The 60,948-nt window shown below is 51.7% G+C and overlaps 1 protein-coding gene across 1 annotated transcript; it reads left to right on the forward strand.

Moving 5' to 3' along the window:
- Nucleotides 1–11,227: 11,227 nt before the first annotated feature.
- On the forward strand, nt 11,228–59,747 carry MME (membrane metalloendopeptidase). The gene is made up of 23 exons (XM_054166930.1): nt 11,228–11,442; nt 14,145–14,314; nt 16,544–16,579; nt 22,084–22,245; nt 23,794–23,874; nt 24,554–24,649; nt 24,743–24,861; nt 26,191–26,256; nt 29,296–29,430; nt 32,288–32,389; nt 35,694–35,830; nt 36,598–36,691; nt 38,454–38,582; nt 39,856–39,954; nt 41,537–41,617; nt 42,481–42,584; nt 43,805–43,863; nt 49,208–49,327; nt 50,476–50,609; nt 52,077–52,142; nt 56,472–56,567; nt 57,621–57,697; nt 59,559–59,747. The coding sequence occupies exons 2-23, from the start codon at nt 14,155–14,157 to the stop codon at nt 59,656–59,658; spliced, it is 2,253 nt and encodes a 750-aa protein (XP_054022905.1). The 5' UTR covers nt 11,228–11,442; nt 14,145–14,154; the 3' UTR covers nt 59,659–59,747.
- The last annotated feature ends 1,201 nt before the right edge of the window (nt 59,748–60,948 follow it).

Genomic DNA, 60,948 nt, shown 5'->3' on the forward strand with positions numbered 1-60,948 from the left:
CTAAACACAAGCATAAGAGCTCAGCACAAGGCACAGCCTGACCAGTAGAGACAGAGACAGGAGGCTCCCAGCTCAGAGGCACTGTGCTGTAAGACGAGAAGCCTGAACCACATCCTTCAGCTCCAAGGATGCATTTCACACTCCTGGGTACCAAATAAAACCCAAGCCCAGACACAAGCTGGCCATGCACTTAGGGAGGGCCTGCAAGGTTTGGTAACCATGACTGTGAGCCCTTTACTCCCTTCAGTCCAGAACAGACTGGACAGAAATGGAGTGTGGAAAGAAGGAAAAGAATCCTGTGAGTTCTGAGCACTTCTGAAGAGTTTTTTAGAGGAAGGCTTGCTGCAGTGAAGGTCAAGTTGTAATTATAGCAAGATTCTGAACCAGGAATAACTTCAAGGCCTGTGAAAACATGCAGAAATGACATCAACACATGCCTGCATTGCCTCAGGGCTGTTCACAGTTCTCAGGACTCAGAAATTAATGGATGAACTCAGCACTGCTTAGGCCACACCTTGAGCCCTGTGTCCAGTTCTGGGCTCCTCAGTTTAAGAAGGACATTGCCCATTAGCAACTCTGTAGATCCTCTTGCTGATGCTGCACAAGACCTCCTTCGCCATCAGCTACAGCACTGCAGGTTTTCCCTTTGCTGCTTCTTTTTGGGTGGGAAGGGAATACATTTAGCTGCTCAACACACCAGAACTCTTTTAACCTGCCACTCCCTGGGGTTATCTCACTGAGTGAATAATAAGACCCTCCTGGTGCTTCAGCCATGTTCTCTCCCCTCACTTCTGTCTGAGTCACTCTCTATCCCCCAGGCTTCTCCACAGCTGGGTGCCAGATGATTTTGGCTGGGAGTCCTCCCTGCACAGTTGGTACCACCTGCTGTAAATTCTTCAGCCCTTGTTATCTCTGCAGCAGCTCTTGGCCTTGCAAAAGCTAAAATTCAGTGAAGAAAGAGGAAAGGACAGTTTGTGCTTGATGTTTAAACTGCAGATTTGTTTTCCAGAGACTCTTCAGATGGATAGCTTTGATTACATGGTAAGAGCTCCCAGCATGACACCATGACCTATCAGCTCCTGCTGCTATCACCTGAAGGAGGTCAAACTGCTGGGGTAAACCCAAGGTGATGCTACTGACTGGCATGGAATTGCTTTGCCCCCAGGTGACAGCTGCTCTGAGCTTGAGTAAATAAAAGTTCAGTGTAGCTCTTGGTAGAGATTAAAGCCAAGCTGCCAGGCACAAGGCAGACTCTGGGAGCTTTCTGTTTCTCCCACTGCTCTCACCAGCCAGCATTTTCAGGAGCACATGGTTCTGTACTGAGGATGCCATCAGTCAAGCAGTGGGGGAGGGAACAGACAGGAGTTACAGAAGCAGCTGAATTTGTGCTCTTGTGTTGAACAAGACTTCTTTAAACCCACTGGAGCTGCAAGACCTGAACATCCCACGGGAAGGAAGAGCAGCAGTGCCTTTGGATTGCTGCAGTCAGGAGGTGCAGGTGTGGACCCACACCAGTCTGAGAGGTGCTGATCTGCATCACAGCTGAAAGGAAACCTGCCTTTGGCCCTAGAGCCTCATTTCACAAGTCAAACCCACTGCTAATCCAAACCCAGAGCTGAACAGAGCACACAGAAGCAAAGTCTTACACTCACTTTGCTGCCCAGGGAAGCCAACTGATTTTTAGAGCTGCCTGGTGAGGGGTAGTCACTGAACAAACACCCAAGGAGCTATGTTTGGGGTATTTTAGCCCTTGGAATTACAAATAGCAGGTTTGTGCTGCTGTAAGAAAACTGACCCATAGGTTTTCTGCCTGCCTTCCCCAAGATAGAAGCTTCCAACCCAAAGCAGTGGGAGGTGAGGAGGGGGAGGGCTGTATTTTTAGGTTAGGTGTATTTTGCCCTTCCTTTCTGGACAGCAACCACCAGGAGTTCAGAGATGTTCAGAGTTATCAGTAAGAATAAACCAGGACTTTGTAACAAACTCAGCTGGCATTGAACAGGCACTGTCTGATCTCCCCAGAAGATAAGAGCAAAATGTAGTGCCCCAGAAACTTGTAAATGACAAACAGGCAAGGGAAAGGAAATGCCCTTTCCCCCCCACCCCCCTTTTTTTACACATAATTGTGTATTCAGAGACCAGAAGGTAGCTGTAGACACCTACACCTTTGCAATTTCCCCTTGTTCTCTGCAAAAGAAGCAATTCTCTGCTCCCCATCTCTCAGTGTTATGTGTATGTGGAGACAGCCTAGTGCAGAATCTTTCCCTGCCTGAAACAGTGGTGTCTTTAAAACTTCTTAAGGAATTTAATAGGTCTGGAAACTCTTAGTAGGGTACTAAATCCCCCATAAATCCTGGCAAGCTCCCAGGCTGCCCATTCTCACAGGGATACATGGCCTTAGTACAGAGCCATTAAGCACTGTGAGATCAAAGGTCTGCTTTAACCCTGAAATTATTTGATCCACCTTATACTAATAGCTTCAGTGAAACAGAGAAGAAGAAAAAAGGACAAAGCCAAAAGGAAAATAAAGTGAAAATGGGATCAGAGAGAAGGCAAACCAAGAACATGAGAAAAGTAAATAGCAGTTGAAAAAGACTAAGCAGGAGGGAAAGAATGCTCCGAGATAAAGGGGAAGCCTTCCAGTTAAAGAGGACAAAAAGCACACTGCTTGCTCTGCCTGAGCTCTGTTAGCCAAGGGTAAGCAAAGACAACATTGAGATGCTGCTGCTGTGCCACCACTGTAGGTAGCAAAGCTGTGGGAGCAGCTCTGTCTCTGTTCAGCCTGGCCACAGCCTGCTGCAGCTGAGCAGCACGAGTCCACCCAGCACAGCCTGCTGAAGCCTTTGAGGCTAAATGCATGGCAGGTACTGGCTTTGGTTGCTCCTGCTGGATTGTCTGTGCAGCTAAAGCCCACACACCTGCACCTCTATCGGGGCAGAAACATCTCCTAGGTCTTGATCTCCTTGTTAAAGCCACAGTGAGGGTGGTGGAACACTGGAACAGGCTGCCCAGGGAGGTTGTGGATGGCTCCTCCCTGGAGGTGTTCAAGGCCAGGCTGGATGAGGCCCTGAGCAATCTGGGCTGATGGGAGGGGTCCCTGCCCATGGCAGGGGCTTGGAACTGGGTGATGTCTAAGGTTCCTTCCAACCCAAAGCCCTCTGTGTTTCTATGAAGCTTCCCCACAGGGACAAGTGAAGGCAGGACAAGTCCTTAACGAGGCCATCAATAGAGGTTTGTTCTCCCACGTTCAGAAGCTTTGTCCTTGCATATGTTAAGGTATGTGAATGTAAACCATTGTGAGAAGCTATTCCTTTTCTCTCCCAGAGCTACTCCTTGCTGTGACCCAAGAGGGCTGGTTTGCACAGGACAGCTCTCACCGTGTTCTGACAGCCCAGAGCCAGGGGAGGTTTCTCTCCCCACCTTCCACACAGTGCTCACATTCTGCAAGCCTTGTACTCTGCCATTCAGGACTAAGAAAAGACCAAAAAGAGACATTTAAGTCATGGAACTCGTTCAGATTATCTCATTGTCCGGGGACGTGGAGCCAGCTAATCTGTGACATTGAAACACAACCTATTTTCCTTGCAGGCTGGTGGGTTCTCTCAGCTGGATGGTGAACAGAAACTAATCTGGGGTGCAAGCAGTGAGAAAGAGCAGGAAAATGGGGCTGCTGCCTGGCCAGGCAAGGTGGAAATCACTGCTTGGTGAGTTGAGTTGTGGCTGATTGTCTGCCAGTGACCCAGACAGCACTCAGGAATATTTTTAATCCATCAACCTAAATTTAGGCATTTCTTTCCTCTCATTTTGAATGCCTTCCAGCCTTAATCATCTTCTTGATTGTAACTGTTCTCAACACTCACAGCAAGCATGGCCTTTAGTGCTGAGCTTGTTTCTGAGGCTTGCAGGGCCTCAGTGGCTGCTTGTTCTAACAGAAGATGACAATGGAAAGAACTGCACCCTTTGGCATGGTGTAACCTGCTGAGTGGCTGTGCCAGTCCTGACATTGTCCCAACCTGCTGAGGAAATACCTGCTTTAGCATCTGTTCTTCAAAGGGTTAGGCACTCTTGATAAAGGCTCCCCTCTCTATCAACAACCTCCCATGGTCAATGCACAATGGGGCATTGCAGCAGAATGCCAGGGATGTGCTGGAAGGTGTCCAGAGAAGGGCTACAAGGAGGAGCAGAGGGCTGGAGCTGCTCTGCTGTGAGGACAGACTGAGGGAGTTGGGGTTGTGCAGGCTGGAGAAGAGAAGGCTCTGAAGAGACCTAATTGTGGCCTTCCAGGATCTTCAGGGGGCTACAGGAAAGCTGGGGAGGGACTTTTGAGGGTGTCAGGGAGAGATAGGACTGGGGGGAATGGAGCAAAACTAGAAATGGGGAGATTCAGATTGGCTGTTAGGAAGTTCTTCCCTGTGAGGGTGGTGAGAGCCTGGCACAGGTTGCCCAGGGAGATGGTGGAAGCCTCATACATAGAGATGTTTAAGGCCAGGCTGGATGTGGCTGTGAGCAACCTGCTGTAGTGTGAGGTGTCCCTGCCCATGGCAGGGGGGTTGGGACTGGATGATCCTTGGGGTCCCTTCCAACCCTGGCAGTTCTATGAGTCTATGATTCTCCACATTCCTGCTGTTCAGCAGCCAAGTCCCACCAGAATCATTTCCATGCTGGCCAAGGGCAGCAGCAAAAGGCCAAAGTGCAGACACCTGGAGCATGAGCTGTGGTTGCCCTGATGGGTGAGGTGTAATAAGTCTGAACTTGCTGAATTCTGTTCCCAAGAAGGCTGCAGATGATACTTAAGAGTTCCTTCCAACCCAAAGCAGGCTGTGCTTGTAGGAATCTGTGAAGGCAGGCATATAAATGGGGGGGGGGGGGGGGGGGGAAATTGATCACTTTAATCCACTGAAATAATTCGGTTTTTTTCCTCTGGCTGCTTTTCTGTACTTTTAACTTTCACCCTAAGCTACCTAGAGAGAGACATGCCCCACGCCTTCCATTCAGCACTGGTGACATTCACCAGCAGCCTCCAGGGAAAGCAACCAGGTCTCTATTCTTCCAAAGGTGCTGTGGCTCTATGAACCCACCAAGAGCTGTGCTGAAAGATCTGCTCTCCAGCCACACCCAGGAACCATGACCCCAGAAGAGAAGTGGAGCTTGGAGAGGCAGCTCGCACGAGAACCCTTCTGAGGGCATGCTGGCACACTCGCTTCTGAAGCAGCATTTACACTGCTCGGCTTCTCAGCCACACTCTACTCAAGCACCCACATCAGAAGAGCTCACAGAAGACTTCCCACAGCATCCCTCCCAGTTCCCAAGGCCAAGTGCAAGGCTGATTGTTGCCCAGTGACTTCAGACCACTCTGGGAATCTGCTCTGTTCCTATGAATAAAATTGGTCCATCTTTCCCTCTTGGGTGAGGTTCCTGCACCCATTTAGCTCCAGATTTACACCTCGGGTCTGAAACAGCTTCAGCCAGTGCCAAGGGCTTGGGGAAGCTATTCTGTGACCCCAGATCTCACAACAGGGGCACCTCAGCAGGCATGCACCTTGGTGAGGCTGTATCAGTGCCTGGAGAGAGAACTTTGGATGGCCAGCAGTAGTTGAAGTAGTTCCATGCAAGTCATGCCACCTTCCTGGCACTGTGGCTGGAGCCTGCCTCACACTCCAGGGAGTGAGGCATATTTTTTCCTGGAGCAAGTTCCCTGTGCCATCTGGAAGCTGCTCCAGATCTTTGAACAATAGGAACTGGAAACTGCAGTGTCTGGTTATTGCTTTACCACACCACACCTCTTGCACCCTTGCTCTCAGGACAGGCAGTCAGAAACACAGAACGAATGAGGCTGGAGGAGCACTCAGATGGACGCGGTTTTACTCCTTGCACTAGTGGCTACACCAACTCTGCTGCCTCAGGGCACTCTGCAACCTGCCCAGTCTGAGCCTGGGAGGATCCCAAAGCAGCCCTCTGTCCTTTATTTCTGTAGAAGGAATTATTTCCACAAGTCTCAAACTCATGTCCCCTGTGCCAGCACCAGGAGAGGACCTTTCACAAGCCCACACCACAGCTTCCAGGCTAAAGCCCTCTGCAGAGCAGAGTAGAGCTGCTCACATAACAACTCCTGGATAGCCAAATCATCTGTAAACTATGGAGTGGATCCAAAAACCTGTGCTCCTTTGGTTTTTGTTAGCTTTAATTATCTTGCACAGGCACACCAGGCATTAGGATTCAGCCTCAAACAGTGCTGTGGTCCAATGTACTCCAAGGCTTCATCTCATGGTCTAGCAGGATCCAGCTGCTAGCATTTTGCCTGGAGGAATACAGAGCAAGCTCTTGATTCACAAGTTCCTAACTCAAAAGACTATCCACATTGATTCCAGCAGCACCAGAGGAGCGATGGTGCCCCTGTACTCGGCCCTGGTGAGGCCAGAGCCTGAGTGCTGTGTTCAGTTGTGGGCATCACAGGACAGGAAAGACATTGAGGTCCTGCAGCATGTCCAGAGAAGAGCAATGAGGCTGGGGAGGGGTTTGGAGGCCATGTCCTACAAGGAGAGGCTGAGGCAGCTGGGCTTGTTTAGTCTGGAGAAGAGAAGGTTGAGGGGAGATCTTATTGCCCTCTACAGCTTCCTGAAAGGAGGTTGGAGTGAGGCTGGGGTTGGTCTCTCCCAAGTAACCAGCAACAGGATGAGAGGAAATGTGTTTGAGTTGTGCCAGGGGAGGGTTGGATTGGACATCAGGAAAAACTTCTTCACTGAAAGAGTGGTGAGGGAGTGGAACAGGCTGTCCAGGGAAGTGGTAGAGTTACCATCCCTGGAGGCTTTCAAGAAGCTGTAGATGTGGTGCTTCAGGATCTAGTTTAGTGATCATGGTAGCTGGGTTATGATTGGGCTCAACGATCTGAAAGGTCTTTTCCAGCCTTAGTGATTCCATGATTCATGGTCCCCACACACCTCCCTGCCCACAGCTCGCTCCTTGGTCAGTAACTGCTGCTGACTCTCCAGCACTGTCTGTGAAAACACACCCCCAAACACACCCCACATCATCAGCATCTCTCCACCACCACACAAGCCCTTGCCTGGCACCTCACCCCACTTCCCGACCACAGGGCTCTCTGGCAACCTCCAGCTCTGCAGTACAGGCAAATAGGAAATTGCCACCCCCAGGGCCTAAGAATAACAAAGGTGGTGACAAGGCTAAGAAAACACAAGCCAAGCTCAGGCTTTGGAGGTGGCATCAGCAGCTGGCTTCTCCCAGTGAGAAAGGCAGACTTTAAACATGACTTGTGTCAGCAGCCAAAAGCACAAGTGGCCAGGCACGGCTGCAGGGCTCGCTGAGGGCAGCAATGCTGCTGGCTACAGTGGGGGACCCCCAGCACAGCCCTGCAGGACCTCACCCCCAGGTCTCCCACCAGTTTCCCAAAGTCTGGGGTGACAAATCCCACCTGGGCAGGAGCACTCCAAGGGGATTTCTGTGGGGAACAACAACCACCGCGGGCACTGCAAGGGGGAGGACTGCGCTGACCTCTTCCCAAGCCTGCCTCAGACACCGCCTCAGCCACTGCTCAGGTGGGTGCTGGCCAAAGGCCACCTCACACAAGGCCACAGGGAGCACAGCCTGGGGCAGGGATCGCGCAGTGGGAGCCTCACCCGCGGGGCAGCCTGGCTCTGGAGCCTGAAGTGCAGGCAGCTCCTTGGAAATGTGGTGTGCCCTCCTTACGTTTTGTCTGTCTGCAGTGGTTTCTGCTCCAGTTGTTGCTGGGGTAAAGGCCTCTCTGTGCTTGTCCTCTTTTTTCCCTTTGCAGCACTGTGGCTCTAAAGCTAACCAGAAAAGTGTGACTCGCGCTTTGCACAGTCATATTTGCACAGGAAACCTTGCAGCTAATTCATCCAAACTCTCTTTTGCTCCTGTGTTTGCATTACTATCAGCTTTTGATGCTGCCTGCACATGGCACATGCAGTTTTAGCTCACTTTTTTATCCTGCTTCCTCCTCTGTTTTCCCCAGTTGCACAGCTGTGATTGCCAGGAGGGCTGCAGAGGAGTTCAGGAGCCCCAAAAGCCTGTGAGCCTGCCTCGGGGGAAGCATTGTGTGTGGCTTTCAGGCAAGCTCAAAACCAGGTAAAAAATGAATACTAGTAATAATAATAAAGGTGATGCAGCTTTTGAGCCAAGCATTTTGTCAGGCTTGCAAACACCTGCAAATCAGTTCCACCACGAAGCCTGCCGACTGACAAAGACAAAGCTTTGTAATACAACACAATTAGGGCCTGAATGATTTAGGCACTGAAGCAAGTATTTTGAGGCCTGGGATGTTTACTTTCCTGAATGAGAAACAACCCAGGCTTGGATCTGTGATAAACCTGCTGAGAAAACAAACTCACAAACCCACTCTGCTAGGCTTCAGCAGCTCGATTCTCTCACAGTCCTACTGCGCCGAGCACCCATGGGGCCAAGGAGGAGAGGCAGGAGGCTGTCCTTGTCTTCCTCTGCCCACAACATTGGACTTGACAGGGAGATCAGTGGGATTGAGATGGGTGGTCAGAATCACACAGGCAGTGCTAATGTGGGCAGCTGTTTGCTTCCTGAACGTTGACTTTGTGAGCTCTCCCAAAAGGAAACAGAGCAAGGCTCATCAGAGTTGTTTCATGGTAATGTGGATGAGTCCTAATTTCCTACAAGTCATCCAGAGGTCATCTTGAGAATAAGGTCTTACTGATGTCAGTTTGGACCAACTGGAGGAAACAAGGCTGAACGGCTTGTTGGCTTCTCCTCCCTTGTTGAAGGATCCAAGCAGAGCTGTTGTGACGCAGTTTGTTTGCCTGAAGGCTGGCCAGTGCCTCTGGGGCTGTGTGTTCCCAGCTACCTGTGGGCACAGCTCTTGGGGAAGCATCCTCCCCAGGCTAAGGCCCAAAGAGGAATCTCAGCACCTGACTCACAGCTCCTGCAGCCCAGTCCCTCTTTCCAAGCACGAGGTTCCACGAGAGCGGAAACCCTCGCACTGCCTGTCGGACCCGTGGCCATCTTTGGACTGACAGACTGCCAGTCCAGTCTCTCTCTCTGGGGTGAATTAGGCAGCTGCATGTCATTGGCTCACCTACAATTTTTGGAGCAAGTCCTTTTCTTGCCATTTTAGCTCAGGTCACACCCCTCCCCATGCCTTCCCCTCGCACACACACACTTCTCACGCTGGTGTAGCTGAGGCTGTACAGCAGGCACCTGGCTACAAACCCACATGGGTCGGTGATGACTCCTCTAGGCTCAGCTTGCTGACTGAGTTTCCTGTCAGTTTGTGTCTAGGTGTCTTTGAGGCACCAGGTAGTGCCAGGACTGAGCTGCAGGAGGAGATGGCTTCTTCTGGCAGGGGGATTGGACTGGGTGATCTCTCAGGGTCCCTTCCAACCCCTAACATTCTGTGGTTCTCCTAGTAACCAGAACTCTGCAAGAGCTGATGCAGGGAAGGTTGGAAGTGAGAGATTTGTTATCAGTGTTGAACACTGACTCTGCAAAGGCTGTGCTCAGCATCTCCTGCCTGTAAGAAAATGCACTGGTTTTGTTCTCTAGACTTCTTGCAGTGCTTTTCTTGCCTGGTTTTGGTACTTTTATTGCCTCAGTGAATAAAACCTTCTCAGTTCTTGTTCCTTCAGACGTTTGCTTTGTGGAAGTGCTTCATTTGTAGAGCTTAGTCCATGCCTTATCAGCCTCCCCCCCCACACACACACTTCTTTGTCCCTGCTCTGTGGATCGTTTGCTGTGCCTTTCTGGAGAGAAATCAGTACTCAGTTTTCACCTTTCTGAGAGCAGAGGCAGGTTGCCCCTCTCGAGCAGCAGACATCTTAGGGTGAGGAGCAGGTAATAAAAGATTTCAGGAATGTTGGCTGCCATCCCTGCCTCGCAGGTCGCAGAGGTGCAGCAAAAGTGAGAGGAAGGACAGCAGCTCACTGCTGCGGCTGCTGTCTGCTGGGTTATTAGCTAAAATGAAACTTAATAAAAATGAAACTTCCTGAGAAGGAAACAAGTATCTTTTGATCTCTGGTGGGCTCGGAAGCCTTCTGACAGAGCTCGGAGCTGCCTCGCCGTGCAAAGAAGCCGCAGCTGTCTCCCCCCTGAGAAGAAATCCCCGGGTGCGTGAGGCTGTAAGCTCTCGCAGAGGGTATGTGACTGCATCCGTGTGACAAAGGCAGCGAGTCTGCAGGGAGACAGGCACCGAGCCTCGCAGACATGCAGCCGCTCGCCCTCTCCGTGCATCATCAGCTCTTTCCTTTTCTTGGACTGCCCGGAAAGAGATGAGGAGCCGCAGGAGGCGGGCAGGTGCAGGCTGCTCTCGCACTCCAGCCCGGTGCTCGCCGTCCCTTCGGCCCGGGGGCCCGACACCCTCCCCCGGGGCAGGCAGCGGTGGCCTCCCGAGCCCGCGGTGCCGCGCTGGGGATGGGGCAGCTCCATCGGACATAAGGCTGCTCCGCACCGCCTGTGCCGGCGCGGCAGCTCCGTCGTCCCCGCTCTCTCCCTAAGCCGCCCGGGGCAGCTTGGCGAGGTGCGGAGCGGGGCGGGGGGCGGGTGGCGGTGTTTGTTTGTTTGTTTCCTGCCCCATCCCATTTTTACGGTCGCACAGAGGAAGAAGCCTTCAGGTCACCCGGAGAATTGCTCGTCCGGCAGACAAGGGCTCCTTTGACTGCCAGCTGCTCGGCTCTGCGGCGAGCGGCCGGCGCGGCGAGCGGGGAGCGCCCCGGGCTTTGATGTTCCGGCGATGCCGGCTGCCCGCGGGCGGGCCGGGCGCTGAGCCCCGCCGGCGGCCGCCAGCCGCCCCGCCAGCCTAGCCTGCCCCCGGGACCCGCTGCCCCGCGCCGCCTCCGCCCGGCGCCGCTCGGGGATGTGTGTGGCTGCCCCGCGGCCGGACCCCTCCGAGCGCCAGCTGGTGAGTAAAGGGACGACGGGGCGGGCGCGGCGGCAGGACGGACGGGTCCCTGCGGGGGTTCCTGACCGTCCCCGAGTTAGGAGCTCGCTCGGCGGGCGCGCCCCGGGCACGGCGGGCAGGTGGGTGTCGGGGCGGCGAGCCGTCGGGGCGGGCTGCGGGACGGAAGGGGTCTCCCGGAGCCGCGCCCCGAGAACCGCTCGGCTGCTGCGGAGGGAGCCGAGCGCACTCCCGGCGGGGCTCGGCCCGGCAGCAGCCCGCGGTGGCCCCGACCCGGCGGCCCCTCCCCGCCCGCCCCGGCCCGCGGCGACACCCAGCGGGGCCGGTTTGAAACGGCGGCGGGCAGCGTGCGGTCGGTACGGCGGGAGCAGAGGTGCCAGCCCGTGGCGGGGACTGGCTGGCGTGATGCCTCGGGGCACTTCGCCGCCGTCCTTACCGCTTGGGTCTTGCTTTTACCGCGCCCGGGGCAGCGCATCTGCACAAGCTGCTGACAACTAAAAAGTGTTCTTGTGACGTGCTGCATCTCCTGTGGAGCCTGCACTGAGCACCAGGTAAGCCTCCAGCCCGTTTTTAACATGCAATCCCCAATCCCCCCAAAGCCAAACATTAGCTTTAGCTCCCTGTGCCACCTAGACCAGACCGACGTCAGGTCAGCGGTCTGTGTGCCCGACCTTCAGTCGGCAGAGGGGAGCAGAGAATACTGAGAAATGAGACCAAACCAGAGTGCTGAGGCTTGTCTCTGCTTCACTTACTCTCCTACTTTTGATGTGCTCGCAGTTAGCACATTAAGAAGCTTTTACCTGCTGTTTCTTAGTGCAGATGGGGGGGTGTGTGAGGTCTCTAAATTACTAGGAGCAAAAATGAGTCAGTGGGTTGCCTTTAACCACGAGGAAAGTTCTTGCAGGAACAGAAAGATTAGCTCACTTGGAAAAACTTAGCTGAGGGTGGGGGGAAGATATTTGCACATGAAAAGCGCAGTGCTTCTGACTGGTTTCAGTGCTCTAAAGGCACCATCAGGGTCAGGAGATGAGCATCCTTTCTTCACTTGGGCTTCAAGTAGTCAGAGACTCTGGGGACCGGTCACAAGGAACACTTTTTACTGACTCATATGACTGGAAGTGAGAAGGGTATGATGGTTGAATTGCTTTTTCCATGATCTGTGGTTTAATAGCTCACAGCTAATGCAAGGTGAGTTTCTCTCTACATAGCTCAGTTCTTTACATGCTTCTGTGAGATTTCAGCCCTGTGTCCCACAAAGCACTTTGCTAATTTGACTTCAGAGAAAAATAGCAGCTCCTGAGGAAGATGAAAGCAGTTGTAGTGGTCCCTGTGGGTTTGGGAAGACAGGCTGGGCAGACCTTGCAGGATTCCAGCCCCAGAAGAGCTGTGCTTCTGGCACTGCCAGGCACTTCATGCCTCTTGGTGTCCAGGGAGTTGTGACAAATGGGGAGATGAGACACACCGAAATAAAATGTTCTCTCCTTCATTTAGAGGAACAGTGTTAGTCTGAGAGTGTCCAAACATCCCCTGAGACAGGTGTTGTGTAACATGGAACACAACATCTCTGCTTACTTAGGACCATGCTGCTGAGTTATTTGACCTCTTTATTTCACTTTAGTGAGATGTTCCTGCAGTGGAGGAGCCAGCAGTGTAGTGAGGTGGGCATCAAAGAGAGGGAGAAGTTATTGCAAACTAAGGAACAGGAGCTGGGCAGAAACAGAAGGTCCAGAGGCAAAGCAAAGGCTGGGCATCTGAAAGATTGTGGCAGCTCAGGGAGACAAAGATGAATGCCAGTTTAAAATCATGAAGATCAAGTCTCAGCCTTGGATGGATGAGGGACTGGGAAGGGTTCCCTTGCTTCTGCTTCCAGACAGCTGGGGGGAAAAGGGTGTGAGGAACACAAGAGGACTTGAATGGCCTGACCTGCACCCCTGGTTGACCTCCTTGTGAGGGAATGTAGGTCCCAGTGGAGCTCTCATCTTCTTCCCTGCTGAATCCAAGGGGCTGTGCTCTGCGGATGTAAAGCTCCCCAGGCAGCGCCGGGCAAGAAGCTGTGGAGTTTCCACAGTGAAACGCTGGGAGAGACACTGCAGTGTGGGTAGGAGTTGGAATCTGTCAGCAGAGGAGTGTCTGGGAGCAGAGGAAGCAAAGAGCCACAGAAGAGCAGTGCTGCAAAAGGTGGCCAGGTTGCTTATGAAGAGCAAGAGCAATGGCATCACGCAGCCTCCCCCTGCACACACATCCCACGGGGGAGCCGCGGGCTGCTCACACCCCCACGGGTTCTGCGTGCCTGGGCTGCCCTTGCTGCTCCTTGGCAGTGTTCTAACCTCAAAAGAGAGGCTTGGGCACACGTCTTCAAGAGCTGCTGTGAAGACTCACTATCTCCAGCGTGAATTTGACAGGCTCCCAGCACAGCCTGAATGCTTTTTCTATTTTTAGAGACAGCTGTAAAGCTGTAGTCAAGAATTGCTTACATAATAGTGCAAGAAATGACAGCCAAGCACAATGGCATATTTTGACCTTTGGCACCAGATAAGTAATTGGAAGATGAAGTTAATTTTTATTTAAGCAGGGAGCCTTGCTTCTTGCTTGCTTCTGAACTCCTGTACCATCATACCCTCATTAAACTGCACGGGCGCTTGTTAGAACTAGGGTTTGGCTTGCTGGCCTCCCTCTTCTGCTTGGTGGCCTCTTCATCTGGGGGAAGACCACACTTCTGTTCTCCATAAATGACAAGTAGCATGTGGTAGGTGCTTGTGTTTCTTTGTGTGTCTGCTTGGGTGAGAGAAGGAGGAGAGGATCCTTCCTTTCGTGGCTGACATTCTAGTAGGGCTACAAAGAATCTGAAAGCCCACCCAGAGAATGTCTTTGTTACTGAGCAGCTGAGGAGCCACTTCCAAGTGGTTTTCACCTTTTTTTAGGGTGTCAGGGAAGGATAGGACTGGGGGGCATGGAGCAAAACTAGAAGTGGGGAGATTGAGATTGGATGTGAGGAAGAAGTTATTCCCCAGGAGGGTGGTGAGAGCCTGGCACAGGCTGCCCAGGGAGGTGGTGGAAGCCTTATCCCTGGAGGTGTTTGCAGCCAGGCTGGAGGTGGCTGTGAGCAACCTGCTGTGGTGTGAGGTGTCCCTGCCCATGGCAGGGGGGTTGGAGCTGGCTGAGCCTTGAGGTCCCTTCCAACCCTGACAATCTATGATTCTTAGACCTATGCCTGAGTGTAAGCCCTGCAGTGAACTCTCCCTTTGCCTTTCAGACGCTGGGTTATGGGCAAGTCAGAAAGCCAGATGGATATCACTGAGATGAATGCTCCCAAGCCAAAGAAGAAGCTGCGATGGAGTGGGCTGGAAATTGGACTGGCTGTGGTGGTGGTGCTGCTGGCTGTGGTTGCCATCACCATGATTGTTCTGTATGCCACCTACGATGGTGAGTGCCCTGCGGACCCTGCCCGTGCCAGGGGGGTTGGAAACAGATGATCTTGAAGTTCCCTCCCTGCTCAACCATCCTATGATCATGAAAGTATTCTGAGCAATGACAGGAAAATGCTCCAATAGGTAGAATCCAGTTCACAGGATCAGAGGATGTTAGGGGTTGGAAGGGACCTCCAGAGATCACAGTATCACTAAGGTTGGAAGAGACCTCAAAGATCATCCAGTCCAACCTGTCACCACAGACCTCATGACTAGACCATGGCACCAAGTGCCACATCCAATCCCCTCTTGAACACCTCCAGGGATGGGGACTCCACCACCTCCCTGGGCAGCACATCCCAATGACAAACTACTTGCTTGGTGAAGAACTTTCTCCTCACCTCCAGCCTAAACTTCCCCTGGCACAGCTTCAGACTGTGTCCTCTTGTTCTGGTGCTGGTTGCCTGGGAGAAGAGACCAACCCCCACCTGGCTACAACCACTTTTCAGGTAGTTGTAGAGAGCAAAGAGGTCACTCCTGAGCCTCCTCTTCTCCAGGCTAAACAATCCCAGCTCCCTCAGCCAGTCCAACCCCCCTGCCAGAGCAGGAGCATAGAATCCAGCACAGGTCACACAGGAACACATCCAGATGGGGCTTGAAAGTCTCCAGAGAAGGAGAGTCCACAGTTGTTAATACAGAGCAAAGAACTAAATACTGAGGCTGCACTGGACTGCAGTGCTGTCTGAGACGAGCCTGTGCTGCATGGCATCTAAAGCTGCACTGCATTAAACAGGAAGAAAATCAAATCCTCAGCTCAGCTCAGAAGTTTTTGCCTGATAATAAAAGCTCCTTCCTTGGCCTGTGTGTAAGATGAGATAATTAACAGCTGCTGCATCATAGCCAGATTGCATCTTTATGTCACTGGGCAGGGGGACACAACCATCTGAAGAGTAAAGCTGCACTCGCACTTGTTCTTGCTGGACACTGACCCAAAACTGGCTTTTTTTCTCCCCCTCCAGCAGGGACTCTCTGGTTTCATGTGTTCCTGCAGAGTTGTGGTAAACACAAAACATCTGCTTGTTGGGACTTAGCTGTTAGCTCTGTTTGTGATTAATGCTTCGGGAGGCAAAACCACTCCGCATGAGGAAAGGTGAACTGCACCCCTGCAGATATGGGAAGGTCCTGCTTTCCCCTCTCACAGCCTGCTGCAGGACTCTCAAGTGAGTGTAGTCACACTGAGAGGTGTTGGGATTCAGCAGCCACCCCAAAATACTTGAAAGCAGTTCCATTCAGGGGTAAACACCCTGGGAATCCTTGGAAGAGAGAATACAGAGAGGCTGAAGTCTCCCTGTGGGGTCAGACTGGAAGTGTTCCCAGGGCAATGCTTTGTTTCGTTTTGCAGCGCTTCATAAATAATTTTGTTCAAGCTTTAGGTTTCAGTCTGGTTCAGGCACGGGATGGGAGAAATGCCCTTCTGAAATGGCACCACAAAATGAATGTCTCAACTCTCAGAAGGAAACTGTTTCATCTCCCTGAACCTTGAGAGTGGAATGTCTCAGAATTTTCAGTGAATTCCTCCCAAACCCTTGGTGGTTCTTACTGAACTCAACCTGACTCCAGGCTGGATGAGGCTCTGGCCAGCCTGATCTAGTGTGGGGTGTCCCTGCCCATGGCAGGGGGGTTGGAACTAGATGATCCTTGTGGTCCCTTCCAACCCTGACTGATACTATGATACTATGATACTATGATACTATGATACTATGATACTATGATACTATGATACTATGACTCTGCAGCTGCCTTCCCACCCCATGCTGGTTTTCTTCATTTCTCCCCCTTGGTTATAAAAAGAGCATTTTGCCCTCCTCTAGGTGATTGATAAAACACTTCTTGAACACCTCCAGGGCCAGTGATAAGTTTGCCATGAGCTGCCCCCATCAGCCTGGGAGGGTGAGGGTGTCGTCTCCATGCTCCTGCAGCACCCTCCAGCCCTTCCCACACATTCCCTCTGCCAGCTACCAAGACTGCTCATGATGAGTGACCAGCACTGAATGCCCCTAAAGGGATGGAGATGATGGCACTTTCTAAAGCCTGATCCTACAAATGCTCACTGAGAGGGAAGTGCCCACTCCTCTCTGCCTTCTGTACACTTAAAAGTGACTGCCAATGAAAATCTTCTTTGCAGCAGGCTTTACCATATTGACATCCAGTAAAAGATTAACACTCTGACTGTATCCTCTTTCAGATGGGATTTGCAAGACATCAGACTGCATCAAATCAGGTAAGACTGAAAATGTTCACCTTACAAATGAGTTTCTCTATTACCACCACGTAATGCTGCAGACAAGCACCCTGAGGCATGGCAGCTGCTAGCCCAAATCATTTTCTCTGCCTGTTTCCTCTCCAGGTGTAAAATCCTGTGATGGGATAGTGTCAGGCCTTACAAAGTCATCAGGGGCTGGCAGGCTTAAGACTCAGAAACAAACACAACTCTACCTCCATCTTCAGAACATGCTTTAGATGCCTCTACCCCACCAGATGAGAATTCCAGCTGAGGCCATGTCTCTGCAGACATGATTATTAGGAAGAAATTCTTGACAGTGAGGGTGGGGAGACACTGGAACAGGTTGCCCAGGGAGGCTGTGGATGTGCCCTCCCTGGAGGTGTCCAAGACCAGGTTGGATGAGGCCTTGAGCAACCTGGGCTGATGGGAGGTGTCCCTGCCCATGGCAGGGGATTGACACTGGATGAGCTTGAAGGTCCCTTCCAACCCAACCCATTCTGTGAAGAAGATATGGGAGACTTCCAAAAGAATTTGATTTGTAGGCCCCATTTAGACTTGCAGACATGCCAGACACAGGTCATTAGATGAGATTCCTTACTGCCATGGACTGCTCATTTTAGGCAGCAGCCAGAGCAGCTAAGTTGGTTGCCCCTCACACCTTGGTCCTGCTGGAGCCATCCCCTGGTGAAGCCCCAGTGAAGTCCATGCTCACACTGACTGCACAGTGTCATCAGCACAAAGTATCTTACAGACTGCTTTCAAGTGGTCATCTAGCTTCTTCTAGTGTCTTCTAGCTACCCTTTCCAAGGTGGTTTGATGAGACTTCTTTCAGGTGGTCATCACTGTCTTCTAGGTACCCTTTCCAAGGTGGTTTGCTGCCACCATGAAAGAGGTTCCCATAGATGGTGTAATGCTCAAAAAGGAGGAGCAGTAGAAGGTTTGGAGAAATGAAAGATCAGGTGAGATCTAAAGAGATGCAGAAGGCACTGACTCCTGCCTGTGTTCTGACCTGCAGTGTTAGTGTTGATTGGGACAACCATCAGAAGGGGCTGAAGACCTTCAGGGTCTGTTAGAGTTGTAGCGCTAAGACCTCGCCCTGGGGGAGGCAGTTAGGATCAGTTTGGATGTGCTGGTCCTTACAGAGCTGTCAGCTCTGAGTCCTGCATCTGTCTTGAGATGTTCTCATTGAGAACAGAGAGTGCTGAGCAAAGCTGGGAAGGACCAGTTTGAACTTAAATTGCAGGTAACTGAGCCAGGCTGTGCGTGAATGCATCTCAGGCAGAACTTGCTGTAGATGTGTTAGGCCTTCTCCATACCTACAGGGCCATTAAATGATACACAGAGTATGGAAAAGGAGGCTGGAATCACCCAGAAGTCTTCTCTGATATGGTGGTCACTAGAGAGAGTGATTTGTGTGCTGCAGAGGCAGAACACTGTGACTCAGGAGTGGTTAACTGGCATCTGCAGCCTCCAGTGCTCCAGGAGCTTCCAAGAGTTTGTCAGAACTGCAGCATTTAGTAAGAAGACCAGCTTTTGAAATGCAATGCAAAAGGGCTGAAACCAGAGAAAGAAATGGTTAATATTGCTGTGTAGTTGGGCTGAATCCACAAGATCAGTGCTACTTGGGATCAGGATTTTCTAAGTGGTCCTTTTTAACCTGGCTGCTTCACCCAGAGCGTGGAGGAGAAGGTACAGGACAAGCCAGGCAGACAGAGGCAGAAAGCAGGAAGTGTTAACTCTGGAATACTGCTTGGAAATGCCCTGTTCTTTCAGGAAATGTCCTTAGAGAGGAACTGACCAGTGCTGGGCCAGATCTTTGCAGCCAGTTTCATTGTTCTGTGATAGCTACAAGCCACTAAAAGAGGACAAAGTGAAGATCCTGTCAGAATTTGCAGTGTCTGGAATAGAGCAGAAGAAGTGGAATGAAAATTCACTTGGTTCCAGACAGGGTAAGCAGTTTGGGAACCCCACAATGATCCCCTGTAGTGTGCAGGTCTGAGCACATTCTGAAGAAGCCAGCAGAGCTCAGGCAGCACAGGGATGGGAAGAGGGAATTCTGATCTCTCTGAGATCAGTTTCACCTAGGTAAGCATGTTGTGTTTCTCCTGTGTCCTCCCCAGGCCACTGGTTGTTGTGTCAGCTCATAGCACTTTATTAGTAAGCTATTAAAGCAACAACTGGCAATCAGGAGTACTACAATAAAATTAATCATTAAGTGGCTGAGATAAGGCTCTGCATTCCTCAGTGGCAGTCAGGAGCTAGAGCAAACAAGTGAGAAGAGGAACAAACCCAAACATTGGGTCACCAAAGCAATGCTGAGGACTATTGCAGGGTGTAGCATGCATTGATCTGTGTTTGTGTACATAGAAATTAACCTCTGGTAGAGCTAAACCAAAACAAGAGTCAACCAAGAGTCCTCCCTCTCACCCTTGATATCTCCAGAGCCAAAGCATCTCGGTGTGTGCAGCCTTGGATTTACCACAAAGCTTCTTTGGGGACAATATCAACTAATAAACAACTTAGAATCACAGAACTGTCAGGGTTGGAAGGGACCTCAAGGCTCAGCCAGCCCCAACCCCCTGCCATGGGCAGGGACACCTCACACCACAGCAGGTTGCTCACAGCCACCTCCAGCCTGGCTGCAAACACCTCCAGGCATGAGGCTTCCACCACCTCCTTTCTTAACTTCAGGAGGACTTTATTTTCTCCCTCTCCACTCTCTCTACTCTCCCTTCCATCCTGTTTGTGCCCATAGCCTCTTGTCCAAGTTTACAGTCAAAGGGGACACTCCTTGCTTGGTCAGCCTGGAGAGCAGGGCTGGATGCTCACCAGTCTCAGGCATGGGTAAAAACCAAGGCACACCTCATAAAATCATGAGGGAATTGCACAACCTCTGGCTGCTAGCAAGATCCTGTCTCCTTTCAACCTGATCCCAGCCTGCCATTGACTTCAGAAGGAAGAGGATCAGGTGGCAGATGTTGTAGAACAGAACAGAACAGTATAGAAGTGAATTGAATTGAATTGAATTGAATTGAATTGAATTGAATTGAATTGAATTGAATTGAATTGAATTGTCCAGGTTGGAAAAGACCTTTGAGATCATCCAGTCCAACCTATCACCCAACACCATCTAATCAACTAAACCATGGCACCAAATGCCTCATCCAGGCTCTTCCTAAACACCTCCAGGGATGTGGACTCCACCACCTCCCTGGGCAGCACACCCCAAGGGCCAATCTCTCTTGCTGGGAAGAACTTTCTCCTCACCTCCAGCCTAAACCTCCCCTGGCACAGCTTGAGACTGTGTCCTCTTGTTCTGGTGCTGGGTGCCTGGGAGAAGAGACCAACCCCCAGCTGGCTACAACCTCCCTTCAGGGAGTTGGAGAGAGCAAGAAGGTCTCCCCTGAGCCTCCTCTTCTGCAGGCTAAGCAACCCCAGCTCCCTCAGCCTCTCCTCCCAGGGCTGTGCAGCTTTGCTGCCCTTCTCTGGACTGTCACTGCAGTGGGGTTTATGCTACTGAAGCAACCTAAAGCTGCAAACCTCTGTGTGTGTGCTGCCATCTTCCAAGCACTGGAACACTGTAAAGCCATCAGATGTTGGCTCCAACTGTAACACTCTTAGGCCAACTGAAGATCCCAAGACAAAGGGAGGAGGCAAGTCAACCTGGCTGCTGCAGCCTGTCTGTCCACCTCTCATTTCCACCAGCACAAGAGCCATGGAAAAATATTGGCAGTACTGGAGAAATAACTCTAAACATTTGATTCAGCCCTGTGGGAGGAATGAACACATGAAATCACAAGCCTCACCCTTTGCTAAAAATAAAGCCTGGAAAATAGGAAGCACATTCAGCCTCCTGGGAAATGCAGAGGTGTCACTGGCCCTTGCTTGACTCCTAGCACCTGTCCTTCCTGGGAGGGCCCCTGTGCTAGCACCCTGGTGCTGAAAGCAGCCTCGGTGGAACAGGAGTATAAAAAGGAAAAGGCACAGAAGGAGCAGCAGCTGGCACCAGATCTCACTAGAGCATCCCATGTCCTGATCACTCAGTGACTGGCTAGTCTTTGACAAGCCACTTCAAGAGGGACAGCAAGAGGCAGTGTCAGTTCTGAAGTAAAAATCATTGTAGATTCAGAAAGCATCAACAGGAAAAACTTCCCTGAGAGGAGCTGAGATGGTCCAACCAAGTCATTAGCTCCCTGAACCAGACAGGATTCAGCTCAGCCTCCATCATACCTAATCACTTAAATTGCATTACAGGAGGTGAGATGAGATTCCCCTCTGACCTGGCCTGTGCTTTTAATTGGTGTTCTCATCCCATTTCAATACACAGAAGTGTAAGTCAGGAACTGAGCCATCCTACCTTTGATTTCAGACTGGGACAGGGAGCAGCAACATCAGCCAGACAGCCAACAGCAAACACGGGCAGCAGAAAACTGTAAGCTGCAGGCAGGGAAGAAACTGGATCTGGCTGTTCACTGCCAGCTACTTTGGTCTACATTGCTGAGAAGCTCCCCAGGAACCAGCAGTGCCCTCCTGCAGCCCAGCAGGCAGCTGTGTGCTGGGCTGCAGCCAGAGCAATGTGGCCAGCAGGGCAAGAGAGGGGATTCTGCCCCTTGACTCTGCTCTGCTGAGACCTCACCTCCAATCCTGCCTCCAGTTCTGCTGTCCCCAGCATAAGAAGGACACAGAACTGCTGGAGAGAGTCCAGGGGAGGCCACAAAGATGATCCAAGGGCTGAAGGACCTCTGCTGTGAGGACAGGCTGAGGGAGCTGGGGTTGGTCAGCTTGGAGTAGGGAAAACTCCAGAGGGACCTCAGAGCTGCCTGCCAGTACCCAAATGGATCCTACAGGAAGGCTGCAGAGAGACTTTTCCTGAGGGTGTCTAGAGACAGGACCAGAAGGAATGGTTTGAAACTCAGGGAGTGCAGGGTTAGACTGCAGCTGAGGAAGAAGTTCTTCAGTGTGAGGGTGGTGAGACTCTAGAATAGGTTGCCCAGGGAGGCTGTGGACGCCTCCTCCCTGGGGGTGTTCAAGGTTGGATGAGGCCTTAAGCAGCCAAAGCAGAGGGGTTGGAGTAGATGATCTCTAAGGTCCCTTCCAATCTGAGCCATTCTATGATACTATCATTCAAGCAAGCTTGAGCCTACTACTCTAAACTGAAGGCAATGTATGGTACCACTTCCCCCTCCAGAGCACAAAACTGCATTCATTTCTCTTCTCTGAAGGTTCTTTCAGAAGAACCAGGGGAGGTTTGGGCTGGATGTTAGGAAGAAATTCTTCCCAGCAAGAGAGATTGGCCCTTGGAATGTGCTGCCCAGGGAGGTGGTAGAGTCCCCATCCCTGGAGGTGTTTAGGGAGAGCCTGGATGAGGCCCTTGGTGCCATGGTTGAGTTGATCAGCTGGTGCTGGGTGATCGGTCGGACCGGATGATCTCTGAGGTCTTTTCCAAGCTGGTGAATTCTGCATTCTGTACTCTTCATGCCTTGCTTTGTGTGGCACTGCAGCAGCCAGAATCCTGGAGAACATGGACACCACTGCAGAGCCCTGCCAAGACTTCTACCAATATGCCTGTGGAGGGTGGCTGAAGAGGAACGTCATCCCCGAGACCAGCTCCCGTTATAGCAACTTTGACATTTTAAGAGATGATCTAGAAGTTGTTTTGAAAGGTCAGTGGGGTTTATGTCTGGGGACTATATAAAGTTTCTTCTGTGGCTCACATGTTGTTCTGCTAAGATGTGGTTGTCCAGCAAAGCTCAAAGTGCTCCCAAGCGTTTCGGTTTCTTGTTGTTGGGTTGAGGACAAATCTACCACCGAGTGTTTGCCTGGAGAGTGCTGTGGAGGTTGTGCTGTTGGGTCTGGAGCTGACCAGAGATGACCTTTCTGGTGTCTGGCCTCTTGTGTGCTCATCTGCATATTACAACAGCTGAAATCCATATCATCACTCCTCTGAGCTACCAGTAGCAGCCAAGGCAGATGAGGAAGGAGGAGAGCTGCCTGTGCCTGAGGGAGCTGAAATGCTGGGAGTTACCCCCTGGCATTCCTGTGTCCTGCATAGCTTCATTCCAGCAGCTGAATCCCAAGGAGCAGGCAAGCAAGTTTCTAACTAGGCACATCATCAGCTTACAAATGTTCCTTTCCCCTGGGTGTCAAAAGGTCCATATTCCCCTTTTCCAGACAAAAACAAGTCCAAGAAGCCAGTTTATGCTCGTGGAACATTCTCCAGCCCACTCTCTCCAGACTGAATATCCTTTTCATGACTCTGCATATCACCAGGCTTGCAGTTTATGGATGCCACAGGGCTCCTTAGGCTTCAGCTGCTGTGGAGCAAAGCAACTGTAAAGCAGTAATTGGAGCAATTGTAAAGTACTGGCAAGAGCAGGCAGCTCCAGAAGGGAGGGTGAGACAGAAGCCCACTGTGAACAAGGCAGGCAGGGACAGAAGCCTCACAGACAAGGGGCTCAGACTCACAGGACCCAAACCAGAGAGCAGAGCAGGTGGCTGGCTTCAGCCAACAGCCTCATGACCACCAGACAAGGCCACAGTCCTGCAGCAGGTCTCAGGCAAGTCACATTCAGCGAGGTACAAGACCAGGTGCAGCATCTACAAGGGTGTGGGCAAGGACCATGGGTAAGGGACTGCCATGGACTGCTGCTCCTGAGCCAACAGCCACTGGGTGCACAACTGGAGGCACCAGATGAGGCTTCTCATGGCCCTTTCCTGCAGTTTAGCTCTTCTCACAGAGCAGCCACAGCCACATGGCTGTGCTGTGCCAAAGCAGACCCTGAACACCAACAGCTGAGCTCCTGGCTGCAGTGAAGAGACTGCAGGTTAGAATGACAGGAGAAGAAGGTCATGGGCTGCTCAGTGCAGTTAGAGCCTGCTGCTACACTTAAGGCCCTGACAGCAGCTCTCTTCACACCACAGTTTGGTCCCTGAGATCTCAGAGCATTTGTATTTTGCCAAGGGTGACCCACAGAGCATCTGTGTGGCTCCTCACTGCTCAGCACAGGAACACAGACCAGCATCATTACAAAGCCAAATCATCTCCAGAGCTTTCTCCCCTCTGAAAGGCAAAGCTCCCCTGGAATCTGAGATGGACACAGAGTATGCACTGTCCACCCTCTGGTCCTCAGGATGGTGTCTGCTATGGCTCCTTCAGTACCTTCCCAGGTCAGATCAGATATTAAGGTAGCTTTGCTCTCTGTTTGTTTCAGATGTCCTTGACACACCGAGCAGCAATGACATAGCAGCAGTGCAGAAGGCAAAAACTCTGTACAGATCCTGTGTAAATGAAAGTAAGTGTGTGCTGGCTGGGCTGCAGATAGCATTCCACCACCTCACCACAGGCAGCCTGGGCATCAGTGCTCAGCAGTTCTTCATGAAAACTCAGATGCTTCTGTTCTAGAGATCCCAGCAGTAAGATCAGTGCTGGAGCTCCTCTTTTACTAGCTGGGGCATTTTAGGTGAGATTACATTACTCTCCAGTCACCAGTTTGCTGCAGACACTCAAATCCTCTCAGTTACAAATGTGAGTTAACTTCTTTTACAGAAATTGTCAGGGATGAGGTGAAAAAGCTGCCACAGCAGGCTGCTAGGAAGGTGGAGATACTCAGTTAGGAATTTGGGTTAGGTGCTGCCACTGGACTGAGGAGCAGCAAGCCAGCAGTGCTCCCTAGGTCTTGTGTTTAGATAGTTCCTATAATGCTATTAATACTTCTCAAAACTACTATTTCAAGCTACCTGCAGAGGGAAAATGCAACAGGTCTTCAGTGCCAGAGTCTCCAGGGTGTGCACATGAGCTGTGCAGCCATGGCTGAAGTGTTTTGACAGTGCAATGTTAAAGCACAGCCACAGACCAGAACGTGGTGATGGGGAAGACACATCTCCCAGCTTCATTACTCTGAACTCATGGCAGTAGTGGAAGGTTGGTGTGGTGTGAAGTGTCCTGCTAACTCATTTGGTTCTTTCCCAAAGCTGCCATTGACAGCAGAGGTGGAAAGCCTCTAATCAGTTTACTGCCAAACGTGTCTGAGTGGCCTGTAGCAGCAGCTAACTGGGATGCTACCTACGGTAAGATAATCTGCATTCCTTCACCACAGCCTCTCTAAATGATGGGCACTGCACACCAAAGACAGAGACTGAGGCTGGCTTTCATTTGCCCAGGTGCTGCTTGGACAGCTGAGACAGCCATTGCACAGCTCAACTCCAGATATGGGAAAAAGGTCCTCATTAATTTTTTTGTGGGCACAGATGATAAAAACTCCTCAGCACATATCATCCATGTAAGTCTCTCTGGGTGCCTTTGCCTTCTTGATTACAGAGGAGCAGCACAGGCATACATGTTAACTGGCAGAAACACCAGCAGTGGGACTTCTAGCAGAGTGAGTTGTAGATGAATCTTTTGCATCTGTGAGACATAGAATGGTCCAGGCTGGAAGGGACCTCCTAAGCTCATCCAGTCCGACCTTCCCACAGTCAGCAGGGACATCCCCAACTAGATCAGGTTGCTCAGAGCCCTGTTGAGCCCCACCTTGAATATCTCCAGGGAAGGGGCCTCAACCACCTCCCTGGGCAGCCTGTTCCAGTGTTCCACCACCCTCATAGTGAAGAACTTCTTCCTGATATCCAATCTGAATCTGCTCTTCTCTAGTTTGAAGCCATTGCTCCTTGCCCTGTCACTGCAGGCCCTTGCAAACAGTCTCTCCCCATCCTTCCTGTAGGCCCTCCTCAGGTACTGGAAAGCTGCTGATTTTTTTTTCAGAGTTACATTCCCAGAGTGCATTCTCTGTCCTTTCTCATCAAGCTCTGTGTCTGTGCACTCAGGCTGATGAGAGCAGCAGAGGCATTTCCAGACACAAGTGATGTGTACTCTGCACAGCAGACAGACAGCAGCTTATGCTGCATGTGAGCAGTAAGGCAAACATCATTTCCTTAGCATGGGCTGGAGGCAGAAAGCTCTGCCCCTGAGAAGCTGGGCTGGGCTGGGCTGCCAATGGCAGCAAGCCCACGAGGGTTGTGTTTTCACAAGGTATCAGATGCCAAAGCACCGACAGGACCTGCTGGCACAGGCCTGAAAGGGGCTGAGAGCATTTGCATAAGGAGCATGTTGAGAGAGCCCTGCCTGTCAGTGTGAGCTGATCCCTGAAAATGGGCAAGCCAGGGGAAGGCAGGCAGCAGCTCTATCTGAGCTCAGCCTTCAGCAGCTGCTCCTGAAACCCAACAGTTACAAGAGCAGAGGTCTCATCTTCCTTGGCAGTAGGTAGATAGATCCATCACCACTTGGCAGCTACGAATTTCCAGGAGGCACTACCTGCCTTGCTGGTCTCTGGACTGGTTTGTCTGCTGTACATCCACTTCTCACCCTGGTTATGTGTGGTCTGCACTGTTCAGCCCCAGAACAAAATGGACTGGAAAGACAGACAAAAAGTGTAGGGAGAGGGAAAAGAACTTAAAGGCAGGGTGCAAGAGGCTGGGAGAGAAACTCCCCTTTGGCCAGGAGAGAAGCTCCCCTTTGGCCAGGAGACAATTTGGCAGGAGTGCAGCATCCTAACAGAAAAAAAAGTGCTTTGCCATTCTGTCTTTAATCACTTAATTTGTATTGGCATCTCCAGATTGATCAGCCTGGGCTCGGCCTGCCTTCTCGGGACTACTACGAATGCACTGGCGCCTACAAAGAGGTAAGGTGGAGCTGAGCCGTCCCTGACCACAGCTGGGCAGTGGTAGCCTCTCTTCTCGAGGCAGACACGCCCTCAGGAGTAGGGGCAGGCAAAGAGGAAGGGAAGGGAAGAGGATACAGAGAAATGAGACCAAAGGCAGGCCGAAATAAGTCAGTCAGGAGTGGGAGGGAGCCTAAGAAGTGTCCTGAAGAGGAGATGTCACAACACGATGCCATAAGTGTCAGTGACCTTGTTTGAGCTTCCTGGCAGCACTGGGAGCCAGGGGGGTTTTGTTTAGGCTCCAGTTGCCAGCTCTCTCTGCACTGGATGAGAAGAGTGCACATTCCTCTGGCATCACTGCACCCCAGACATCCCAACCTGTTGCCCTTCCTGAGCCCCACTCCCTTCTCTTCCATTCCTGAGTGCAGATGTGAAGTTCCACACAGTTGCTGTATGAATGTGCAGGTCAGGAGAGGAACAGCTGCTTGACATTTTAGGACCTCTTGGAGGCAAGTAAACACAGGACAGTTTAGCTCCATTACACAGCTTCTGCCAGGCTTCACAGCTGAGTCAAGAGGTACCTCAGAAGTGGTAATAAGATAGACTGTGAGTGCTTGTGGATCACCCCTTATGGATCTCTCAGGATCCCATTTCTGATCTACTGGCAAGAGCTGCAGGGGCCAGTGGAGTCCAGCTGGGCTGGTCATGGCACTCATAGGCTTAGAGAGAAGAAAAGAGCCATTCAGAACCACAGACACACTCTTCTGAACAGATCACAGTCCCCCAAGTCAGCTGCTGCACGAAATGGCATCATCTCAACTCTGTGACATCAGCAACTGCTTCAGGTACCTCCAGTCCTGCTTGGTTTTGAATGAAGCTTTAGCTGGGGGTTTTAGAGGCATTCTTATTAACCTGGTGGCACTGATGCTGTGCTAATCTTGGATGTGCTTTAAGTCCTGGAGAGCTGAAGTGTGTTCACTGCAGTCCCGTAGCTGAAACTGCCACCACAGTAACCCTTGATCAGCCAGGGCTTTTCTGTCTGTGTCATTAAAAGCAGAAGCAAGGAGAAAGTGTACAAAGCATTTGGGCTCTGTAGGGATTTTGCTGATGTGCTGACAGCTGATACTCTAACAGTGACGACCTTTCATTACAGACCACATGCTAGTGAGGACAATCATTAATGTGTTATCTGTTCAGTTCCTCCATCATCATCACCATCATCACATGTGCCATGGCCTCTAGGAGCTGGCTCATGCATCACAGTCTGCTCCCTTCCTTGTATTACATTGACTGCAGCACCAAAGGGCCATTCCCCTTCTAATCTCTGACCCACCTGAAGGTATCAAAACACTTTGCTCTGCTGGGAAGTAGAGGAGGAAGTATTTTAAATCCTGGAGGTTTATCACTGAAGGGCAGACCCATGACATTGTGCCAGGCAAGCCATGTCCCTCCTTGCAGTGCCTCTGCTCCAGGAGCAGCCTTCTCGTGGCTCTGTTTCCTGCTGTGTCACTCTACTCTTTGAGCTACAACTGGGTAGCAAACAAGGCATCATCTGCACTTTAACCTCTGCCTTTATCAGGACTTTGCTTCACAAGGTTACAAGTGCAGTCTGTCAACAGGGTATTCTGAAAAGCTGTTTGTCCTGTAAGCTCCATGACTCCTCTGCTCATCCAGGACTCACTCTGACACCCTAGACCCTGCCAGGATTCACACACTGAGCTGGTTCTTTGCTACCTGACCACACAGTGATCTGCACTTCAGGCCAAGAATAAAGTCACAGAATCACATAGACTCACAGAATTGTCAGGGTTGGAAAGGACCTCAAGGCTCAGCCAGTTCCAACCCCCCTGCCATGGGCAGGGACACCTCACACCACAGCAGGTTGCTCACAGCCACCTCCAGCCTGGCTGCAAACACCTCCAGGCAGGAGGCTTCCACCACCTCCCTGGGCAACCTGTGCCAGGCTCTCACCACCCTCCTGGGGAACAACTTCTTCCTCACATCCAATCTGAATCTCCCTGCTTCTAGTTTTGCTCCATCCCCCCCAGTCCTATCCCTCCCTGACACCCTCAAAAGTCCCTCCCCAGCTTTCTTGGAGCCCCCTTCAGATCCTGGAAGGCCACAATGAGGTCTCTTTAGAGCTTTCTCTTCTCCAGCCTGCACAACCCTAACTCCCTCAGTCTGTCTAGAGAGCAGAGCAGCTCCAGCCCTCTGCTCCTCCTCGTGGCCCTGCTCTGGACACCTTCCAGCACCTCCATAAATAAAATGAATTCTGCAGACACTTGCCAGTGTGACTTTCAAGAGGATGTACTTCCATGCTTGATGAATTCTTTTGTGTGCAATGCAATAAATACTTCTTTGTCTGTGGGGTACCCAGAGCTGCTACCTGGAGAGGCAGCACCACAATTTCTGTGTGTTCCAAGAAGCGATGGAGGAGGCTCAGTGCTTCTGGGAGTGATTTCCCCCCCCAGTGCTAATTCAACACAGCCCATCAGCATTGCTCTTGGTTTTATGTTTCTGGGAACATTGCTCTTTGGGAAGGGTATTTTTAGCAGTTGCAATTAAAGTGAGATGGACAACAAAAACACCCCACCCAAAACACAAAACAGGGGTGATGGCTTAAATGTGGGACATAGAAATGTCTCATGTGAGGCAATGAAAACACAGGGGCAGGAGTTGAGACTGTTTAGCTTTGAGCTGCAGGACAGATTATTCCAGCCATTTTCCAAGAGGGAATTTTCAGAGTTAATTTCTGTTTGTGAGCTAAGAGCACTGCAGAATAAATGACTATGGGATGGTGTAAGGATAAATGACTATGGGATGGTGTAAGGATAAATTATTATGGGACAGTGTAAGGATAAATGACTATGGGACGGTGTAAGGATAAATGATTATGGGACAGTGTAAGGATAAATGACTATGGAATGGTGTAAGGATAAATGACTATGGAACAGTATAAGGACTGCAGCTCAGAAGGCTGAAATGGAAGCTTAAAGATAATCAAGGTAGGCTAAGCTTGGAAGAGTGTGGTCTGTGACACCTTTGTGTCTGTTCCTGCAGGCATGTTCTGCCTACGTGGAGTTCATGGTTTCTGTAGCTACGCTGATCCTGCAGGAGAGAAACATTTCTGTCGATGAGAACCAGGTCTCTGAGCAGATGAAGAGAGTTATGGAGCTGGAGAAGGAGATTGCCAACGTAAGAAAAACACGGTTCAAGTGTCCTTTCAATAACTGCCTCTTCCCTTAATACCTAAGGAAGCTAACTGTACACTGAGTCGTTAAGTTCTTCCCCAATGTTATTCTGTGGGATCAAAAGCTGACCAAAAATGCCTGGAGCACCTAAGGGGAGCGCACAATGGGAAGGACATGCCTTCGAAGGAGAGAGGGGAAATGTTTGACTTAGCTCTTTTCCAAAGAGCACAATCTTTTATCCCAGGCTGTTCACAGAAGCCCTTCACGAGAAGAAAGGGAGCAAGGAGAGACAGCCATGGTTGCTGTTTAATCTGTTTCAGAAAGGGAGTTTGGGGAGCTGCTTCCTGGCCTCTTCTCCCTCTGCCCCGTTTCCCCCGTGGGCTGTTTGGTTATCGGAGCAGCAGATTCCCAGCCCTTGGCCTGCCAGTGCCACACAAAGTAATGTTTGTCCTGCACAAGCTGCTCCACAATGCTGATTGTTCCCAGGGCATTTTCAGTCAAACGCTGTTCCCCATCACAATGTGCCCTGGAGAAAGGGCTGGGAGTCGAACTTGCACGCAGGGGAAACAAATGGAAATGCAAACACTCTCGAGCAGATGTGGTTGGACTTGATGATCTTAAAGGTCTTTTCCAGCCTTAATGATTGTGGCTGATGGTTGTTAAACATCCCAGAAGGACCTGGAGCTAAGGATGACTGTAAAGCAAGCTACATACAAACAAGCTCTAGCTTCAGCTGCTTTTCAGGCTGCACTGATAGGCTATGGTTTGGGCAGAGAAAGACCTTTCCTGCCCCCATTTGTATAAACTAAACCCATCTGAGTTTAATTCCTCCTCACATTTTCCTGTGAAACACACCTCTGGCTTAGCTCAGAGAAGGAACATTATTACCAAAAAAAAAAGGAGTTAATTGGAGAAAGCTCTGAAGGGGACTACAAAAGGAAGCCCCAGGTGAAATGTCTGTAGAGCAGTTGCTGCTGGCAGAGTACAGTTGGTGGGGGGTAAACTGTTGCCTCAGCACCAGCCTGGATGCTACTGGAGGAGAGCTGGCACTGTGCTCTTGGGAGTTTGTTAAACAGAAAAAGCCACAGAATGCACAATAGATTAGCAAAGAGGGAGCAGGAGAGGAAGCTTTTGTGAAGAAGGGCAGAGACCAGATCAGACTTGGCATGGCTGGGGTCTCAGAGCAGTTTAAATAGGCAATATCTGCTGTGCTCACTCCTGAGCCGCTCAGGTATGAGCACTGCAGGCAGCAGGGATGCAGCTTCCCCGCTGGGAATTACCCTCTTGAGGTCACTCTTTACCCATAAGCATTTGTGTCCCTGAGTTTTCTTCCTCTACCATCCAAAAGTGGAAGCAGGGGCTGGGAGCCAGTGCTGATGCTGTCACAAGGTACTTCTGCACCAGAGCAACGGCATGGGGCTGTTCAGTCTGGAGAAGAGAAGGCTCCCAGGTGACCTCATTGTGGCCTTCCAGTATCTGAAGGGGGCTACAAGAAGGCTGGGGAGGGACTGCTCAGGATCTCAGGCAGTGATAGGACTGGGGGGAATGGAATGAAGCTGGAGGTGGGGAGATTCAGGCTGGAGGTGAGGAGGAAGTTCTTCCCCATGAGAGTGGTGAAGCCCTGGAATGGGTTGTCCAGGGAGGTGGTTGAGGCCCCAGCCCTGGAGGTGTTTAAGCCCAGGCTGGATGAGGCTCTGGCCAGCCTGATCTAGTGTGGGGTGTCCCTGCCCATGGCAGGGGGGTTGGAACTAGATGATCCTTGTGGTCCCTTCCAACCCTGACTGATACTGTGATACTATGATATGAAAGAGGATCCAGGGATGCACTTCAGAAGCCTGCAGAAGCAGCCTAGCAAGGGACACACTAGTGCTGGAGGAAGCAGAAAGATACCCAAGAGAGCATTCAGAGAGCATGGGAACAGCTACCATTAGGTGCTGCTTTTGCCTTTTCTCAGGCTACACAGTCCACACCTTATTTCCAGAGACCTCCCTGCTAACATTTGCTGTCTGGAGGCTGCAGTGATTAACTGGCCTCATAAAGCACCAGCACAAACACAGCTCTCTGGCAGTCAGGCAGTTTTATTGTCTACAATAAATGGGCCTAGTCCAGTCATGCCATGAAGGTGTCAATGTATGCACAGCTTTAACACACTAGTGCAGAACCTCCTCGCCTAGACTAATGCAGAGCTTATTCAAGTTGTGAGTTATGGCTCCCTTTCTGTTCTGGAAAGAACAGACCAGCAGCACACTCAGCTGCTGGCTGCCCTACACCCCATAAATCCATGCCCTTTATTAGGCTGGATGTTAGGAAGAAATTCTTTACAGCCAGGGTGGTGAGGCCCTGGAACAGGCTGCCCAGGGAGGCTGTGGCTGCCTCCTCCCCGGTGGTGCTCAAGGCCAGCTTGGATGAGGCCTCAAACAACCTGGGCTGATGTGTCCCTGCCCATGGCATGGGATTGGACTTGGACTTTAAAGTCCCTTCCAAACCATTCTATGAATCTGAGATTCCCTTCTCCCAAGATTTTTGCACCTTGCATCACCCCATGAGTGCCATGGGATACTCTTGTGTTGAGTGTGTGTGTGTGTTGGGAGCAGGTTCTGCTCAGTGTTTTGAGTGCTGTGGGTCTCTGTTCCTGCCCAGCCCCAAAGGCAAAGCTCCAGTTTGCTGTCAGAACTGCAGCTCCTTTAATCTGCTTTTTGTGTGCTTTTTATCCACATTTACATGTAAGCCACTTCACCCTGAATGCAAACTTATCTTTTAAGCCAGCAGGACTCCATTTCTTGCTTTTTGCTTCCACTTCCTCAAACTGCTGGGGATTGCCTCAGTAGTCTTAGTAATTATCTCCTTGTTAACTTTGATAGGCAACAACCAGATCTGAAGACAGAAACGATCCACTTCTGCTCTACAACAAAATGACCTTGGCACAACTCCAGAGCAACTTCTCCTTGGAAATCAATGGAAAGGTGATGAGCAATAATCTGGTATTTGTTAACCTCCAGTTTGTGACTAAGGTTAAACAATGAAGCCTGGCAACTATTTCTTTCCAAGACACTATTTCTTGAGCTGGGCCATGTTAGAAACTGAGCAGGGTGTCTGACCTGCACGCTCCTACCCAAACATCTGCTGGCTTTAAACTGTGTGGAAAAGGCTCTGCTTCTGTACCCAGTTTCTCCTCACTCAAAGGCAGATCTCACCCTCTGCTTCAACACAGACAGATGCAAAAGGACAAAGGGAGCAAACCCAACCCCACGAGTTGGATTTACCCTCATGGATTCAGGGTGCTAAATCCTGCCAAGCCTGCAGTACATAGCCCTTGCTGCAAGTCAGAGTGCAGATAAATTCCCTTCTCATCTAATTACCACAGCAGCTCCAGAGGGATTCAGAAGAAATCATAGTATCAGTCAGGGTTGGAAGGGACCACAAGGATCATCTAGTTCCAGCCCCTCTGCCACGGGCAGGGACACCTCACACTAGATCAGCCTGGCCAGAGCCTCATCCAGCCTGGTCTTAAACACCTCCAGGGATGGGGCCTCAAATCAGCCAGAGGGGTGCACAGTCAGAACAAGAAGTCCTCTTTTTCCAGCACCCCCTCAGTAAGATGGGCTCCCAGAGCACGAGAAAGAAGCCCGAAGTCATGCCTGTGGATCAGGAAATCTCTCCCCATTCCTCCCCCTCTAGCTCCCTCAGGGTGTTTCAGCTCTGCCTTTCCCCTGAGCCATGTGCCATTTGTGCACTATAACCTTCAGCTCCTGGAGCCACAAAGTCCAGCTAGGGAGCAGGCAGAGCTGATAACCCCTGGGTGTGCCTGCTCAGTGGCATCATGTCCCACATCATCAGGGACTCCTCCTTCAGCCCCTGGCACAGCAGGCAAGCAGTTAACTGAGCTGTCACGTGGAGGGCACAGCAGCCTGGCTGGCAGGAGGGCATCACTGACACTTTTGAGGCCACTCAGGTACTATCAAAATACTGCCCCCAATTCCTGCCACAGCTTCATAACCACTGCTGCTCTTCTTCTTCAGCTTTAAAGTACAGGGCTGTTCACTCCTGCCCACCTTAATTTGCTTCACAATTTACCTTCTCCCACAGGTCTCAGCTGAACACCATCACAGTCCTAATGTCAGATACTTAACTGCTCTTGCCACAGAATGGTATTGCCCTGCTTATTTTTAGCTCTGGGGGAGTGCTGCAGATCAGCAATAATCATCTGCTCTAAATTTATCCCAAAATGCTCAAAAGACACTTGATGGGAGTTGGTAGCATTGTTGTAACTGTCTAAGGATAGCACAGCAATTATCCCTAAGATTAGCCTGAAGTTGGCTGCTTCTCTTCCAAACTTGAAGTGATTCTGTTCCTGAAAGCTTATCTGCTTCCCTCAGCTCCATGAGTTTGTCTGATGAGAGGCAGCAGCTCTTCTCATAAAGCTTCCTCTCAAAAGATACAGGCTGGGCAAGAAAACAACAATCACCAATGCTTCTCAAAGCAGCAGGCACAGCACAGAAAAGGGTTGGAATTCAGACAAAAAATGGACAGACTATCTGCTTTGCACAAATGTGACACCTGCCTGGTCACTTCTGAGCTGGTACCTGGGGGAAAAGCTTCTGGGGGGCAGCAAGGAAAGTGTGGTCAGCAGGGCTAGGGAGGTTCTCCTCCCCCTCGACTCTGCCCTGCTGAGACCACACCTGGAATATTGCATCCAGTTCTGGGCTCCCCAGTTCAAGAGAGACAGAGACCTGCTGCAGAGAGTCCAGTGGAGGCTATGAGGATGATGAAGGGAGTGGAACATTCCTCCTGTGAAGAAAGACTGAGAGCCCTGGGGCTGTTTAGCATGGAGAAGGCTGAGAGAGGATCTTGTCAGTGCCTATCAGTATCTGAAGGGTGGGTGTCAAGCTGGTTTTGGTGGTGCCCAGTGATAGGACAAGGAACAATGGGTACAGCCTGGAACCCAGGAGGCTCCACCTCAACATGAGCAAAGACTTACTTGGTGTGAGGGTGCTGGAGGCCTGGAGCAGGCTGCCCAGAGAGGTTGTGGAGTCTGGAGACTTTCAAGACCCATCTGAATGTGTTCCTGTGTGACCTCCCCTAGCTGACCCTGCTTTGGCAGGGGGGTTGGACTCTGAGGCCCTTTCCCACCCCTACCATTCTGCAGTTCCATGAATTCTGATGATGATTTTCAGCTTCTGCTCAGAATCATTTTCTCAGCCCAGGGCTGGCCCACAGAGGCCACAGACCAGGAAGCCTTGGGCTAAGAGGGAGATTTTGGAGCCCTGTATGTAGAGCTAGCTGTGAGGTCGCTGTCATTGACTGCAGAGGCGAATGGAGGCACTGGGGCAGTATGTAACACAGTGCCAGTGACTGTGCCCACAGGGCACCTTCTCTCAGCAAGCCAGAAAATGACTCTGTGCTCTCCAGCCAGACCTTCTGCTCCCTGAGGCAAACAGCACTGCCAAGCAAAGCTCACCCAAGGGAAGTTAGTTAGTTATCAGCAAATGAGTGAGAGTGCCCAGGCACTGCAGTGGTGCTGGGCTCAGCCCAGAGGGACACCACAGAATGAAACCCTCACAACAGCTCTGCACAGGTTCTGTGAGCCTCTCACAACAATGAGTGCAGCAAAAGGGGAGTGGGGGATTAGAGCCAGAGCAGTGGAAACCAGCCAACCCCTCCAGCCTTGGTCAGGCTTCTCAGGCTGACCTGCTGTCAGGTCTTTGCTTCCCTGGTACCAGAGGACAACTCACTACAGGGAGAGGATTTAGAGTGTCTGTTCTAAAGCCTATTGAAATAAATCCCTTTATGGACTTTGGTGTGCTTCAGAACAAGTCCCTGCCATATGCTTCAGGATGGGTGGCCAAGGACACCAGGAACCCTGCAGCCCCACAGGTTGCACACTGGGCTGCTGCTCAGGGGGTCCCTTAAAAGCTCTTAGCCCAGCACAGCAAACAGGCAGCTGAACATTTTGCTTAAAAGACCATTTCTGTTTAATCCCAGGCCAGAAGGAAGGGACCATAACCTCTTCAGTTGTGGTAGCCTGACATCAAAACAAAGTCTCAGCCCTTCCTGCTACCTGCCTCCCTAGTTTAGTGCACAGAGGAGATAACTGCTCCCAGACGTTGCAGCTGCTCCCACACATTGCTCTGGTTACAAGCACTGCAGCTCTCAGGCACACTAAAAGGCAGAGCACTTGTGTTACACAAACATATTTACGCTGGGAGAACCAGCTGGAGGCTCTTTCTTCCTGATTTAAGCCTCTGACAACACATCTTGGCTCCCCAGGTATTCAACTGGTCCAAATTCATCAATGACATCATGGCAACGGTGCAGATCAGCGTGGAGAGCACCGAGCACGTCATCGTTTATGACCCAGAGTACCTCACCAAGCTGAAGCCTGTTCTTACCAAATACACCTCCAGGTAGGCAGCATTGGCATTGGTCTTTGTATTGTGGAGAAGGACCTGGGAGTCCTGGAGGACAGCAAGCTCTGCATGGCACAGCAATGTGCCCTGGTGGCCAAGAGGGCCAATGGGGTCCTGGGGTGCATTAAGAGGACTGTCCCCAGCAGATCCAGGGAGGTTCTCCTCCTCCTCTACTCTGCCCTGCTGAGACCTCACCTGGAATACTGCATCCAGCTCTGGGCTCCCCAGTTCAAGAGGGAGAGGGATCTGCTGGAAAGAGTCCAAGGGAGGACTACAAGGGTGATGAAGGGACTGCAGCACTGCCTGATGAGGAGAGGCTGAGAGCCCTGGGGCTGTTTAGTCTGGAGAGGAGAAGACTGAGAGGGGATCTGATCAATGTCTATAAATATCTGAGGGCTGGGGGTCAGGAAGGAAGGGACAGGGACAGCCTCTGCTCACTTGTGCCCTGGCATAGGACAAGGAGTAATGGATGTAAACTCCAGCACAGGAGGTTCCACCTCAGCATGAGGAGGAACTTCTACACTGTGAGTGTCACAGAGCCCTGGAGCAGGCTGCCCAGAGAGGTTGTGCAGTCTCCTTCTCTGGAGCCTTTCCAGCCCTGTCTGGATGTGTTCCTGTGTGACCTGTGCTGGATTCCACAGTCCTGCTCTGGCAGGAGGTCAGACTCAACCAGTGGACCCTTCCAACCCCTGACATCCTGTGCTCTCCAATAAACTCCAGAAGCCTAAAGACCAGCTTACTGTGGTGGTTGTCTTGTTAAACAGGGACCTTCAAAACTACATGGTCTGGCGCTTCGTCATGGACCTGGTCAACAGCCTGAGCCGCTCCTACAAGGACACCAGGAACGCCTTCCGCAAGGTGCAGGAACTGACCTCCCTCTCCAGCTGCAAAGAGGACTTCTGGGAACCACAAAAGATCACTCTAAATTTTTTTCAGTGCTCTTGTAGCATGGAACAATGCCATGTGCTGTGAGCAGGCTGCCCAGAGAGGCTGTGGAGTCTCCTTCTCTGGAGACTTCCCAGCCCTGTCTGGATGTGTTCCTGTGTGACCTGTGCTGGATTCTCTGCTCCTGCTCTGGCAGGGGGGTTGGACTGGATGGTCTCCAGAGGTCTTTTCCAACCCCTGACATTCTGTTCACTGAAGTTTCTGCTGGAGTGTTCACATAATTTCTATGATGTGTGCTTGATGGCTGGAGAGGCTTTGCAAAGCTCTGCTCTGGTGCTTGGCCTCTGTGCTCTTCTGAATCTAAACCAGTCCCTGCTTTGGTAACAGCACAGTCCTCAGCTTGCAAGTGGGTACTCAACTGTTCTGGCTCAACTGTGGCATTTAAACTAGAGCAGGGGAGATTTAGGTTGGGTATCAGGAGGAAGTACTTCACAATGAGGGTAGTGAAATACTGGAACAGGTTGTCCACTGTTGGGGTTGGAGGCCCCATCCCTGGAGACATTCAAAGTTATACTTGATGGGGCCCTGAGCAACCTGATCTAGTTGGAGGTGTCTCTGCTCACTGCAGGGGGTTGGACAAGATGACCTTTGAGGGTCCCTTCTGACCCCATGCACTCTGTGATTCTATGATTTGGTACGGACTCTTCAGCACCCAAAGCAAAACATTGCCAGTCAAACACTGTGAGCCCAGTCCTGGCTTTCAGGCAGTTGGTCCTGCAGGTATTTTAGGCTCTTAAGGAAATGCAGAGAAATTTCACAGACAGGCTGGAGATGAAAGTCCTTTTGCATTGCCACAGCAGAATCTCCTACAGCAAGCTAGCTCAGCTCCATTAAAAAAGGTTAAAGCCACTTGGTGATACCTGTCAGTGACAGAAGAAATGCTTCTAACACACACATGCAGCTCTTTAAGGAGAGTACCCTGCTGCATGATCACAGTGGCCCTGTCAGAGCTGGGACTGCAACAGAGATCCCTGGACCAGTGAGAGCCTTGTGTCAGGGTGTTCCTCTTCAACCTCCCCTGCTCTTAGCTTGCAGAGTGGTTTTCTTCTCTCTACCTTTTATCTTTATAAGGATAAAGAATCTTGCTAATGATTCCCAGGTTTCCTCAGCCTGTGGCAGATGCTCTCACTACAGAGCCTTTGGAACTGCCATACCCTCAAATGTGAATCACATCCAGCAGTTCAAGGTGGATTAGGGTCCTGTGAAGCACGCCCCCGCCAGTCACCCACCGCCCCTAGAGGAGCAGAGAATCATTTGGGTTGGTAAAGCCCTCTAAGATCAATGAGTCCAACCTTCAGTGAGTCCAACCTTCAACCTCACAGATGGCCATGGCCCCAAGTGCCATGGCCACAGGTTTCTTGAACACCTCCAGGGATTGGTACTCCACCACCTCCCTGGGCAGCCTGTGCCAACCCCTGACCACCTCCAGGCTTGGGGACTCCACCACCTCCCTGGGCAGCCTGTGCCAACCCCTGACCACCTCCAGGCTTGGGGACTCCACCACCTCCCTGGGCAGCCTGTGCCAATCTCTGACCACCCTTCCTGGGAAGAAATTGTTCCTAATCTCCAACCTAACCCTCCCCTGGCACAATTCCTCTTGTTCTATCACCTGATACTAGGCAAGCCCTCAGTGGGCCCAGATGTCACTCTGTGCCCTCCTGCTTGTGCTTCACAGGCACTTTATGGCACGACCTCAGAAACCGCTGTCTGGCGGCGCTGCGCCAACTACGTCAACGGCAACATGGAGAACGCGGTGGGAAGGCTGTACGTGGAGGAGGCCTTTGCTGGAGACAGCAAACACGTGGTAAGGCCTTCAGCAAACTTGGCCTTGTGCCTCCTAGGCATCACTCCCTTGCCACAGCTTTCACACAGCTTTGGTGACACTTTTTATTCAACCCTTTCGGCATAGTTGGTGACTTCTGCCTTCGCAGCCTGCCACCACAGGCAGGGGGACAGTGAGTTACTGCTGGTGGCCTTCAGCCACACTGAAGCTAGTCACAGAGCCATAGAATTGTGTGGAAAATACCTCCAAGATCATAGAGTCCAACCTTCAACCCAACACCACCATGGCCATTAAACCATATCCCAAAGTGCCACATCCACAGGTTTCTTGATCCCCTCCCAGGATGGGGACTCCGTCACCTCCCTGGGCAGCCTGTGCCAGTCCCTGACCACTCCTTCAAGGCAGAAGTTTTCCCTGATATCCAACCTAGACCTCCCCTGGCACAACTTCAGGCCTTTTCTTCTCCTTCTATCACCTGAGACTAGAGAGAAAAGACCAACCCCCACCTGGCTCCAGCCTCCTCTCAGGGAGCTGCAGAGAGCAAGGAGGTCTCCCTCAGCCTCCTCTTCTTCAGGCTCAACACCCCCAGCTCCCTCAGCTGCTCCTCCCCAGCTCTGTTCTCCAGACCCTTCCACAGCTTTGTTCTCTGGACCTGCTCCAGCCCCTCAATGTCCTTGTTGGAGTGAGTGCCCCAAAACTGAACCCACTATTCAAGGTGTGCCCTCAGCAGTGCCCTGTCCAGGGGTGTGATCACTTCCTTCCTCCTGCTGGCCACACCATTGCTGATCCAGCCCAGGATGCTGGTGGCCTTCTTGGCCACCTGGGCACACACTGGTGCATGTTCAGGCAGCTATTGACCAGCACCTCCAGGTCCTTTTCTGCCAGGCAGCTTTCCAGCCACTCTGCCCCAAGCCTGGAGCACTCCTGGAGCTGTTAACCCTTAGCTGACTCCTTATCACTCCCGCTGTCTGCAGGCACCTTTGGACATATGCAAGGTGATTTGATCAGATGAACAACATCAATGGAGGGTCTCTATCAGATGGGGGTTTCTACCTGAATAATTAAAGTTCATGGCCTTGTGAGCTCATGCCCATACCCTCTCCTCCCACAGGACAGGTTAAATGCCCAACTCAAGCTGAGCTCCAGGTGCTGAGTGTGGCCCATACAGAGCACACACTCCAGCAGCCACTGCAGGGAAAAAAAACCCCAAGTCTGTAACAAAGATAACTGTGGGTGTGGGAACAGAACTGGCTGATTTGCTGTGGCTCTGTGACATTCTGCTGCTTTGCCCCAGGTGGAGGAAATGATTGCAGACATTCGAGATGTCTTTATCAAAACCTTGGATGAACTCTCCTGGATGGATGCAGAAACCAAAAAGAAAGCAGAACAAAAGGTAAGTTACAGCTGAAAGGTAGTGAGGTCCAGAACCCCTTAACTTGAAAGATTCTACAACAAGTCCCTGCTTCAGCTCTCTCCTAAATACAGAGCACTACTTGGAGCATCAGAAGAAACTGAGTGAGGTTTGGGTTTAAAACCCCTTTGTTCAGGACTTCCAATTGTCAAAGTTTGGGAACATTCAAATGGCTTCTGGCACTGCAGTACAGGTGCAGGAGGAGCTGGTTAAGTAAGTCTGCAGATGACACCAAGCTGGGGGCAGGAGTTGATCTGGAGGGTAGGAGAGCTCTGCAGAGGGACCTGAACAGGCTGGACAGAAGGGCAGAGGCCAACAGGATGGCATTCAACAAGTCCAAGTGCCAGGGGCTGCACTTTGGCCACAGCAACCCCAGGCAGTGCTACAGCCTGGGGACAGAGTGGCTGAGAGCAGCCAGGCAGAGAGGGACCTGGGGGTACTGGTGGACAGCAGCTGAACATGAGCCAGCAGTGTGCCCAGGGGGCCAAGAAGGCCAAGGGCATCCTGGCCTGCATCAGGAACAGTGTGGCCAGCAGGAGCAGGGAAGTCATTGTGCCCTGTGCTCAGCACTGCTTAGGCCACACCTGGAGTCCTGTGTCCAGTTCTGGGCTCCTCAGGCTAGGAAAGATGTTGAGCTGCTGGAAGGTGTCCAGAGAAGGGCAACAAAGCTGGGGAGGGGTCTGGAGCACAGCCCTGGGAGGAGAGGCTGAGGCAGCTGGGGTTGCTTAGCCTGCAGAAGAGGAGGCTCAGGGGAGACCTTCTTGCTCTCTCCAACTCCCTGAAGGGAGGTTGTAGCCAGATGAGGGTTGGTCTCTTCTCCCAGGCACCCAGCACCAGAACAAGAGGACACAGTCTCAAGCTGTGCCAGGGGAGGTTTAGGCTGGAGGTGAGGAGAAAGTTCCTCCCAGACAGAGAGATTGTCCCCTGGGATGTGCTGCCCAGGGAGGTGGTGGAGTCACCACCCCTGGAGGTGTTCAAGAAAGGCTTGGATGTGGCACTTGGTTTGGTTGTCAGGAGGTGTTGGGGATTAGGTGATAGGTTGGACTTGAGGACCTCTGAGGTCTTTCCCAACCTGGCTGATTCTATGATTCTATGAAATGTGGATCCAGCCCCAAACTGAGTGGAAGTGTTCACATTGCTGGAAATTTCTGGCTGTGTTTTCCTACAATGAACTGAAGTAAAACAAAAACCTCAATGAAAATCCAGTTATTCATTTCCTTACTATGAAGCTACTGTAAAATAGGTCAAACACTTCAGGGTTTCTGCTGCTTGTTTACACCAGCCTATCAGCTCCCAAGCACAGTGGAGTGTGTCTGTCTGTCTGTCTGGGGCACTTCACTTGCAAAGGAAGGAAGGGAAGAGAGTTTCCAGGCTTTTCCGTGGTGGTAGTTAACCATCAGAGCTTTGGAGTGCTCCAAATCAACACAAAATGCAAACAAGACCTGCAGATAATTAACATCCTGAGGTCTCTGCAGTCACTTCCACACTGCATTTCTTAGCTAATTAGGAGTGATTGCTAAACCTGGCTGGATTTGCCATGGATGCCAACTGCTGTTGTCCCTAGGCCATGGCCATCAGAGAGAGGATTGGGTACCCAGATGAGATCGTGACTGATGACGACAAGCTGAACAGTGAGTACCAGGAGGTAAGTGTCCCTGGCAGGCAGCATGGGCAGGGAGGGCTCACAGCCACTCCAGGACAGTATTTGATGGGGCTCCAAGGGTATGTATCAGTGCTAGAGGAATTACACTAGGATAACATGTGGAAAAGGGCTGGAGCAGCTCTGCTGTGAGGACAGGCTGAGGGAGCTGGGGGTGTTCAGCCTGGAGAAGATTCCAGGGGGACCTTAGAGCTGCCTTCCAGTACCTGCAGAATCCTACAGGAAGGCTGCAGAAGGATTTTTCATTAGGGTGTCTAGCAACAGGACAAGGGGCAATGGTTTAAAGCTGAGGGAGGGTAGGTTTAGACTGGATCTTAGAAAGGAGTTCTTCAGTATGAGGGTGGTGAGACTCGAATAGGCTGCCCAGAGAGGTTGTGGATGCCTCCTCCCTGGAGGTGTTGAAGGCCAGGTTGGATGAGGCCTTGAGCAGCCAAATCTAGTTGAGAGGAGTCCCTGCCCATGGCAGGGAGGTTGGAGTAGATGAGCTCTGAGGTCCCTTCCAACCTGAGCCATTCTTTAATGCTGTGGTACAGTGTGGAGTCCAGTAGCTACAGGTTCCAAGCAGGCAGCTCCCCAGAGGTGAGGGTCAAACCCAACAAAAGCTGAATGCCACTCAAAAAGATCAATATCAAAAGGCAATAAAGATCTCTGGAGAGAATTACACAGCCACTGAGATCTACCCAGCTGCAGCAGCAACCCTGTGGCACAGCAGAGCACTGCAACCTCAAACCCCACTCCTACAATGCATTGCTTAGCTCATTGTGCTTTGGAGTCGATCCTCCAGAGCCGTATCTTGTGCTGCAAGTCAGTAACACCTCCTCTAAGGACTTTCCCCTCTTTCTCTTTAGCTGAACTACAAAGAAGAAGAATACTTTGAAAACATTATTCAAAATTTGGTGTTTACCCAGAAGAAAAGGTTGAAGAAGCTTAGAGAAAAGGTGGACAAAGAGGAGTAAGTATCCAAAGCCACTGTGTGTGGTCTTTCATCCACTTTCCACAGCAGGAGGTTTCCCTGGGGGGTAGGCAGTGATGATTTAGTGACTTTGCGCTCCATGAAGAGGGCCTTGCTCATGTCTCAAAGGCTGGGCCTGCATTAGAATAGAATAGCATAGACCAGACCAGGTTGGAAGAGACCTTCAAGATCATCGTGTCCAACCCCTCAACCAGTCCAACACCACCTAAACAACTAAGCCAAGGCACCAAGCACCCCATCAAGTCTCCTCCTGAACACCTCCAGGGATGGGGACTCCACCACCTCCCTGGGCAGCCCATTCCAATGGGAAATCACTCTCTCTGTGTAGAACTTCTTCCTAACATCCAACCTAAACCTCCCCTGGCACAGCCTGAGACTGTGTCCTCTTGTTCTGGTACTGCCTGCCTGGGAGAAGAGACCAACCTCTGCCTGTCTACAACCTCCCTTCAGGTAGTTGTAGAGAGCAAGAAGGTCACCCCTGAGTCTCCTCCTCTCCAGGCTAAGCAACCCCAGCTCCCTCAGCCTCTCCTCACAGGGCTGTGTTCCAAGCCCCTCACCAACTTCGTTGCCCTTCTCTGGACTCGTTCCAGCAAGTCAACATCCTTCCTAAACTGAGGGGCCCAGAACTGGACACAGGACTCAAGGTGTGGCCTAAGCAGTGCAGTGTACAGGGGGAGAATGACCTCCCTGCTCCTGCTGGCCACACTGTTCCTGATGCAGGCCAGGATGCCATTGGCCTTCTTGGCTCCCTGGGCACACTGCAGGCTCATGTTCAGCCTACCATCAATCAGCACCCCCAGGTCCCTCTCTGCCTGGCTGCTCTCAGCCACCCTGATCCCAGCCTGTAGCACTGCATGGGGTTGTTGTGGCCAATGTGCAGCACCTGGCACTTGGATGTGTTCAATCTCCTGCCCTTGGCCTCTGCCCATCTGCCCAGCCTGCCCAGGTCCCTCTGCAGAGCCTCTCTACCCTCCAGCAGCTCAACTCCTGTCCCAGCTTGCAAGCTAGCGAGCAGAGCAAAGCAACTGGGAGATGGTGTAGAAGTTTAAGCACTCTGGAGCAGGTCAAGTCTGGTCCTTGAGTTCCCAGTGTGGGTTTAAGTGGACTTCTGGAGAGCAGCTTTATAATTAAGTTCATCTGAAAGATGCCATTAAGAACTGAGAACTGCTTGACATTTCTTCTTCTGTTATTATTATTAGGTGGATAAGTGGAGCTGCTGTGGTCAATGCCTTTTATTCAGCAAGCAGAAATCAGATAGGTAAGGTCTGCCAAGCTCTTATCTGGGCACAGCTTTAACTAAGACAAATGGTTTGCATGTGTGTGTGTGTGTGTGCCTTTGTACAATGAAAAGGTGAAACCACCTGGACATTCTGGGGGCTGCAGAAGGGCCTCAGTGCAGCAAGGTCAGAGGAGTCATTCAGAATGGTTTCATCTCCCTGGGTTTTGAGGTGCCTCTGTGCAGGATGGGAAGAGGGACAGTGTGGGGTGGCCACAGCTTTGTGGCCAAGGCAAATACATCAGGAAATAAAAAGGCCACCAAAGTGAAGGGGATGGAAGGGGTGAGCAGGGAGCACAGCACCCTGCACTTCCACCTGAGGGAAACACTGGCTGAAAAAAAGCCCCAGAGCTTCCTGCCATGGGCTACTTGTGGCTTCCATTCCCTACAGCCCTTTCACAAACCCCAGCTGCTTCTGAGTTTCTGTGTCCTCATCTCCAGTGCTTCCACACACACAGCTGTGAGAGGCAGTGCTCAGAAGAGAGACTCCAGCAACCAGCTTCACATAAGCTGTGCTTAGCAGGCTTGTCCTATGCTGCACAGGACCAGCAGCTCCTGGGCTCACTGCTCCTGCAGCATAGGGTTATGGTTGCAGAGCTGCTTCAGGCCCCAGGCAGACAGAAATCCTGCATGGCTGGGTCAGCACCCTCTCTGTCTGAAAAGAACCATGACAAGTGGAACACAGAGTCACAGAATGGTAGGGGTTGGAAAGGACCTCAGGAGATCATTGAGTCCAAGCCCCCTGCTCAAGTCTTTGGGGCCCATTGAAGCCAGCACTGCCCAAACAACAAAGTTTACTCAGAAAACATCTCCCCAGCTCTTATCTATAGCACTTCAAGATCTAATTATGAACCACAGCTCCATACCAGAAGGACTTTAAAGCAGTCCCACTTCAAAGGCAACTCTTAACTGGTCACTCCCTTGAATAGAGAACCCTGGCATTCATCCTTTTACATGTGGCTTAAGCAAAGAACAAAAGTTGCAGTGCTTTTGAGGCATCCTCAGCTGTGGCTCTGAAGAGATAAGGGCTGCCAGAGGACTTCACTGTCTGCTGCCATTTGATTCTGCTGGGAAATGGAAATGGCCACCTGGTAGCTCAAACCAAGGGGGAAACCAAACCTAAGAAGATCTCTGGAGGTCCCTTCCAACCCCTAACATCCTATGATCCTAAAAAGAGAGATAAGTTCACTACAATCAAATCTTTTTCACAGGGCTTTTGAGTATAAACATTTCTACTCTCAGCCTACCCAAAACCATCCATGGTGAAAAGCAAAAGAGAAGAGGAAGCATTCAAATGCATTTAAAGACAAAGGATTCATTACAGCTACAGGTTAGAACCTTGTGGCAGCACCCAGGTTTCCCATCCTGTGAGCTGCACCAGCTCTGCACAGCTCTGATGCATCACAAAGCATTTCACACAAAGCATTACTTCTGCCTCACACTATGTGCTTTGACATTTAACAATGTGAGATTGAACACATCCAAGTGCCAGGGGCTGCACTTGGGCCACAACAGCCCCATGCAGTGCTGCAGGCTGGGGGCAGAGTGGCTGAGAGCAGCCAGGCAGAGAGGGACCTGGGGGTACTGGTTGATGGTAGGCTGAACAGGAGCCAGCAGTGTGCCCAGGGGGCCAAGAAGGCCAAGGGCATCCTGGCCTGCATCAGGAACAGTGTGGCCAGCAGGAGCAGGGAGGTCATTCTCCCCCTGTACACTGCACTGCTTAGGCCACACCTTGAGTCCTGTGTCCAGTTCTGGGCTCCTCAATTTAAGAAGGACATTGAGAGACTTGAAGGTGTCCAGAGAAGGGCAACAAAGCTGGGGAGGGGTCTGGAGCACAGCCCTGTGAGGAGAGGCTGAGGGAGCTGGGGTTGCTTAGCCTGGAGAAGAGGAGGCTCAGGGGAGACCTTCTTGCTCTCTCCAACTCCCTGAAGGGAGGTTGTAGCCAGGTGGGGGTTGGTCTCTTCTCCCAGGCACCCAGCACCAGAACAAGAGGACACAGTCTCAAGCTGTGCCAGGGGAGGTTTAGGCTGGAGGTGAGGAGAAAGTTCTTCCCAGCAAGAGAGATTGGCCATGGGAATGTGCTGCCCAGGGAGGTGGTGGAGTCCCCATCCCTGGAGGTGTTCACAAAAGGCTTGGATGTGGCACTTGGAGCCATGGTTTAGTTAGTCATCAGGTGTTGGGTGATAGGTTGGACTGGATGACCTGAGGTCTTTTCCAGCCTGGTGAATTCTGTGTTCTCTACACATCTCTCATAAGCCAGGCTTCAGATACTGTTGTTCTCCACACTTCATAACCTGCAGTGTCCTTGCCAAGGTGTTAGTGAGGTTCTGTGATCCACCTCTAGCTCCTGCAAACAAGGCTCTAAAATACAGCAGACCCTTGTCCTGCCTAGAAGTGAGACAATTACTTATGAAGGCTTCCAAGGAGAATGTTTGCTGAAGGCATTATTTGCACTGCTAGGGATGACATTCCCTCTTCTCAGTCTTCTGGAGTGGCTTCTGGGGTAGTCCCTCCTCTCTTATCCAAGGTGCAAGCTGTCAGGTACTCCTTCCTCTGGGCTCTCCTAACACTAGTGTCACAACAGCAGCACAGCTCTGCAGGGCTCCTCCCCCCAGCAGGACTGCAGTAGCCCCAGAGTAGCTTTACTTGGGGACCAAGTGGTTATTGCATGGCCAGAAGCACTCCCTGCTGTCCAGTCTGCTCGGCCAGAGGGATGCAGTTCTCTGCCACTTGTAACAGAGTCAGGTTTGGTGTTTTCTGTGCAAACCCCAGAGCTCATTCAGCTCCTCTGATCACCCAGGCTTTGATTCTGCCAGGGCAGGATTCAAGGGGCAGCAGCAGCAGCTTGGTAAGGGAAGAAATCAAACTGAGCCAAGCACTCCAAAAGGATTTGTTTCCTTTTTCATTCTTTCTGTCCCCACTGAAGAAAATGCAAGCCCTGCAGTCCAAGATGTTCAGCTCTTACTGCAAATGGGATCCTGACTTCTCCTGCCTGTGTCTCTGCAGCAGCTTACACCTTCTGCATCTCTGCTTGGGGCACAGTGGGACTGCAGCACTGCCGGCCTCAACATCATGCAAGCAAGGACTGAGGAGAAAACTGCTTGGGATGGTGCAGTCATGCCCAGGACAAGGGATCAAACACACTAGAAATGCTGCTGCCTGCCAAGGAATTCAGCAGCTGCACCACTCTCCTGGTTTTGAGTGTCATGCCCTAGTCAGAACCTTGGTGATATTTGCCAAGGTTGAAGTTAACCCAAACTGCTCTGGCTGTGCAGTGGGTTCCAGAGGTAAAGAAGATGAAATCAGCATCATGAAACCCAAGATGGGCTCCACAGAGACAAACCCACATCCAGCTGACCAGCACTGCTGGTTGAAGGGTGGCAAGGCAGGGCAGCCAGTGGGGCAGGTGGTAAAGCCAAGGAGCACTTAGCTCATTACTGAACATTTAGCACAAGGATCTGCTCAGGCAGCTTTGTTCAGGGCAGCTTTGTTCACTGAGCTGTGGAAAAGGAATCATGATTTGGAAGACTGAAGCTGGTGACTGGCAGTTTATGTGAGCCATAAATTCTTACCTCATCCTTCAGCTATGGCATGCCACAGGATAATTAAAGCAGCCTGATCTTTAGAGGGATGCCTGAGTTCACTCAGGGTTTTGCTTTTTAAGTAAAAACCCTGTAAAGAGGAGTTCTGTGCATGATGGGCAGGAAATTCAGAGCTCTGCTCTTACAAGATGGCCTGATCTTCACTGTTCCATCAGTGAAGGAAGGAACAAGGTCCTAAGGAAGCCACTCAACCCCAAAAAATGAGCTGAGCTGCCTCTAGTCAGGTCCAGAGCTCCCCAAAGCTCCTGTGACCCAGGCAGCAGTTTGTGCAGCACAGCAGAAGTGGAGGTTTGGTAACCATTTTCCCATGGTGCTTCCTCCTCTGGAAAGAAACTGCTAGAACTGGACTGGATTTGTGCTGCAAGGCAACCGAGGAGGCTCTGCTTGCTTTTGTTGTGTGAAGACTGCCATCCAGCTTCTCTTTTCTGTGCCAGTTGAGCAGTTCCATCTCACTCGCTGCTGCTGCAGCAGGCTGGAGCAGAGGGAAAGCCTCCAGGAAGGAGGAAGGGGAGCTGGGTACCTGGGAGGATGGTTTGTGATTCCTCATTTGTACAAAGAGCAAAACTGCTGAGTGATTGGCTAAGAAAGCCAACCACATCCTGGGCTGCACCAAGAGAAGTGTGGCCAGCAGGGCCAGGGAGGGGATTCTGCCCCTCTGCTCCACTCTGCTGAGACCACAGCTGGAGCTCTGGGGCCAGTTCTGGAGCCTCTGTGCCAGGAAGGATCTGGAGGGGCTGGAAGGTGTCCAGAGAAGGGCCACAAAGATGAGCAGAGGGCTGGAGCCGCTCTGCTGTGAGGACAGACTGAGGGAGTTAGGGTTGTGCAGGCTGGAGAGGAGAAGGCTCCCAGGAGACCTCATTGTGGCCTTCCAGGATCTGATGGGGGCTCCAGGAAAGCTGGGGAGGGACTTTTGAGGGTGTCAGGGAGGGATAGGACTGGGGGGGATGGAGCAAGACTAGGAGTGGGGAGATTCAGATTGGCTGTGAGGAAGAAGTTGTTCCCCATGAGGGTGGTGAGAGCCTGGCACAGGCTGCCCAGGGAGGTGGTGGAAGCCTCATCCCTGGAGGTGTTTGCAGCCAGGCTGGAGGTGGCTGTGAGCAACCTGCTGTGGTGTGAGGTGTCCCTGCCCATGGCAGGGGGTTGGGACTGGCTGAGCCTTGAGGTCCCTTCCAGCCCTGACAGCTCTGTGATTCTCTGATTGTTTAGAAGCAAAGGAGCACCAAGTGGGTGTAAAGAACCAGCCTGCTCCAGCTCTTTGGCCTGTTTTTACTGATTCTAGAGTGGGGGTTCCTGGTGTGTCCAGTGAAAGAATACATTCTTCTCTCTTGAGACAGCTTTGTGGTGGGGGCAATGATCAAACACTGTATTCTCCTAGGGGAACACCTTCCACTTCTCATGATGCCATGAGGTTTGCTTGATAACAATGCAGCCAACTGCTGGGAAGGCTGAAAACTAAACTGCTTGGTTTGCTAAGTAAAATAAGGTTCAATAGTAAGAAAGGCAAAGTAAAAGCTGGTTGTGACTTTGGGAGTGTCTGAGGAGGAAGGAAGTGCTGCTGCTGTGCTGCTCCTGCTGTCCTACAACCATCACCATGTGCCAGCTCCCTTGCTGCTGCTGGTGACTGGGGGAGCAGCACAACTCTGGCTGAAACCTATGGGAAAATGCCTGTTCATGCTGCAGGATAAGGAGGCAGGGCCCTGACTGTGTTGTGGTTGTCTTTGCAGTCTTCCCTGCTGGCATTTTGCAGCCTCCTTTCTTCAGTGCATCCCAGCCCAAGTCTCTGAACTATGGTGGCATAGGCATGGTCATCGGGCACGAAATCACACACGGCTTTGATGACAATGGTAAGGCACCCAGCTCCTGCTTATAAGAGTGCCAGAATGTTCTGCATGCTTTAGTGCCTAATCACTCCAGACAGCAGTTGAAATGAAGTCTCCATGTGTAAGACCACATCTGGATTTCTGAGGCTTTGCAGTGTTGCTCCCCTGATGATTCCCTACAGCAGAATCCGAGGAACCCCTCAGACCCTCCTGTCGCTGGGAGGCTGCAGGAGCAGCCCTGGATGTTGGCCTGTGGCACACAAGGGCTGTTGACAGGGCTGCTGCTCACCTGCTTTTCCCAAGGGCTACAGCAAAACCCATCATAAACCACCCAGAACTGTGCCAGGGTGTGCCACTGGGCTGGCTGTCTCAAGGGTCTGGCTATCAGCCCTGCTGCCCAGCCACATCGCTCACTTCTACCCACACTGTGATCAGTCACAGGTCAGAGCCCCTCCAGGCTTCTCAAGGGAGGCTTCAAAAATGAAAGAGAAAGAACAGAAAAGCTATAAAATCAGTAAGCTTCATCTGTTTGACCACCTCATTACACTGAGGGTTGTTTCTGCAGGACTGCCTACTGCCCTTTCTACTGCATCAAACCCCTCTGCTCCTCTACACAGAATTGTCTTGATGGGATTCTGCCCCTCTGCTCTGCTCTGGTGAGACCTCACCAGGAGCACTGTGTCCAGATCTGGGGCACCCAACACAAGAGGGTCATGGACCTGCTGGAGGGAGTCCAAAGGAGGCCACCAAGAGGGCTGGAGAACCTTGTCTGTGTGGACAGGCTGAAGGAATCGGGTCTGTTGAGCCTGGAGAAGAGAAGGCTCCAGGGACACCTTAGAGCTGCATTTCAATATCTGAAGGGGTCCTTCAGGAAGGCTGGAGAGGGATTGTTCAGAAGGGCCTGTGGGGATGGGATGAGGTGCAGTGGTTTGAAACTGGAACAGGGGAGATTTAGGTTGGACATCAGGAGGAAGTTCTGCACAGTGAGGGTGGGGAGACACTGGCACAGGCTGCCCAGGGAGGTGGCTGAGGCCCCATCCCTGCAGACATTCAGGATCAGACTCCATGTGGCCCTGGGCAGCCTGGAGGTGTCCCTGCTGCCTGCAGGGGGGTTGGAGAAGATGCCCTTTGAGGCTCCCTTCCAAGCCAATGCAATCTGTGAATTATTGCAGGCAGAAATTTCAATGAGAATGGAGACCTTGTAGACTGGTGGACAGAAGAATCAGCACAGAACTTTAAGGAGCTATCCCAGTGCATGGTGTACCAGTATGGAAACTTCTCCTGGGACCTAGCAGGTGGACAGCATGTATGTCATACTCCTTTGTAACTGTCAGTGTTGAGTTTCACCAGGAAGCACAAAACTCTTCTGTTCTAAACATGCAGACCCTCACTTTAGAATCTACACATTGGCCACACCAACCCCAGGCAGTGCTACAGGCTGGGGACAGAGTGGCTGAGAGCAGCCAGGCAGAGAGGGACCTGGGGGTACTGGTTGACAAGAGCTGAACATGAGCCAACAGTGTGCCCAGGTGGCCAAGAAGGCCAAGGGCATCCTGGCCTGCATCAGGAACAGTGTGGCCAGCAGGAGCAGGGAAGTCATTGTGCCCTGTGCTCAGCACTGCTCAGGCCACACCTTGGGTCCTGTGTCCAGTTCTGGGCCCCTCAGGCTAGGAAAGATGTTGAGCTGCTGGAAGGTGTCCAGAGAAGGGCAACAAAGCTGGGGAGGGGTCTGGAGCACAGCCCTGTGAGGAGAGGCTGAGGGAGCTGGGGTTGCTTAGCCTGCAGAAGAGGAAGCTCAGGGGAGACCTTCTTGCTCTCTCCAACTCCCTGAGGGAGATTGTATCCAGGTGAGGGTTGGTCTCTTCTTCCAGGCAGCCAGCACCAGAACAAGAGGACACAGTCTCAAGCTGTGCCAGGGGAAGTTTAGGCTGGAGGCGAGGAAGAAGTTCTTCCCAGCAAGAGAGATTGGCCATTGGGATGTGCTGCCCAGGGAGGTGGTGGAGTCCCCATCCCTGGAGGTGTTTAAGAAGAGCCTGGCTGAGGCCCTTGGTGCCATGGTTGAGTTGATCAGATGGTGCTGGGTGAGAGGTTGGACTGGATGATCTCAAAGGTCTTTTCCAACCTGGTCAATTCTGTGTTCTGTAAAGTGTTGGAGCTGTGAATATCATGGCCCAGTGTCTAGGGCTGAAGGTTGGAAATGTAATGGCATTACCAGAAGTGACAGGGTCCCCATCAGCAAGGCTTCATCATCTCATGTGGTGCTGTCCTGACTTTGGAACAGCAGCCACATGGACACCTCCTGTGCATCTTGCCACCTAACCTGCAGGGAAATCCTTCCTAGCAGGTTTGCTGCTGATAATTTCAGCTGCTGGGAGTTTGGTGTTGAACTTGCTTTGTAGACTGAAGTGGGACAGGTTCTGCCTGCTTCCTCTAACTGGGACTGTAGGAAGAAGCTGAGACATGGTGAAAATAGGAAGTTTGAGCCCTGACAAAGCATCAGAAAATCTGGGTAGAAGAGCTGTGAGAGCCTAGGAAGCTGCCTGTAAGGGAAAGAAGAGGATGAAGGAAGAGAAGAGAAGAGTATCCACAGGGAATTTGAGACAAGGGAGGCAAAGACCTCTCAGAGATGTGAGCACAACAACCCTCTACCAAAACTTCAGATCTGAAGGGAGTGTTTGCCTCTGAAGAGTGGGAACTACCCAGGGTTAGCCATCCCTGGGCCTGGACCAGCTCTGCTTCCCAGGAAACTGTACTCTTCCTTTCTGTTTTCCAGCTGAGTGGCATCAACACCCTGGGAGAAAACATTGCTGATAACGGGGGGGTGAGACAAGCCTACAAGGTAAGAGGGATCCACTTCTCTGCTTTAGCTGAAGCCATCACAGGTCAGGAATGCATTCCAGAGCCCTGGGAGCAGCAGCAGTTTTGTGTCAGGCACAGGACCAGACCTCCTGCCCCCCCCCCAGGCCTGGTTTGAAGCTCCTGCCCAGCTGCTGCCCTTCTTTCATGCTCTGAGCTGTTCCCTGGAGCACACTCCCTGTTCCAGGCCCCTCCTTTTCAGCTGACTTCACTTAGTTATTATTTTTTCATTTCTTCCTATTGTGAATGTGTAGAAGGAGAACAGTTAATGAATCACACTTGGGCCATCAGCTCCAACTGAACTGGTGATGCTGAGCAGCTGTCTGCCTCTGCCTCCACCAGCTTGCTTTCTGCCAGGAAGGAGGGAGAGGAGGATTTTACCTACGAGCAGCCTGTGCCTCCATGGAACACTATTCACTGCTCAAAATCCTTTCCAAGTGTCCCCAGCTGGCACTTGGGTCTCCTGTGCAGGGATCCAAAGATGTGGCAGCTGGATGCCTTGCACTAAGCCTTCCATGGCAGCTTGGCTGCTTTCTGGCTTTCCTCTTCACCTAACTCCTTCAATTGGCCAACTTGGAGAGTGAAAGCAGAAGCAGCAGAGGTCTTGCTTTCCTCAGTGCAGGCTGGGAGATGAGAAGCAAATCAGCTTCTCCAGGAACCTCTCTTGTTATTTGCAAACCTGACAGACCCTGGCCTTAATAACACAATCCTCCCTCTCCTTCCCTGAACACCTTGTCCCAAAGCAGAACATTCAGCTGGAGTGTTCTCACAGGCACCAGGACAGGTTTGGGGCTGCCCTGCTGGAAAGCAGCTCCACGGAGAAAGACCTTGGAGTGCTGGTGGGTAGCAAGTCTGCATGGGACAGCAAAGTGCCCTGGTGGCCAAGAGAGACAATGGGATCCTGGGGTACAGCAAGAGAAGTGTGGCCAGCAGGGCTGGGGAGGTTCTGCTCCCCCTCTACTCTGCCCTGCTGAGACCACAGCTGCAATCCTCTGTCCAGCTCTGGGCCCCCAGTGCAAGAGAGACAGAGACCTGCTGGAGAGAGTCCAAGGGAGAGCCAGGAGGATGCTTAGGGGACTTGAGCATCTCCCCTGGGAAGAGAGACTGAGAGCCCTGGGGCTGTTTAGTCTGGAGAAGAGAAGACTGAGAGGGATCTGATCAATGTCTATCAATAGCTGAGGGGTGGGGGGCAAGCTCTTTTGGGTGGTGCACAGGAATAAGCCAAGGAACAAGATGTTCAAGCTTGAACACAGGTTTCAGCTCAACATGAGGATAAACTTCTTCCCAGTGAGGGTGCCAGAGCCCTGGAGCAGGCTGCCCAGAGAGGTTGTGGAGTCTCCTTCTCAGGACACATTCAAACCCCACCTGGATGCATTCCTGTGCAGACTGCCCTGGGTGATCCTGCTCTGGCAGGGGATTGGACTGGATGTTCTCTGGAGGTCCCTTCCAACCTGTAGTACTGTGATCCCTCACCAGAAGGCCTGCCAGGACTCATGGGCCAGCTCACATTTCTCAGAGCTACCATCAGAGCTGCTGCAGAGAAAGCCATCAGCAACACTTGCCTCACCAGAAATACACAAACAGAGATTGCTGGGAGCTTAAAGGAGGCTTTGGAAACTTAGGAGGCACCACTGTGGTGTATTAGATCAGACGAGCCCAGCCCTCCCTCAATTACTGGAACATTTGTGCCTTTAAAAGCAAACCAGCAAAGGGGAAGCTGTGTCTGAAAGGAAGGAGAGGAGCCAGGGGAAAAGCAGCAGGTCAGAGGCATTACCAAAGAAGAATTAGGTATTTACAGTCTTGACATCATGTGAAGAGTGAAAAAAGGTCCAAAGGGAATCTTGAGAGGCCACCTAGTCTACCCCCTGTCTGCTGGCAGGTAGAAGCAACCATGGTGTAAGAGGAGCTCCACTGCCTGCTGGCCACCAGGCCTTTACTCACAGCAGTGGAAGCAGAGAGCGAGCTGCTCCCTTCTCCTGCAGCCCTTCACGTGTTTGAAGGCTGCTACATACTTGAAGGCCCAGACTTCTCTTGCTTAGACTAAACAAACCCAGTTCTTCCAATCTTTCCTCATAGGTCATGTTTGCTAGACCTCTGCTCATTCTTGCAGCTTTCTCCTGGACTCTCTCCAGTCGGTCCACATCCTCCCTGACGCGCGGTGCCCAAAGCCGCACAGAGCGCTCCGGCTGAGACCCGGCCAGTGCCAAGGGGAGTAGAAGGAATACTTCACGTGTCTTGTGCCAGCCCCTCCTGTCAGTACAGCACAGGAGGACCCCCACCCCTTCTGCAGTGTGTGGCACTGCTGGCTCTTGTTCATCCACTGGGGCCTTGCAGCCTGTCCAGGGGAGCTGCAGCCGCTCCGCTCGCGCTCATGCAGCCTCTTGGCTTTGCTCGGGCAGCAGCCTGGCACTGCCTCCGGTCAGAACATCTCTGCCATTTGCCAGCACCCCTCCATCAGCAAGGACATGCTGCCACCAGAGTGTTTGACACCTGGTCCTCAAAAGCAGCTGCTCTTACTGTGGGAAGGGTTTAAGGCATTTTGTAACTCCCTTTTCCAAACCACAGTGGGAACCTCTGCTTCTCATAATGCCACCCTAGGGAGCTGAGACAGTGCAGTGCCTGCTCCCTGCACAAGCAGCTCTGTGCCTGCAGAGCTGGATGCTAGAACTCTGCACTCTGTCCAGGCAAGCCTGCATCAGGAACAGTGTGGCCAGCAGGAGCAGGGAAGTCATTCTGCCCTGTGCTCAGCACTGCTCAGGCCACACCTTGAGTCCTGTGTCCAGTTCTGGGCTCCTCAATGTAAGAAGGACATGGAGAGACTTGAAGGTGTCCAGAGAAGGGCAACAAAGCTGGGGAGGGGTCTGGAGCACAGCCCTGGGAGGAGAGGCTGAGGGAGCTGGGGTTGCTTAGCCTGGAGAAGAGGAGGCTCAGGGGAGACCTTCTTGCTCTCTCCAACTCCCTGAAGGGAGGTTGTAGCCAGGTGGGGGTTGGTCTCTTCTCCCAGGCACCCAGCACCAGAACAAGAGGACACAGCCTCAAGCTGTGCCAGGGGAGGTTTAGGTTGAGTGTTAGGAAGAAATTCTTCCCAGAAAGAGAGATTGGCCATTGGGATGTGCTGCCCAGGGGGGTGGTGGAGTCACCATCCCTGGAGGTGTTCACAAAAGGCTTGGATGTGGCACTTGAAGCCATGGTTTAGTCGCCATCAGGTGTTAGGGATTAGATAATAGGTTGGCCTGGATGATGCCTGAGGTCTTTTCCAGCCTGATTCTAGCACCAAATGTGGTATATTAAAGTCCAAGCCTAAGCGTTGGCAAAAAAACACCCAAGAAACCCCCAGGAGTTTGATGTGATAAAGATCAGAGAAGCAGCTGGAAAGAGGAGAGCAGAGATGTGTGTTCTGGAGGATCAGAGAGGAGAAAGGCTTTTTGCCCCATGTCTCTCAAGTCTAATGGGGAAGAGAAGAAGATGAAAAGATGAACCAAGGCGGGAGGGAGGATTCCTCAGGTGAGACCCTGACTGACTTGGAGCTGGTTTGTGCCTTTCCCAGCTGGGGCTGGCTGGGTTGCCCAGCCCAGCCACTTAGCCAGGGATTGATTCATGCCCAGGGAACCTCCAGCTCAGGTGAGACACCTCAGGAATGTCTGCTTTAGGACTGTGCCTTAGCAAGCAGCATGCTGTGATCCACAGGGATCCTTCAGTGTGCAAGGCAGAGCCTTGACTTGCTTGTGCTCCGGTAAACTGCCCTCTTTAAGTCTGTTTCTCTTGCTGTTTATTCCAACATAACTCAAGCAGCTTCACCAAACCTGGTGCCAACCATTCTGGAAGGCCAGGTAGTGAGGAAACCCTTGAGCCACTCAGGCCACTGGTGTCAGAGAGTCCTGAGAAAGGGCCCTGCAAGGTGGCCAAGGTATCCACATCCTTCCTCCTCCTCATTTCATTCTGACTGTCTGGGCTGGGAGTTTCACAGACTGCATGAGGTTGGAAGGGACTCTCAAAGTTCAGCTTGCCCAACCCACCCTGCAGCCAGCAGGGACATCTCCAATTAGATCAGGCCACATCAAGCCTGATCTTGAATGTCTCCAGGGACGAGGCCTCCATCACCTCCCTGGGCAGCCTGTTCCAGTGTCTCCCCACCCTCACTCTGAAGAGCTTCCTCCTGATGCCCAACCTATGTCTCCCCTGCTCCAGTTTCAAACCTCTGCCCCTCATCCTATCACTACAAGCCCATGGAAACAGTCCCTCTCCAGCCTCCCCTCAGCTATTGCAGTGCACTATGTGAAGCTGTAACCTTTCTACTCGACTCATTCCACAGGCCTATGAAAACTTTGTGAGCAAGCATGGAAAAGAAAAGCTTCTCCCTGGCCTTGAGATGAACCACCAGCAGCTGTTTTTCCTGAACTTTGCACAGGTATTCTATGCCCCTGGGCTGAAGGCTTTGGAAGTCACTCAAAGGCTGAGTTTAACAGCCAGGCAGGAGGGGCAGGCTGACTGCCACACTGGGGCTGGGCACTAGCAGAGCTGCTGAGCTGAGCACTGGAAACAGCCTGGAAACAGTCCCTAATGTTGACCTTGCCTAAAGCAATGAGTTCAGCCACCAGCAGCTGTTAGAGATAGTGTGCTGTGCCCAAGTGCCTTTGTCTGAGGACTGTACCTCTTTATCATAGAATCAACCAGGTTGGAAAAGAGCTCAGAGATCATCAAGTCCAACCTATCACCTAATCCCTAACACCTCCTGACAACCAAACCATGGCTCCCAGTGCCACATCCAAGCCTTTCTTGAACACCTCCAGGGATGGGGACTCCACCACCTCCCTGGGCAGCACATCCCAATGGCCAATTCCTCCTTCTGGGAAGAACTTTCTCCTCCCCTCCAGCCTAAACCTCCCCTGGCACAGCTTGAGACTGTGTCCTCTTGTTCTGGTGCTGGGTGCCTGGGAGAAGAGACCAATCCCCACCTGGCTCCAGCCTCCCTTCAGGGAGCTGCAGACAGCAATTAGGTCTCCCATTACCATCACTGGAGGTGTCTAGGAGGAGAGTGGATGGGGTGCCTGGTGCCATGGTTGAGTTGATCAGATGGTGTTGGGGGATAGGTTGGACTGGATGATCTCCAAGGTCTCTTCCAACCTGGTTAATTCTATTCTACTCCCCTGAGCCTCCTCTTCTGCAGGCTAAGCAACCCCAGCTCCCTCAGCCTCTCCTCACAGGGCTGTGCTCCAGACCCCTCCCCAGCCTCATTGCCCTTCTCTGGACACCTTCAAGTGTCTCAGTGTCCTCCTTCAACTGAGGGCCCAGAACTGGGCACAGGATTGGTTTATTGGGTTTTTTAAACAAAATCTACCATATTTTCCTCTCTGGCTTCTAATGGATTCTGGCAGCACTCAGTGTTTGACAGTGCAGTGCCAGCAGGTCTCTCCCTGGACAGCCTTAGAGCTCAGAGCTGCTTTTGTTTGTGGCACTGCAGGTCTGGTGTGGAACCTACAGACCAGAGTACGCCGTGAACTCCATCAAAACCGACGTGCACAGCCCAGGCAAATTCAGGTCAGTGCCTGCAGCAACCCTCAGTGCAGCTCCTGAGGACAGCAGCTGGGGCATGTAGGGGACTCAAAGGGTTAGGTTGTGCTTGCAGGGTGGATTTAGACACAGCAACCTGCAGCTGGTGAGGAGAGAGAGAAGGACACTGCCCCTTGACCTCCCAGCCCTACCATGACTCTGTGCCCTTCCCAGGAAGCTTCCCAGGTAGGGCAGGGCTGTGGGGTTTGTCCTCCCCCTTGAGATGGTACAACTCAGGTGAGGAGCTGTGAACAGCCATCACAGGGCACAGCCCTCATCACCTGGCTGTTACCAATGTGCACAATGCTTACAGCAGAGTCCCACTGGCTGTGCCTGCATCCCAGTGCCCCAGTGAAGCCCTTTGGCTCCCACAATAGCTCCTGACAGGGTCTCTCATAAAGACCAAAGGCTGGGGATGGCCTTCAGTTCTCCACTCAAGTCACAGGCAAAATCTCCAGTTCATGCAAGGCCTTCACTCTCCAAGCATGGAGAAGAATTCATTTTCTTGTCCTTACTTCTGAGCAGTGATCCTGACACGAGGAAGAAATGACCTCCTGCCAACAGCCTTTGCCATCCAGAGCGACAGATCTGTTCCAGCAGCCTGGCTGCCACAGGGACAGCATCTCTCCTAGTTACACATGGTCACTCCTTGCTCTCTTTTGGAAGGGAGAAGTGAGTTTTGGGTGGGAGATGCCTGCCCCTCAGTCTGTCACACAGCTCTGTGCTGTGGTGCAACAGCACACTGGGTTTTCCTGCCTTGTCTACTCAGCCCTCCCAGGAAGAGGTGGGCTGGAGAGGTGGCTGTCGTGGGTGCAAGTCTTTGGGCCAGGCTAGGATCTTTTCTTTCTCACTTAAGTCAGAGCAACCTATTCACCAGTGGTGTAATGATGGTTTTGCTGCAGTAGATGTGTTTGGTGAGATGCCATGAGAGCAGGTAGTGATCACAGAATGGTAGGAGTTGGAAGGGACCTGTGTAGATCATTAAGTCCAAAGCCCCTGCCAGAGCAGGATCACCTAAAGCAGATCACACAGGAGCAAGTCCATGTGGCCCTTGACAGTCTCCAGAGACAGAGCCTCCACCACCTCTCTGGCAGCCTGCTCCAGTGCTCTGCCAGCCCCAAGGTAAAGAAGTTCCTTCTCCTGTTTAGGTGGAACTTCCTACATTCAAGTTCCTGCCCATCACCGACCCTGTAGTGATGCAGACATCACCACATCCCTGCTAGCTCTCAAGGCTGCATGCAGCCAGGAGCTGATTTCTCTCCTCATAGCATCCAGCACATTGATTCTTTCAGCAGAGAACCTTTTTGTTTATCCCCCACACTCAAATGCTCAGTGAAAGCAGTGACTGTTCCTTCAGCCTCGCTGGCATTCCACCGTGGGTGGTTCCTGCTCTAGCTGCAGATCTCTCCCAGGGGGCTGTGTGTGCACCAGGTCCTGTGAGCAGCTGGATTTGGCCACAGTGCCCAGGAGGCTCTGCAGAGGTTTCAGAGCTCTGCTCCTCTTTGTCTCTCCAATTGGCGTGAATCACAGCCCTCTGAAGTTCACTGCTTCAGCCACTCTCTCCAGCCCTATTTGTGCATATCTTGGCTGTATGACATCAGGGATGGTGCTGGGCTTACATCAGTCTGAAAGGCTGTGAACTTCATGTGGGCTCACACAAGTATGAATGACAAACTCAAGCTGCCCAGAGGGGCTGCAGCCACTACTTGAGATGAAGTGGAAGAGTCAGAGCACAGAATCATGGCTGTTACCCACAGCATTTTGAGGTGCCCCCAGATGTGGGCTGTCTGTGCTTGCTTTGAGCAAAGGCAAGTGTCAATGACAAGAGGATGTTGGTTTTATCTTAAAGGGTCATAGGATCACTGCAGAACTCCCCAGAGTTTTCTGAAGCCTTCTCATGCACCCAGCCAAGCTACATGGATCCTGCTAAGAAGTGCCGAGTGTGGTGATGAGCTGCAGACCTCCCACCTCCAGCAGCTTCCCAGGGAAAGAGAACTTTGGAACTAAATTTGAGCAGAAGAGGGGGGAAGAAAGCTGAGGGCAATAGGGCAGAGCAGTCAGTGTAATTCTCAATAAACAAGAAAACCCAACCCAAAGCAGACATCCAGCCAGGACTAGCACCACTGCAGCAAGGAGCTGCTGCCCAGCTGCTCTCCCTGCCCCTCGACCCTGCAGCATCCAAACCACTCCGTGGTGTACTGCAACACTGCACTGGTAGTTAATCCTCTTCCCCACCAGCCAGTGGCACCTGGGGCTGTTTTACATCTCAAGCACAGCACATGAGCCCTCCCTGGGCAGTGAATGCTCACTGCTGATGGGGCAGAGGAAGGGAATGGTCATTATACCCAGTGGGAGCCCACACAACCTGATCCCCAGTGCCACACTTTGCACCCTCTGCTGCTCTGATCAATCTGTTCTGCCAAACCTTGCCACTTTTACTTGAAACCCTTCCTACAAAGAGGAGCCCAAAGGCCTGCTGTATGCTTCAGTAACTCCTCACTAACATTCTGGCCTGCAGCATCTGGAGTCACTAACCCCAAACAGCTCATCTACAGCTTTCTGGCCAGGCTGAAGCTGTAGGTAATGCATTCATTTAGAACATGTAACCTGTCAGGTGGTGATCAAAGAGCCTCTCACAGTTTTTAAGCTCCCCCTGCCCTTGCTTTCTCTAAAGTTGATCTTTTTTAATGTTTCTAGTAATGTATAAATCCTAGTTTTTATATTTCAAACCTGAGCTACCCTTTTGACTTGAAGCACTGTAATGTATTTTCTCAGTGGCTGCATGGAGCCTGGGAGGTTGGAGTCAAGCAGGGTGTGGGGAGTAAGACAAAGCCTGCAGACCGAGCTCTCCCAGGCAGGACACCAAGGGGCAGGTTTCAGGCTGGCTCTGTCTGTGGCTAGGGTCTAACCCTGCCCAGAGCTATGTACCTGCTTTGGTTGATGCCAGTCAAGCTGCACAGCTGATGGCAAGAACCAGGAGGAGCTTTAAGTGAGAAGGTAGAAGGCTTTAAATCTGCAGTGACAGATATGAAACATCCTCCTGCAGATTGCAAAGGAACTTCCTGCTTTGGGTATCAAAGCAAACAGATTTCCAAACCAAGCACCAGATACCTCAGATGACTGCTGCAATAGGTCTGTTTAAGCACCTATGTCCTTTCTGCTTCCTGAGTTTGTCATCTGATTGAAAGACAAAACCCAAACCCTTTTGATAATAAACTGAACTGATGAGCCAACAGCAG

This window comes from Dryobates pubescens, chromosome 13 (assembly GCF_014839835.1).
Source record: "Dryobates pubescens isolate bDryPub1 chromosome 13, bDryPub1.pri, whole genome shotgun sequence".
Taxonomy (NCBI): Eukaryota; Metazoa; Chordata; class Aves; order Piciformes; family Picidae; genus Dryobates; species Dryobates pubescens.

What these genes read in the sequence shown, in the direction of transcription:
- MME (XM_054166930.1), top strand. Translation starts at nt 14,155, where the DNA reads ATGGGCAAGTCAGAAAGCCAGATGGATATCACTGAGATGAATGCTCCC. An exon ending in CCTCAGCACATATCATCCAT is followed by an intron (nt 24,862 to 26,190) that starts GTAAGTCTCTCT and finishes TGGCATCTCCAG; the next exon opens with ATTGATCAGCCTGGGCTCGG. An exon ending in ACCTAGCAGGTGGACAGCAT is followed by an intron (nt 50,610 to 52,076) that starts GTATGTCATACT and finishes TCTGTTTTCCAG; the next exon opens with CTGAGTGGCATCAACACCCT.